This window comes from Chionomys nivalis, chromosome 11 (assembly GCF_950005125.1).
Source record: "Chionomys nivalis chromosome 11, mChiNiv1.1, whole genome shotgun sequence".
NCBI classification, from domain to species: Eukaryota; Metazoa; Chordata; class Mammalia; order Rodentia; family Cricetidae; genus Chionomys; species Chionomys nivalis.
The window spans coordinates 39309369-39370316 of record NC_080096.1 but is presented as its reverse complement, the minus strand read 5'-3'; the positions used below and the strand labels follow the sequence as shown (position 1 = coordinate 39370316).

At 46.3% G+C, this 60948-nt stretch overlaps 2 protein-coding genes across 2 annotated transcripts; both read right to left on the bottom strand.

Annotated features, from left to right (window-relative positions):
- Positions 1–386: 386 nt before the first annotated feature.
- On the bottom strand, positions 387–13688 carry Shisal2a (shisa like 2A). Its single transcript, XM_057785491.1, has 3 exons — positions 13503–13688; positions 8055–8194; positions 387–634 (listed from the first exon to the last, which is right to left on the bottom strand). Exons 1-3 carry the CDS (start codon positions 13682–13684, stop codon positions 387–389), a joined length of 570 nt encoding a protein of 189 aa, XP_057641474.1. The 5' UTR covers positions 13685–13688.
- Positions 13689–28830: 15142 nt separating this feature from the next.
- Gpx7 (glutathione peroxidase 7) lies at positions 28831–36054 on the bottom strand. Its single transcript, XM_057784632.1, has 3 exons — positions 35783–36054; positions 31214–31475; positions 28831–29452 (listed from the first exon to the last, which is right to left on the bottom strand). The coding sequence occupies exons 1-3, from the start codon at positions 35915–35917 to the stop codon at positions 29289–29291; spliced, it is 561 nt and encodes a 186-aa protein (XP_057640615.1). The 5' UTR covers positions 35918–36054; the 3' UTR covers positions 28831–29288.
- Between the last annotated feature and the right edge of the window lie 24894 nt (positions 36055–60948).

Below are 60948 nucleotides of genomic sequence, written 5' to 3'. Positions count from 1 at the left end.
CCCAATCGATGACTCACATCCAATTTCTGTTGGTCCTAAGTTGGTCAGGCCAAGCAAGACAGCTGGGTCCATAACAAGACCTGGGTGCTTTTGCTGGGAAAAGCTCTCATTTAATCTTCTAGACTTCAGCCGGATGGTGGTGGCGCCCGCCTTTAATCCCAGCACTCAGGAGGCAGAGGCAGGCGGATCTCTGGGAGTTCAACGTCAGCCTGGTCTACAAGAGGTAGTGCTAGGACAGGAACCAAAGCTACAGAGAAACCCTGTCTCGAAAAACCAAAAATAAATAAATAAATCTCCAGACTCCAATGTATCTTTAGTCATCCCCACCCTCACCTTTAAAAAAAAAAAAGACTCAGAAGGGGTGATATAAGACATTTATTGGATGTTTAAGGAACTGATCCACATGGGTCAGGGGTGGGGACAGAGGCCTCTTCAGGGCTGCCTGGAATGTTGCTAGCGGTCACCGGGGCCATGAAGTGGTGCTGGAGGGGACATCTGGGGCCCACAGGCAGCCTTTCATTGCTTTCCAGACGTGAGTTCAAGGAGTAACTCTGCCTGGGAGAGTTTGCCCCTGGCACCTCCATGGTGATTGCTGTGCGCAAACCTTGATGGTCATGTGACATCTCCTTAGCGCCTGAAAAACAGCAATCTTGAGGTGGCATCTTCCCGTAGTGCCTTACCCAGCAGTGTTACACCCCTGGCAACTTCTCTGCTGATGACCCGAGCACCTCACTGTATTCACCGTCTTCAGCGAACCATTCATACAGCAAATATTTAATACTAGACCGCATTGCGCCTATGTTTTTCCTTAGTAAGGGACGCCATTTCTAGGGGAGAAAGAGCAGACCCTAGGAAGGATAAAAGCCATTAAAAATTTGCAAGTCCATTTTCTGGAGGAAGACACAGGCTTGTTATACAGCCAGCATGCAGAGGAGCCCGGCTGTTTGTAAAAACATCTGTTGTTCTCTGCTTGAAGAACAGAGACCGGCTGGGTGGTGGTGGTAGTGGTGCATGCCTTTAATCCCAGCATTCTGGAGGCAGAGGCAGGCTGATCTCTGAGTTCGAGGCCAGCCTGGCCTTCAGAGCAAGTTCCAGCCAGAACTATACAGAGAAATTTTGTGCATATACACCACACACAATGTGCATATCCACCACACACAATGTGCATATACACCACCACACAATGTGCATACACACCACCACACAATGTGCATACACACCACCACACAATGTGCATACACACCACCACACATATGTGCATATACACCACCACAATGTGAATGTCCACCACCACACACGCATACATGTGTGCATGTACACCACCACACAATGTGCATATACACCACTTACGAGCCCGCTACTACAAAGTCAGCTAGAGTATCTGGGATGAGGGTCATTAAAGTCGAGGGAATGTCAGATGGAAGAAAGAGAGACGGAAGACACGGGATAGAATTGGGAGGTCTGTTTGGTCATGTCAAAACAGGCAAACAGCTTAGAGTTTATTTTAGAACTTATAATACACAAAGGCAGAACAAAGCAGGGCACAGACAGTCAGTCAGCATCTAACCACAATTGCATTCCTGTCCTTGAGTGAACAGTTGCAGTTTCCATCTCAATGTCCCTGAGGTTTGGCATCTGAAGTATTCTTTCTGCTAGATAGTGAAATGCTCTTTCCCCTGGGCTTAATCAGAACTTTCCCACAGCCCTCAAGGATGCAGGCAGAGCAGACGAGCTTGAACACAAATGACTTCTTTAAGTCAGAATTGACTCCAGATGGAAACCGAGTCACACACAGGCTGCCACACACCACTACACATGAGCATATACACCACCACACGTGCATATATGCCACCACACATGTAAAAAGAAAACAACAGTTAATTAACATGAGAACTACTTAGAACTGGGGTATAGCTCAGTGGTAGAACACAAGTTTAACACATATAGGGCTGTAGGTCCAATCCTCAGCACAAATGAAAGAGGCGCACGCTTAATTGATAATGCCACGGATTTCAGACTGACTAGGTACTGTGTAAACATTATCTCTAATTTTTTCCAAAGGTTTCTTTACAGATTCGATTTGTTTAACATTCGAGTCTGGGCTGGAGCCACCACCTGCCAGTAACCTGCCAAAATGAGAAACACAAAGGGAGAGGGAAGAGACACTTGATACGTGTCCTCTGCACGTTTTAGAAAGCCTGGGGCTGGCCTTTGGCTCTATGTTTGTGAATCTGCAAGAAAGGGACATTGTTGACATCGAGGAAATGGGTCCCATTCAAAAAAGGCGTGCCCCACAGACTTTACCGGGCCAACAGGAAGAGTCTGCGGTGTCACCAGGATGCCGCTGTTGAGCTCATGAAGCAGTGCCAGGACCAAGAAAGCATTCTGAATGGTGAAGGGAAACGGCCAGAAAAAGAAGGAGATGCAAGAGAAAGGTGTCTGGGCTCAACTGAAGAACTAGCTCATTCTGCATCTCTGTGAGTCGGCGGCAGTGAAACCGAAGCTTCTGGAGCCTGTTCCCTATGAATTCATGGCTTAATAGGTACTAAGAATAATAATAAAAAGATCTCTAAATGATCCAAAAAACCAAAAACAAGGAGCCGGAGAAATGGTTCAGCAGTTAGGAGAACTTGCTTCTGTTCCCTGGGAGTTCTGGACGAGAATCGCTGATTGATGAACTCTTTCCAGAGGAAAGTGAAAGCAAAAGTTGATTTTTTTTTCTTCTTCTTCTGATTTTTCCAGGTTCCTTAAATGGGCTTGGGGTGGGACATCATCTCCATCCTCACTGTCCTTGTCTGGTCTCCAGACAGAATGGGTAGCAGCTAAGAAGAGAAGTGGAGCTGTGATGTGTTTGAAGCCCCCAGGACTGGGCGGAACACAAGAGCAGGACCTCAGTCACCATTCTGATCTAGCTGTTCCTCCCAAAGAATCCACTAAGGAAGTTGTGTGCGCTTAGCGTGTGTGAATTCTTGCATTAGAGCCCCAGCCCAGGGAGGAGTGAGAAGAGGAAGGGAGGGAGGAAAGAGGAAAGTTTCTGTCTCTATTGCAGGTCAGGTTTGGGAGATAGGATGGGATAGGGTGGTGGCAGAATCCTAGGCATGGGAAAGAAACTGTCAGAAGTGGCTTTTTCATAGCCACTTGCCAAGGCACCTGCCACACCACTTTTGCCCCATCATTCAGAGAGATAAACACACACACATACACACACACACACACACACAGGTATACACATACACATACATATTCACACTCACAGACACACACAAACACAGACACACACAAACACAGACATACACACAGACAGACATACAGACACACATAAACATATACAGACATACACACATAGACATACACACACATAGACACACACAAACATACACACACATACATACATACACACAGATATACACACACGCACAGACAGACAGACACACATGCACACACACAGTACAGCAATTGCACTTGAAAGCCTGGGAGATCTGCCTGGCATCCCAAACACACACGCTCACTCTCTGTGGGGATTTGGTCACTTTCCCTGCTAAGTCTTGCTTTTTTTTCTCCTGTAAAATGGGAACCATGATCTCTCCTGTCTACCAAAGAGCAAGACAGCAAAGCAAATGGAAGCAGGAGTCTATAAAGGGGAGAATATCTGGTAAAAAACAACAACAACAACAACAAAAACCAATGTGTGTGTGTGTGCATGTGTGAGTGTGTGTGTGTGTGTACATACACACATATATTCGTTGGCTTAGTGCTGTGAGTATAGAGAAAAGGGGGGGGGGGGCAACACAGTGGAGACCTAGGGACTAGAGCTGCGTTTGTTCAGATGGCAGAGGCGAAAGCAATCATTTAGTAAAAGGTCAACGGATGCATTTTTCATCTTTGAAAAATGAGAAAGAAACAAAAAGAAAGAGTATGTGCTGTCCCAAACCTTGATGACTAAATAACCCGGCTGGTTGCTGAATGCGGAGAAGCAGGAAAGTGGTCTCCATCTCAACTGTCAAGGACGGGCTGTATGATCTCTAAGCCAGAAAGGCTGGGGTGGGAGCAGGGCGTGGGGGATAGAAAGACCCTGACAGCCACATCCTGGGCTTGACACAAGGAGGACAGGGCTTGAGAGGCAGAGATGTGTGTTGGAATCCCAGGACCACAGCTTGCAAGCTGGGAGCCCTTGGGCATCTCATCCAGCATCTCTGAGACCTGGCTATCCCAGCTGTATGTGAGTGACGCTCATCTCACCGGGGCAGTGGGGAAGACTAGGTGAGAGGGCACATGCGCAGTTTCAGAGTGGTATCTGGTGCACAATAGGGGCTTCCCTTTCTCAGAACATGGGTAAAGGGAGGGAAAGATGGAGCTGGCCAGTCACTCAATCACTAGGAGATTTTGAACCTGTTTCCTCACCAGTGAGCATGCAGAAGACACTGGAGAGTCTATTCAGGGAGGGTTCATCCCTGTAACTCCTGTATAAATCTCACTACCCCAGCACATCAGTTCACTTAGCTCCTTGCACTGATAAACTTTTAGCTGGCTTCCTCTGTGACAGGCTGTCCTGATATCTATTGTACCGTCTTCATCTAAAGGAGTCATCTCACAAGGATGGACCATCAGACATAGAACTGCGGGGTTACAGGGCACACATGTTTTTAGCATAAGAAGATCATTCCACGAAGTAGTTGAATCAATTTATATTCCTGCCAGCATCGTGCTATGTTTCCCATTTCCCCTCCAACTTTCTCACTATGACTGTGACCCATCTCTGAACTTCTGTCCGTGTTTTATTTCTTTTTATTTTACGTGCGTGTTAGTTTGCTTGAACATGTATAGGTGCACCACGTGTGTGCGTTACCCTCAGAAGGTATCAGATCCCCTGGCATTAAAGGAGCCTGTGAGCTGTGTGTAGCGTGACTAATAAAAACCCAGAGACAGAGAAACCCTCAGACTGAAAGATGTTAATCGTGCTGCAACTGGGAGTGTTCTCTTTTCTTTTTAGTTTATCATTGTTTTCTTTAAAGCCGTGTGTGTGTTTGTGTGTGTGTGGTGTTTGGTGTTTGTGTGTGATGTGTGTGTGTGTGTGGTAACACCTCTGTGGAGTTAGATCTCTCCTTCCTTACACAGGTTCCAGGGATTGACATCAGCTGTCAGGCTTGCCCAGCCAGTGGCTTTACGTGCTGAACCATCTCAGCAGTCCAAAAGGTCTATCACTCTTGAATTGCATTCTCTTGACTACTAATCTCTTCACATGCATTGTGAATTTTGTTGTGTTATGGCTGTTTGTTTGTTTGAGATAGTCTCATAATTCCAGGCTGGCCTCAAACTTGATATATAACCGAGGGCAACAGTGAACTAACTTCTGGTCCTCCTGTTCTTTTTTCTTTCAAAACAGGGTTTCTCTGTGTAGCTCTGGCTGTCCTGGAACTTGTTCTATAGACCAGGCTGGCCTCGAACTCAGAGATCCTCCTGCTTCTGCTTGGAGTGCTGGGATTAAAGGTATCTACCACCACCCAGCAATCATCCTATTTCTACCTCCCAAAAGGCTGGTATTACAGGCATGTTCCACCACACCAGGCTTTTATTGGGCTTTTATTATGATTATACTTTTCTCATTTGTTTAAAGATGTGTTTCTGTATTCTGGAAATCATCCCTGTCTTATTTTATATGCAGTGAGTCCCACTTATCCACAGTAGTTACATAGTTATGTATTATAAAGTTCCCACAAAAGCTGAGTTAGCAAATACTAAAGCACCACTGAAACAGGCTTGGTGGCAACTTGGTGTTGGAGGAAGGAGGATCAGGAGTTCAAGGTTATCCTTGGCCTACGTGGTGAGTTATGGGCTAGCCTGGGCTGTATGAGACTGTCCTAGGAAGAACATAAGATGAGGTTTCTGTGTGCCTTTGGTCATGACATTTTTATCAATCAATACTTTTAGGTGCTGTTGATTAAAGACACCTGATTTAATATATATGTTTCTTTTAAAAATATTTATTTTATTCTTATGTGTATGGTTGTTTTGCCTGAATATATGTCTATGTACCATGGGCACACCTGGTGTTCTGGGAGACCAGAAGAGGGTATTGAATCCCCTGGAACTGAAGTTATAAACAGTTGTGAGCTGCCACCTGGGCGCTGGGAAATCTAACCCAGGTCCTCTGGAAGAGCAGCCAGTAGTACTCTTAACTGCTGAGTCATCTCTCCATTCCCATGATTTATTATATATTTTTGATTTATTAACATTGAACTCAAGTCCTTAGGTCAGACATTTAGCATTCTGTGTTCTTCAGGAAGCACACAGTGTTCTTATGTTGAGGGGCACTAGACAGTGCTTCAGAACTGTATCCGGAGGCATTTCAACAGAGTCACAAACATGGAACAAAGTGTCTCTAGACAGACACAAAGAGGACACAAACTTACAGAGTGAAGCCTTGAATGACATTATCTGGGACATGTGCACTTCAAATTTTTGCCACTCTGTACATAACCTCATAAGTGTCTAAAGTACTGATTTTGAGGTTACAAATACATTTTAGCAAGTAAGCAAGTTAAAAAATATACAACCTGAGAATCAGATTACTATGAAGATAGATGTTTCACAGACACACACACACACATACATACACACACACACAATCTTTGTAGTCCATTATTTTTTTTTTGACTTTACATATGATGTCTTATATCATTTGTATCTGATTTAGGCAAATTAATCAATTTATTCTTCAGCTCAGGTTTTTTCCCTATCCCTGACTCCACAAGGAGACAGATGAACCCTTCCACTTTCAACCATCTTCAGAATCCTAGAAGGGTTTAGGGCTGTCACTTGTTGCTTTCTTAAAGAAATTTTTAGAAAATTAATCTCTTACAAATGACAACATTCAGAGTTCTCCATCTTTCTCTGAGACGGAGGAATTACCCACCCGCCCTTCTACTTCCCTGATGCTCACCACCTTTGCCTCTGCTGCTCAAGTTCCTCCCCTACCTTGCTGGCCTTAATCCTTGTGGCACCCCCACCAGTGACCCTGCTGCTGCACAGGTCTCAGTCAGCCCTGCCCACACCTTTATCCACCGCCTACTCACCCGGCCTTCCCTCCTCTGTCCCACCTCTCGTCATCTTCACTGACTCAAGGCTGGTTAAAGCTGATACAGTTGGTATCAGGCAGGGTTGTTCTTACACGCCTGCGTTGCCCATGTGTAGCCGGCAGAAGAGCGTGTCTCTGAGAGCAGAAGCCCGGGCTGGACCTCATTTCATTGTCAGCCGGGACTCCTTGAGTGAGTCTCCAGCTCTCTCTCCACCCTGATTCTCTCACCTGTGATGTGGAGACCACACCCACCTTGGCCGCTCACTCAACGGAGAATTTTTGGCTAACATGGGCTTGGATCTTTCGCCGTTCCTTGGCAGAGCTTATAAAGTTTGCAGTATGGGTTTAGGAAAGGGCAACACATCTTTTTTTTTTTTTGTTCCATTCGAGGTTCCCAATGGCCCCGGGCTCAAGGAGGAATGGGTAGTCAGGACAGCAGACTATGAGAAATAAAGTCCTGTATTCGCTTTCTGATGAAATGTTGATTTTTGAGAAACAGTAAGTTTGTCTTACCAGCTCTATTTTGTTTGGGAGAATGCAAAAATCAGTTTGCATCCCCTAAGGCTAGAATGAAAACACTATTTTAGAAAGTACACCATGCATACTCTCTGTGTGAGGATGGAGGGCTGAGGGCATTCGGCACCCTGATGAGGACCGAGCACACGAGGTCTGATAGGGTCAGGTCCCAGACCTCCTGAGAAGTGTGAACTTTTCAGAACATTCAGGAGGTGAATGTTCTCCATCTCATTTCTCCTTTTCCTTTCTTTCACTTTTATTTCCCCCCCTTTGAGACAGGCCTCACTCTGTAGGGCAGGCTGGCTCAGTCTCAGAGATCTGCCTGCTTCCACCTCCTAAGTGCTGGGATTAAAAGGATACTCACCATACCTGGCCTCCTAGATCTCATTTCTAATTCTCCCTCCTCCGCAAAGAAAGGTTTGAGTCTGCCCATTACAAGGACACCAGATAGCTTCCCTCTTACCTGTTGTCGCTAAGCTTAAGCCCGGGTCCAGCTTTGTGTGGGGCTTTGAGCTGATGAACAGGTAGCAGAGCACGCACGCAGTGACAATGAAGGCCAGAAGGACCACGGCTGCTGTGGAGAGGCCCACGAGAGCGCCCACACTGGGAAGAGAAGACAACAGGGGGAGAGAGTGCTAGGGAAGGCAGAAGCCTGGGTGCTAGGAATCAGCTTCAACTTTCCGGCTATATCTGAGTAATATCAGTGGGGGTCTTCTGCCTGGCTGTGCTCTCCAGCCCATTATATGTGCACACACTAACCCCCCCACACATATAAATACGATTGCAAGATGTAAAGGGGAAATAGCAAGACAATACCAGACACAAAGCTTAGCCCAAACTTAACTAAAATATAGAGATAAACACAAGGTTGGAGGGAAATACAGCAAACTACCATCAAGCTGTCTCTGGGTATAATGCAGGCTGTAGATATCCAGTCATATTCCCTTGGGTCCAATCACGGTAGGATACTCATACAGTTTCTGTTGTCAGCATCTGTAGTTCTTTGCCTGAGGACTTTCTTGGACCCAGAATGAAATTCTGCTCATTGAACAAGTCAGGACTATGGGATGATTAATGCTTTCTGCCCTCTACCTGCCCTTAACCACAGTGGTGCTCTTGTGTCCTCTGGGGGCATAACTCAGGTAATCATTGAACGCTGACTGGCAGACACTAAGCGCTGGTTACTACTGTGTGACTTGTTGGTAACATAATCTGTTCTTGGTGTTTTCTCTCTGACTCATTTTCCCACCCTCTATCAATGTTTTCTGGGATCACTTTCCATAAAAGACTACTTAGCTGAGTGTAACGGCACACGCCTTTAATCTCAGCACTTGGGAGGCAGAGGCAGGTGGATCTCTGCAAGTTCAAGGCCAGCCTGGCCATAGTGAGTTCTACAATAACCAGGGCCACACAGAGATTTTTGTCTAAAAACCAAACCAAGCAAGCAGCAAAACCTCTTTGTCTCTTCACACAAACCAACACACTCCAGCTCCCTTTTTTGTATTCCTTTCTTCTGTCTTCCATATTTCCGGTACTGGTTACATGGTGCTTAGCTCTTGTTGATGCTAAAATGGTTATCTCAGGCGGATGTAGCTCACTTGGTGAAGGGCTTGCTCGACTTGCAAGTATGAGGACTCAAGTGCAGTACCCAGACCCATGTGGTGGTGTGCACTTGTAATCCAAGCACTGCATAGATGGAGACAGGAGGCTCCCTGGGGCCCACTGACCAGCCAGTCTAGCTTAGCTGGTGAGCCCAAGGCTAAGGAGAGAACTTTCCTCAAAGGAGGTGGACGGTGTACCTGAGAATCACACCTAAGGTTAACTGCTGTCCCCCACACATGCAAGTGTGCATGTACAACCGCACACATACACACACACACAGACACACACAGATAGACACACACAGACTCATACAAACACACATACATACAGACACACACAGAGACACACATACACGCACACATGCATTAAAAGAACATCCAGTAATTTTCTCATTTGAGATACACTTATTGTTCACGGGACTGCCAGTTGGTGGTCCTGTGTGCAGATGCTTACCAGTGACCTCTGTGAGCACCAGGATGGGGAAGTGGCCTTTGGAACTTTCCAGAGAACTTTTGTGGAATGGATAAGAAGACTAGAGGATGTGTCCCTAACTGGAGGTGAGTTAGGGAGCAAATGCACTGTCCTTGGTGTTCTGTCTGGGGACTAAGGGTACAGAGATGGGAACAGGCTCTGAGCGGGAAACCTGGTTTTAGTACCAGATGAACTTAAACCGATCAGCATTGTCTGATGTGGGGAGACACTGTCCCCAGAATGGGGTGAGTTCTTCGATGAAGTCAGCACCCTGCTCTGCACAGAAGCCAAACTAGAGGCCTCTGGACTGAGGAGGTTTCACCGCGCTGACTCTGAAGGACGAAGACCCGCCGTGACTCCTGAGAAAGCCCTAACAGGCTCCAAGATCAAGTTCTTTTCAAGGTTTGAATCCCAATTCTGCCATGCATCAGTGAAAACACGTTTTTGCTTTTCTGATCTTCGTTTGTGAATGTTGCTATCTCACCAGGTGGCCACAAGCGTGCTGTGAGATGGAGTTTGCACTACCTGGCCACCAACTCTGCCCTTCAGCTGCTTGCCTTCTGTCACACTCAGGCAGAAAGAAGCTGGAAGGAGGTTTTGGTAACTGGGCCAGTTGGCGCAGTTATACCAGCCGCTTCTCTACGGGATGTCTTCTTTCTGAGATGATTAGCTTTTAAAGATGGCTTTTTTTCTCCCCTCAAACTCTCTCAAAGGATACAGTGTTTACCTGGAGTTTTTTTTATGCCTGCAAGAATGAAATTTCATGAAAATGGCAAAATGAAATTTGGAACAAAACAAGGTCTCCACGCCGCAGTGACTCTGTCACTGCGTGAGCTCTGTCAGAAGCACGTGGTTCAGAGTTCAGAGTGCACTAATCATCCTGAGGACCCTCAGCTCTATACTTAGCAACTGTCTTGATCCCAGGAAGTGGGGTCAGCAGTTAAGAGTACTGGCTGCTCTTCCGGAGGACCAGCATTCCGTCTCCAGCACTCACAGCTGACAACCTTCTATGACTCCAGTCTCTGATGCCCTCTTCCAACCTCCACAGGCACTGTGTGCACAGGCACAGCGAACCCCATCCCCCCAAAGAAAGAATCCAGGAAGTTGCTTCACACACTGGAAACTTTCAGCTGTTTTGGGGGGTCACACTGACACAGGATCTGACCTTAAAGTGCTCCCTATCCAACCCTCCACTGAAACCTGTCTAAGCCACTAAACTTGAGGAACTAAAGCATTCCACTGGGAGAAGGTTTCCAAGACAACAGGAGAGGTCCCCAGAGGTGAGTAGACAGGGAGTGATGGAAGAGGGAAGGATTACCAGTCAGGGGCTTGGGGCTTGGGGGCTTGGGGGCTTGGGGTCTGTGCGTCTCTGTATCCTGAGGGTACAGCACAGCAGTCAGACGACAACAGTTAGTGTATGGTTTGGGGAGAGCTGAGGACATCAGCTGTCTGTTGGAAGCCAGAAAGGGTTCAGACAGTCATGGAACAGGACTAGTCTGGGTTTGGGATCATCTCAGCCCTCTCACTTCTCAATGGGGTACTCTCAGTAGCAATGTAACCCCTCTTAAGTCTCTCCATCTGTAAAATGGAGCAATATCTTAGGGTTATGTATATGTGGGAATGTGTAACCCGCCCTAAGCCCATCTCTGCCGTCATAGTGCTGAAGTCGGGGTTCACTTTGAAACTCTGTGCTTCGCATCCCACACAGATGCGAAAGGGAACCCTTTCCCGCGTGCAACACACACCACTTCCTCCCTCCTTGCACTCTGTCTTCTGTGAGGCAGGCATTCATACTGCTCTGCATTTTTTATTATCTTATTGAGACAGGATCTCCTGGGGGACTTGAGGCTGATCTGGCACTCGCCATGTACCCCTAACTGGTCACAACATCACCCATATTCTCTCTGCCTCAAGTCTTGCTTGCAAGTGTGAACCGCCATGCTTGGACTTTTCCAGTTCACAAACTGGGAGGTTAGTGCCAAGGTTTGTGCCGGGTTCTGAACATATCACAGCCCCACACCGTTCCTGTTCCCCAAAGGCAATCATCTTCCTTCGGTCTTAGCGCAGTGCTAAACACAGTGAGACTTCAGCAGACACTGTGCTGTTTTACACAGGTGTGGCTTCTGCAGCTCTAACCCAGCAGTTTGCAACCTGTGGGTCTTGACCCCTTTGGGGGTCGAATGACCCTTTCACAGGGTCACCTAAGGCCATCAGAAAACACATATTTACAATATCATTCATAACAGTAGCAAAATGTCAGTTATGAAGTAGCAATGAAAATAATTTTATGACTAGGGTCACCACAACATGAGGAACTGTATTAGAGGGTCGCAGCATTAGGAAGGCTGAGAACCACTGGGGGGCTTGGTGATATGCTCAGTGTTAGAGTACTTGTCTATGATATGCCCAAGGCCCTGGGTTTGATTCTCACAACAAGAATGGAAGGTCCTTTTGCAGGGAATAATTGGTTTTCTATCCCCATTGCCTTGCACAAAAACACTATAGCAAGGATTACAGTGAATGGATAAACACACAGGAACAGGCTATTAGTGTGATTCCTTGGGCTTTTAGACAGCAGCCAAATGTGCAGGATACGATAGCCTGGTCGTCTGAAAATGTTTGAGAATTACAGACTGAACACCTTAGAAAAAGCTATCTTTGTAGCTGTAATTGGCATATACCAAGTTGCTTTCATCTCTTTCTTGGTCCTTGCCTCTCTCTGCCTTAATCAGAAATCAGGACAGCAATGGGTCATTTTCCCCACGGGTAGCAAAAGAGACAGAAAGACTCAGATGGTTCAGCAGCTAACGATGCTCTTCCCCCACCCAGAAAGCACAGTCTTCTGCTCACACACTGTTAGGGACAGAAAACTCTCGATTACCTCTTTCCCGGAGTAGATTGAGGACCAGGCTCTACTTTGTGGATGAAACCTTTGGAGACTCAGAGGGATTCAGACCTACTGACCCTCAGCTCCATGCTTAGGTCTCAGGGTTGTCAGAGTTGGCCCAAGCAACCCTGTCCCCGACAGCCAGAGAAACTAAAGTGTGTTCACCCAGACTATGCTCTGTATTAAAACGGCTGGAGCTGGCCTCTGCTACGGCAGCACTGTGACACACTGGACTTGCAGGGAGCTTTTGGACAAGCATAGGGTACGTCTCCAGGACTCACACAAGTGTCCAGTAGAGAGAGTGAGAGGGAGGGAAGAAGCTGATGCTGGGCTGAGATGGGTTGGCATGCGGAATCAGGTAAGGATGACGTTTTGAGGCTGTGGTGTGGATGTGGGTCTAGACTAGAGCTTACCGAAGTCAACATGTGGGTTAACAGCTGAGGAGGGTTTGCAGGCAGGCTTGAGGAGAAAGCTGGGGCAGGTGATAGGACAGGGACTTCATAAAGCTGGGAATGGGGATGGGTCCGGCATCTGGGACAGCCCCAGAAGGGTGAGCATCTGTGGGAGGACTAAGGGTAGAGTTTGGGATGCCTCAGTATGTCTGAGATAGCATTTGCTGTTAGGGCAAGAGTTGGCTTGTGGTTTGGGATTGGGGAGGTGGCAGCAAGAAGCTCAGAGTAGGGACAGAGGGAGAGCTTCGCGGCAGTGCTGGTCAGGTTCAGGCACGGTTCCAAATAATGGTTGGGATCAGGATGAAGGAAGAGTTGAGATGGGGCTTCAAGAGTGCGATGGTTAGTGATAAAGTGAGAGGAGGGTCAGTATTGACAACTAGGAGAAAGGATGGTTTGCGGTATGGGCACTTAGATGAAAGTGGAGGCTTAGCAAGAGGCTAGCCTGCAGGTAGGAGAGTGGGTTAAAGGTTCAAGGTGAGATTAGGGTCAGAGCCTGTACCTGAGCCACCACATGTAGCTGTGCTCGTAGGGGAAGAAGCTGTGCGGGTCGTCGCAGCAGTATTTGTGGTCGCGGAAGCCACAGCAGAAGACGGCAGCCGCCTCGCCCCCCGGCAGCGGGCAGCTGAAGCCGCGCACCACCTCCTGCTCCGCGCTCACGTAGCTCGAGCAAGAGCCGCTCATCTTGCCTTCCTGGACCCCCAGACGGAAAGCAGGCGAGCGAGGGACTATGAGAGACCCAGCGGATCCCGAGAAAGAGACGGGGGGGCGGGGAGCGGGGGACAGGCAGGCAGGAAAGAGCGCAGGCAGAGGCGCGCAGAGAAAGGCACAGCAAAAGGCGCGGATGCGCGGTGAGGACGGGGCGCCCGGGGACCCGGTGGACAGGTGCGCGGGCGCGGGGGCAGGGGAGCGCGCGGGGACCCAGTTCGAGGAGAGACCTGCCTCCGCCCCCCGAAACACCACACCAGGACTGGGGAGGCAAAGTGGACACTTGACCTCGCCTGCGCGAGGTAACACCTTTCCCGGGCGCCAGGACCCTTCTCGGGAGGTTGTGTGCTACACAGAAGACAGGCAGATGGGGTCCTCTGGGGTTGAGGAATACACTACTCTATTTAACTGGGATTTTCATTGTATAGACGGCAACTGAGTGGGGGATCAGAGACAAGTCATTTATTTCCCCAGGCTTCTGAGCCCATGGGATTTCAACCCTGCTGCTGCCTTGCTGGCTCTCAGCAAACCTCTTTTCCAGTGGGCCTTGTATAGTCCACACTGGCCTTGCTGTCTTGACGATCTTCCCTTCCACTTCCAAATACTGTGATTCCAGGTGTGTGCCTCCACACCCCGCTCTAGTAATCTTTTAAAAGTCTTTATTTCTACCTTCTTTACCTGTGTTTTCTTTCCTCTCCTGGTCCCTCCTTCACCCACAACACGGACACAGTCCCCATTAGCACTTCCTGTTATTGGCCAAGAACAACAGAGAAGAAGCTTTTTCCCTGCCTCAATTAGGGGCTGCAGTCTTCACAACTTGTTCCCAGACTACAAGGGCAATATTCTCATTCCTGTCTGAAGTCCTGTCTGAAGAAGCTTCCAGAGCCTGGGTTTCCCCAACGTACCCTGAGAGGGCAGACAGAAGATCACTAAGGACTTACCCAGTTTCTCAGAGCCTTAGCTGTGTGTGTGTGTGTGTGTGTGTGTGTGATGTGTGTGGTGTAATCATGGACCTGAAGGGGTCTGGGTATAAGCTCAGCTGACTCCTTCCCTGCTTCTCCCTGAACTTTTTCCCCTTTGTCTTCTAAGGCAGCTCCACAGATGCTGTTGTGTTTCAAGCCCTGACCTGGGTACCTGAAAGGGTCAGATCTGGGCCTGCCCTTGAGAAATAGTTTGGTGGAGGAATCAGTGTGAATTCATAATGGAGAGGTCAGTGGAGGAATCGGCACAGGACTCGGCAGAGGACGGGGGATACCGGGATTATAGATGTGGAGGGCTCTATGTAAAAAGACAGGGAAGGGTTTGAGAGGGTGATGACTTTGACGGTCACCGTGAAGTAAACAAAAACAATAAACAGAAAAGGAGCCAGATTTGATGGCATGTACCAGTAGTCCCAGGTATTCAGCAGGCTGAGGCAGGAGGATGGCTTGAGCCCAGGAGTTTAAGGCCAGCCTGCCAATACAGAGCTCATTTTAACAGTAAACAAAAACCTCTGGCATAGAGTACTGTCTGCTTAGCATGCACGAGGCCCCAGAGTCTGTCATCAGTACTTCAAAGCCAAGAGGAACTGTCATTATTCCCAGACAAGCCTTTCCTGAGCTGTGATCACTGAAGACTGAAGAAGGTGCACTTTGACCTCCATCTACCAGAAGAAGGTCAGGGTAGGGGTGGGAAATGGGAGGCTGGGGGGCGGGAGAGTCCTTTGGGAAGGAGTGAGGCCTCAGCGAAACGAGGTCAGCTGGCAAAAATGGGAAGACAAGCCCCAAACCCTCTTCCAGTGAAGAATTTCTTTCTTTCTCCTAATAGCCCAGAGGAAGGATTATGCCCCTAAAGAAACAAGCACAATGTCACGCAGTCACCCATCAGTGGCCCAAGTACAAGCGGTGGGTGCCGTGACTGACTCTTTGGACTCTTGATGAAGCCTAGGGGCCTCTACTAGTAATGATGTTTTTAATTGCAAAGGAGACATTTTTAGGATCATAAAGGCTGTCAGATGCATTGAATGGCAATTTAATCCTTCTGTTTAAAGTGTCAACAAGATTGCTGAGTCTACCAAGCACTATAATTTTGAAGTCATTTCTAAAGTGACGGAGCTGTAGACAGCACTTTTGTGCCTTTGTTTTTGTCGTTTATTTGCGTTCTAGAAGGAAGTGCTGAAGTCCAGTTGGGGCTAGTGCTAACAAAGATGTACTTCCCCCTCCACGTTCAGACCGTTCCACTGCGTCCAAGGATTCCGAGCACTTGTGGTCTTGTGCTAAAATCATCTTTCTCTGGTCTAGCTCCTTCCCTAATGCTTGTTCCTTTGTTACACCCATTATGTTCCTTTATAATATTTTTCTGAAGACATTAATTGCTCACTTATTGTATGCCAGGCAGTGTGTGTGTGTGTGTGTAAGCATGCTCCATGAGCCATGGTGCACATGACTTTTCAATCCTCCCATCGTATGGATCCTGGGGCTGAAATGCATGTTGTTAGGTTTGGTGGTAAACACCCTTGCCCTCTGTCTTAATTAGGGTATTTATTGCTGTGAAGACACACCGTGACTATGGCAACTTTATTATTATTATTATTATCATTATCATCATCATCACCATCATTATTTTGTTTTTTCAAGATAAGGTTTCACTGTTTAGCTCTGGCTGTCCTGGAACTCACTTTGTAGACCAGGCTGGCCTCAAACTCATGGAGTTCCACCTGCCTTTGCCTCCTGAGTGCTGGGATTAAAGGTGTGCTCCACCACCACCTGGCCATGGTAATTCTTATAAAGTTAAAAAATTTATTCGGAGCCGGGCGGTGGTGGCGCACGCCTTTAATCCCAGCACTTGGGAGGCAGAGGCAGGAGAATCTCTGTGAGTTCGAGACCAGCCTGATCTACAAGAGCTAGTTCCAGGACAGGCTCCAAAACTACAGAGAAACCCTGTCTCGAAAAACCAAAAAAAAAAAAAAATTTAAAAAAAAAAAATAAAAAATAAAAAATTTATTCGGGGGTAGCTTGCTTACAGTCTCAAAGGTTTGGACCATCATCATCACCGTGGGGAGCAGGCAGATGTGGTCCTGGAGTAGTAGCTGAGAGACCTATATCTTGCAGGCAACAGGGAGTGAACCGAGACACTGGTGGTATTCTAAGAATAGGGAACCTCAAAGGCCAGCCCTGCAGGACACATGTCCTCCAACAAGGTTATACCCACTCCAATAAAGCCACATCTCTTACTAATGCCACTCCCTATGAGATTATAGGGGTTCATTACATTCAGACCACCACACCTTTGAACCATCTTGCCAACTAAAAGCATCTTTCGAGGTATTTTCCCATTTTGCAGGCGAGGTGACTGAGACTTGAGGAGGCTACATGACTTTTCCAAAGCCACGAGTCCATCAGGGTTTTGTACCATTTGCCCTCCCAAGATGAAGTCTGTGGGCCAAAATCTCCCATCGCCGGAAGGGACAAAGAGTGTAGGAGCGTATAGAGAAGAGGGTGGGCAGGGGGATCTCAACCTGCTGAGAACAAACTGGAAACTAATATTTATGCTCATGCTTTCCGTTGTCTCTTTACTCCTCACAACAACCTGCACAATAATATTTTCTTCATCAAAAAAAAAAATTAGCGCCGGGCAGTGGTAGCGCACACCTTTAATCCCAGCACTTGGGAGGCAGAGGCAGGCGGATCTCTGAGAGTTCGAGGCCAGCCTGGTCTACAAGAGCTAGTTCTGGGACGGGCACCAAAGCTACAGAGAAACCACCCTGTCTCGAAAAACAAAAACAAACAAACAAAAACAAAAAAATTTGCTAGTGTAGAGGTGGGGCACCTGTAAGGCCAGCACTTGGAAGGCAGAGCTAGGAGGGTTGCAGCAAATTCCAAGCCAGCTAGAGTTGCATAGTAAGACTTAATCTTATTAAAACAAAACAAACAAACAAACAAACAAAAAAAACAAACAGGAGCAGGGGATAAGGTAGTAGGGATGGTGCAAGCTTTTAATCCCAGCACTTGAGAGGCAGAGGTAGGAAGATGTCTGAGTTCAAGCCCTGCCTGGTATACATAGCAAGTTCCAGGACAGCCAGGGCTACACAGAAAATCTGTCTTAGAAGACAAAAGCATCCCCCAACAAAAAACAAACAAACAGCATTAGCAAAATGCATAAGTATCTGTTATAAAATAATACGTTTAAAATGTCAATAATTAAAAGAAAAACTGGCCCATAGTCTCCTCTCCCTCTCCCTCTCCCTCTCCCTCTCCCTCTCCCTCTCTCTCTCTCTCTCTCTCTCATACCCACATACATCTTGAGACATGCACCCCCTTCCTCTGTCCCCCCACCAATCACACACTAACTTAACTTTATGGATAGGAAAACCAAATCCTAGACAGGACAAGTAAGTTGCTGAAGGAAACACAAGTAACAAGTTCCAGTCACTGCTGGGTTACATAGCTGGGCCATTTTTTTGGAGCAGTGGCCAATTTTGCTCCAGGCAAGCACCTACCAGTTCTACTGTTAAAACTGTCAGGTCTGGTGTGTGTGTGTGTGTGTGTGTGTGTTTGGCATACACAGAAACCAACCCTGTCCACTCCAGGTCGGGGAAACAGCTTGCTGTTCACACAACTGGAAGGATGGGACTGGGAGCCAATCCTTAGGGAGGCAGCTTCCCCTTCCCTTCCAAAATGAGAGAAGGGACAGAGCCATGGTGGGACCTCAGCGTCCAGATCCAGTAACTAGCCAGTTTTTCTCTACCCTTTCCTCAGGTTTTCTTGGGTTTGCTGTTTGTTTTACTCCAAATGACAAAAAGACAGAGATGGACTCTGAGTAAAGTTCCCCTCCCTCCACCTCCCACACATAGCCAGAGGGAACCACTCTGCAGAGCCTATAATTCCTGAACGCTTACTGATGCTGTTTGGAATCCTTGGATAATATGTCACACAATTCCTCAGGCGCTGGTTTTCCACTTAGCCTTTTGTCTGTGGACTTTGTTCATGCTGAAGACTTTGCTGTATCTAGTTGATCCATTTTTGCTGTGGTTTAGTTTTCTGTTCTCTGCTCACGTGATTTGTTTAGTTCTTGGACATTTAGGTTCCTTCTAAATTTTTTCTTCTTTTCTATTTCTTCCTTTCTTTTCTTTGTTTTCTTTCTTTCTTTCTTTCTTTTTTAACTGATGCTTTTGGTTTTTTGTTTGTTTGTTTTTCAAGACAAGGTTTCTCAGTAGCTTTAGAACCTGTCCTGGAACTAGCTCATAGACCAGGCTGGTCTTGAACTCACAGAGATCCGCCTGCCTCTGCCTCCCGAGTGCTGGGATAACTGATGCTTTTTTAAAAGCCCAGTGTGGGATGTGGTGGCACTGGTCTTTAACCCCAGCACGCCAGAGGCAGAGGCAGAGGCAGGGTAGATCTTTGGGAGTTCAAGGCCTGCCTGGTTTACATAGTGAGACCCAATCTCAAAATATTTTTTCTTTTAATTGCTAAACTTATTTCCAGAATTTTTGTACAGTTTTCTGTTTTCACCAATAGTTCTTAAAGGCCATAGTCCTGCAGTATTTTTATTTTAGCCATTATTTTTTCATTAATTCTATTTTTAAAAGATTTACTTAACTTTTTCTTACATGTGTGAGTATATGTGCATATGCTTGCATGCAGTTGATCCAGAGCCAGAAGAGGGTATTGGGTTCGTTGGAACTGGATCTGTGAAGGCTATAGATGCTTGTGAGACACCATGTGGGTGTTGGGAAATTAACTTGGGTTCCCTGGAAGAGCAGCCAATGCTTTTAATCACTGGGCCATCTCTCTAGTCCCTAATATTTGTCTTTCTGTGTCTGAATTATTGCATTTAATTCAGATCTCTGTATTTACATTTTTGTTTGTGTTAACAAGTAAAACTTGCTTGAAGATCAGAGTGCAGAGCTAAGCCACTGGAGGCCAGGGAGTGGTGGCACACACCTTTAATCCCAGGACTCGGGAGACAGAGGCAGAGGAATCTGTGAGTTAAGGTCACCCTGGGCTACATAAGATTGAATCTGTCTAAAAGAGAAACAGCTCACACAAAGGTGATTCCAGCACTTGGGATCCCACACCTTTAATCCATCCCAGCACTAGGGAGGTAGAGACAAGAGTGATATGGCTGGGTAAAGAGAGGACTATAAGGCAGGAAGAGACAGGAGCTCAGTGCAGTCTGAGGTTTGGTGGAGACAGATAGAGTCTGCGGAAGCAGTCTGAACTTGCATTCTGAGGATTCATAGAGACAGGGTCGCCCCTTCAGTCTGAGGACTTGGTAGAGGTAAAAGGTCCCCCTAGTGCCTGACTACACTGCTTCTCTGATCTCTCAGCTTTCGGTCCCCAATAGCTTTTTTTTTTTTTCCCGAGACAGGGTTTCTCTGTGGTTTTGGAGCCTGTCCTGGAACTAGCTCTTGTAGACCAGGCTGGTCTTGAACTCACAGAGATCCGCCTGCCTCTGCCTCCCGAGTGCTGGGATTAAAGGCGTGCGCTACCACTGCCCGGCCCCAATAGCTTTTTGATATCAAGAGCAATTGAATTTGTGCTACAGATCCCCAGTTGCATCCATTTCCCTGAAAATGACATAATTTCATTATTGTTTGTTTTTTATTTTTTTGAGACAGGGTTTCTCTGTGTACCAGGCCTAGCTGTCCTGAACTTGCTCTTGTAGATCAGGCTGGCCTCAGATTCACAGAGCTCCACCTGCCTCTGCCTCCTGAGTGCTGGGATTAAGGGCTTGCCCCACCACACCTGGCTATCACTTTTTTTTGAGACTGGGTGTCACTCTGTAGCTGTCTTGGTATCAGCTATATCGAGTTTATGCCTCTGTAGATTTCACACTGTGTTCCTTCTCTCATCAAGCCCCGAAGTGCCTCTCAGTGTCATCCTAATCAGCCAGCCGTCTTTATAACAAAATTTGTTGATGAGCCCTAAGTTTTCTTTCTTTTAAATGTTTTAAATTAAATTAAAACACATGGTTGTTTTGCAAGCACGTATGTCTGTGTACCGCTTGCATAGCTGGTGCCAGCAGAGGCCAGAGAGGGAACTGGATTCCCCTAGAGCTGGAGTTCCAGATGGTTGTGAGACACTAAGTGGGTGCACTCAAACCGGGGTCCCCCGGAAGAACAGAGGAGTTGAGAGCATGCTCTTAACTGCCAGGCCATCTCCTACCTCTAATCCTGGATTTTCTGCAAATGCTCCTTTTCTCCTACGGGACCCGTCTCAGTCAGCTAGTCTGACCTTGGAAAGTAGCCATCAGAGGCCAGAAGAGGTTGTTGGAGCCATGGGAGCTGGAATTGTAAGCAGTTGTGAGCAGCCTGGTGTGGGTACTGGACACGAACTTGGGTCTTCCATAGAGCAGTGGGCACCCTTCAGTGCCAAGTCGTTTTCCCCAGCCCAGTAGGCATTTATATAGAAAGATAGTAAGGCTTAGGGAGGGACCTTCCTGGAGGACCCAGGAAGGAGTCCCAGGAACTGGACTGCGTCCTGAATGTCCTGTATGTTTCTCTCTCCTTCTCTGGTCCAGCCTTGAGTGGTGCGTTTTCCATGTTATGAAGCCGTTTTGTTTGATCCCTTCTCAGCCTGGGTGCAGTCACTTCTGTAACTTCCTCCTAGGTGGGCCCCGGGGTGATCAGCTGACCCTCTCTTCAGACCAGTGTCTCCAGGCCTCTGCCCCCCTGACTCTGCTGGAGCGCCACCAGGAGCGCCACCAGGAGCGCCACCAGTACCTAGGAAGCTGAGGACAGGAGGGGAAGCAAGGGCTTTGAGATCACACCAGCGCAGATTCTAATTGCTCCTTGGCACTTGACTTCCTGTGGTTTTGAACTCCTCATTTATACTGCCTCATAAGGATGAGACACAGGCGTGTGAACACTGGGAAAATTGCTTTCGGGGCTGGAGAGAGGGCTCAGTGTAAGTTAGTTTGCTCCTCTGCAAATACGCTAGAGTTCACTATGTAGAGCAGGCTGGCTCAGACTCAGAAATTCTCCTGCCTCTGCCTCCTGAGTACTAGTATTAACCTATGAATACTTTTTTTTTTTTTTCTGAGACAAGGTTTCTCTGTGTTACCACCCTGGCTGTTCTGGAACTCACTCTATAGATCAGGCAGGCCTGGAACTCGCAGAGATCTGTCTACCTCTGCCTCCCAAGTGCTGGGATCACCACCCAGCTCCTATGAATGCATTTTAATGTCACACACCAAGTAATGTCATACTAATACTAGGTCTTTTGTGTTTCTGAGACTTCCTCTGGAGAAAGGTGAGCCATCTGAAGTGCTCATGGGCAAGAGGGGACTACTCAGGTTCTTTTTTGCTTGTTTCCTTGTGATGTCGAGGATCGAACCCAGGGCTTGCCCATGCTGGGCAGTTGCTCTTAGATCCAGAGAATACTTAGGGTCTAAGGTTCTAAGAGGAAAGGCCTTTGACAACACTTTTCCCTGTGCCGGAGAGCCCTCAACCCTTCTCTGGGACGAGCCAAGTCTCAGGGAAACCTGGTTAGTACAAGTGCATTTAGAAACAATCATGGGTAATAGCAAGGGCAGTTGGTCAAACAAATGCTCTTTGATTTTGGTTTTGAGACACTTTGTTGCCTAGGCTGGCCTAGGACTTACATAACCCAAGCAGCCTTAAATTCAAAGAAAGTATCTGCCTCAGCCTTCTGAATGCTAGGACTACAGGCATGAGCCACCATACCCCATGGGAGTGGGAGGGTGAGTGCATTTATAAACTTTTAAATTTGATATATTTATAATGCGTGTGTGAGGAGGATTCATGCATGCCATGGTACATGGTTAGAGTTGGCTCTGTGCTTCCACTGTGGGTCCCAGATAGACTTCAAGTCACCATCTTTGGTGGTAAGCACTTTTATCTGCTGATCGGTCTTGTCCCCCAACCCCAGTGTATTTTGAACACCTGCTGTGAGTCAGGTGTTTGCTGTGCTCGGCGTCCCTAGGCGTCCCTGAGAGATAAGACAAGGCTATGTTGAGGCAAGAAGGAGAAGAATTTCCTCTTGGGCAATGGAAAGAAGTTGGGAAAGAGCCCAGCAGGCCATCTGGGTCACAGTGCAGTGGAGCAGATGGGTGCTCTGCTTGTGCTTTCTAGAATGCCATTCGCCTTGCAGTAGGAAAGATGGATTGGAGGAGTCATTGAGTCCAAGGAGATGAGTTCCAGGGATGGCGAATTCCCACGTCTCCCTTAATCCTTCCATCTTAATTTTCTTCTGCGGCTTCTGCCTCTGGTTGGGATACAGATTTAGCTGCTGCTCCAACAGTGCACAGTCTCAAATAAAAGTAGGAAGCAGCAGGCAGAAAAGGGGAGGAGATTTGAAGTATGTTAAGGTTTGGGGTACAGATGACTTCTGTCCCTGACCCCTCAACGTCTGTTCTCCCCTTCTGCGTTAATGAAACCCTTGCTTTTTTCTTTTACTTGTTCTTCTTCTCTCTCCTTCCTTCCTTCTTCCTGTTCCTCTGTTCTAATGTGTCCCAGGCTGAGGGGACCCCTGAGCCTCCTACTTGCACCTTCCAAGTGCTGGGAACTACAGGCCTGTGCCATCTGCCTTGTTTAAATCCCCAGTTTTCACCGGGTGATCACACAGGATAAACATCTTGTGTTCTAGAGAACTGGGCGTGGCCAGGTGACTGAATTTTGAGTGATAAAGCACAGCCTAGGAGGAATACGGTTGAGATGGACAGCCATCTTGGGCCATGCAGTTCATAGCAGTATCCCAGCGATGTCATCAGGCTGGACCCCCAATGAAGTTACAGCAGAGCAAAGGATGAGTAGACGACCTCTCCCCCTCTAGGTCCCTCTTAGAGCAGACAAATGTGTGCTGTCATAAAGTCATAGAAACTGCACATGAAGCCCAAACACAGGTGCTGTGGGGAAGAGCGGAAATTGACCTATTGTTTTTACTTGTTTTGTTATACCCTGGACAGTTGGCCTTAAAATGTGGCCTTTGGACCGTGTCCAGTATAATGACCACTTCAGCAGGACCCAGGGAAGGTGTGATGTGCAGGATTCAGTCTTTTGCAGTCCCCTCTTGCAATGCCTAGGTTGGCCCCGCTGGATGGTCCTTCTTCCGGTGTTCCCAGGATTACCTGTGCTCCACGACGTCCCCAGAGCAGCCTTCTACCCGCGATCTCTTCCTCTGCCCCACAGTTTACTTTCAGGGTTTGGAACTGGACTCTTGTGGAAGACAGGCTCTGCTGGGCTGACTCACTATCATCTCACTTAGATCACAGTCCTTCCTGGCCTGGCTGTGTACCTTGCCAGGCTCTTATCACTCGGCTGCAGGCAGTACTACTGGCTCCATCAAAGCTAGCATCTTTCCTCCTAAGGGCATTCGCCCAAGCTGCTCCATCCACTTAGGACTTCCATACCTTAACCTCTAGATCTTTGGAAAATTAGAGTTCTCAGCTGTAAAGTCATTTTTCAGGGAGGTGTTCTCTGTACTCCAGAATGGGCCAAGTGACAACTCTTGTATACACACACACACACACACACACACATGACTCCCTGCTCTTGGTGCTTATCCTAATTGTAATTATGAAATAATCGGTGTAATTGTTTGTCTTTCCCACTGTTCTGTGAATCCTGCACAGCTGGAAAGGTGCCTGCTTTGTCCACTGATGCGCCCTAAGAACACAGCAAGAGTCTAACGCTTAAGCAGAGAGCAAAAAAACCTTCGTTGATGTGTGACTATCACCTCTAACTATCAATCTCCAGGGAGTGCCCTGACTGTCCACTCTCCCTCCCTTCATTGTCCATCTGTCCAACCTGAGGACAAAATCACAGGTGGTGATGAGCCTGGACCGCAGATGTATTGATGCGGCAAGGAAACCACCTGGAGTTGCAAGGGAGGTTCAACAAAAGACAAAGGCTACAGCCATCAATGGCCCCTCACCCTAAAACCTACTAACCAGAATCCGTGGCTGGTAATCTACAGTAGCGCCCTTATCTGCAGCTGCCTGTTCCAAAACTTCAGTTATTGATGGTCTGAAAATATGAATGAAAAATTCCAGAATTAACCAATTCAAAACTTTTTTTCTTCTGGGACAGTCTCACTATGGAACCCTGGCGGTCCTGGAACTTGTTCTGGTCGTCAAGGCTGGCCCCAAGCTCACATAGATCCCACCTGCAACTACCTTCTTTTGAGTGCTGGGATTAAAGTCGTATGGCACCATGATAAGCGCGGAGTCATAATTTTTAAATTGCTGTTGTGATTACACAAGGAAGTCCTGGTTCCTTCTCTCCCAGGTATGAGGCAAATGTGACTAGTGTATCCATACTATATGTTCTATTTACCTAGTGGTGGGGGGAGAGAGAATGAGACAATGCTTCTATTATAGCATGTTACGATGGTTTATCAGTAGCTACTGCTGTTACTCTCTTACTGCGCTTAATCACACCTTATCTCAGGTGTGTATAGGAAAAACAGAGTCTTCAGGGGTTGGTACGATCTGCAGTTTCAGGAATCCACCGTGGTCATTAGTGACAGGGGTGGCAGGAACCTAGAGATAATAACTCCACGCTGTTACTAAAAGCAACCTGAGAAATTCCCAAAACCTTTTGGGGACCTTGATTCAGGTAAAATCAGATCCTTGGCTTTAACCCGGAAAAGAACTCCAGGAATGAAGCCAGATTTATTAAAGATATTTAAGTACAGATTTTAAGTATAAAGGCTAAGATAAAGAGGTGCTTAGGAGAAGACTAAGACCTACCCACATGGGCACGGGTTCTCAAGGGAGAGCTGCAATCAGGTGTCCTGGCCTTAGTGACATATACCATCTTCAGGGCTCTCAAGTCCCCCCCCCCACGCGCCAAGACAGGGTTTCTCTGGTGTCCGTATATATATCCAATATGGCCACATTGGGAAAAGGAACAAAGCCCAGTGACCCTTTCCCAAGTTAGCATTCAGGGTCTGATGCAAGATTTAGGTTTGAATAGAAAGCAAGATGTATATAGAATTGAAGAGTTCCGGGAAAGGGGTGGTCCCACCCATCACTGCTCCATCATTGCCTGGGCACCAGTCTCCTCTGCAAGGTGGTCTGACAAGTGTCATACAGTGGACATCTCTTTCTGGGGAACCAGCTCCCCTCTGGCTGAGGGTCCCCATCTTATCTCTCTACTAGCATGAGACTGGGAGAGAATTCCAATTTCTTAGAGTTCATTGTTCCAGTAGTCTGAGAGGCAAAGGGAAGGACATGGTGTCTTTCTTTAGAACATCTTCAGTCCTACTAGAATGGTTAGATTTGAGCACTAGCCCCAGGGCCTTTTAATCAAATCCATGAGTACAAACCTTCCATAAGGCAAACTGTCTCTTCTTTGAAAAGGCAAAAATGCATAAGCAACAAAACTCAAACAAACAGAATAAACTTTAACCCCTTGCTGTGGGATAATGCTCTTGTACACTATAAAGATTTGTCACTCATATTGGTTTAATAAAAAGCTGATTGGCCAGTAGCCAGGCAGGAAGTATAGGGAGCAACCAGACTAGAAGAGGAAAGGCAGAGAGTCAGTCATCATCCAGAAGCAGAGGAAGCAAGATGAGAATGCCTTACTGAGAAAAGGTACCAAGACACATGGCTAAACATAGATAAGAATTGTGGGTTAATTTCAGTTGTAAGAGATAGTAATAAGCCTGAACAATAGGTCAAACAGTTTATAATTAATATAAGTCTCTGTGTATTTATTTGGGACTGAATGACTATGGGACCAGGTAGGACAGAAACTTTCATCAACGCCTCATACTTCACTTGTGCCCAACCATGAGGCTCTTGATACAAGGTGTGTTCCATTCCTTACACCAGTTCATTGCTACAGCTTGGTAGCCTTTAACACATCATACCCCTAACACAGGCCTTCAACACATCACACCCTAACACAGGCCTTTGACATATCACACCCCTAACACAGGCCTTCGACATATCACACCCCTAATACAGGTCTTCAACACCATACCCTAACACAGGCCTTCAACACATCACACCCTAACACAGGCCTTCAACATACCACACCCTAACACAGGCCTTCAACATATCACACCCTAACACAGGCCTTCAACATATCACACCCCTAATACAGGTCTTCAACACCATACCCTAATACAGGCCTTCAACATATCACACCCTAACACAGGCCTTCGACATATCACACCCTAACACAGGCCTTCAACATATCACACCCTAACACAGGCCTTCGACATATCACACCCTAACACAGGCCTTCTACATATCACACCCTAACACAGGCCTTCAGCATATCACACCCTAACACAGGTCTTCAGCACATCACACCCTAACACAGGTCTTCAGCACATCACACCCTAACACAGGTCTTCAGCACATCACACCCTAACACAGGTCTTCAGCACATCACACCCTAACACAGGTCTTCAGCACATCACACCCTAACACAGGTCTTCAGCACATCACACCCTAACACAGGTCTTCAGCACATCACACCCTAACACAGGTCTTCAGCACATCACACCCCTAATTCTCCTCCTCAAAAGACAAGAGGATCTGTGTTATTACTCTTGCACTCTAAATTTTGCAAAAGCAAAATAATAAGTAATAATTTAAAAACTTGGTTTATCAAAGCTGCAGGCATTTTTATATGGTATTCAGGGAGTTAGCACTGGGGACTATGAGGTGGGGGTTATAAGTCCAAGGCCAACTGGGGCTACATAAATGGTTCAAAATGGGGCTAGGGAAATGGCTCAGTTGATATAGTACATGAAGACTTGAGTTTGGTCCTCAGCATAGGAAATCAGGCATGAACCATGGGAGGCAAAGTCAGGAGGATCCCCAGAGCCACTGGCCCGCCAGATTCCCACAAGAGATTTTGTGTTCTATAGGTTTTGCAATGTCCACAAACTTGTAGATTAAACAGTTAAATTTCTCCTGCATTAGGGATAAGAGAAGAAAAGCAAACCTTAAATGATGGCTCCACCTTGCTTATTAAAAGTTCCTAGAGGCAAGTGTGGTGGCACACACCTTTAATCCCAGCACTTGGAAGGAAGGCAGGTAGATCTCTGTGAGTTTGAGGCCAGCTTGGTCTACACAGAAAATTTCAGGATAGTCAGGGCTGCATAGAGAGACACTGCCTAAAAATAAATAAATTCTGAAAACCCTAGGTGCAGCTTGACAGGGAAATAAGGCCTTATCCTAGTCTGGCCCCAGCTGTGGTCCCTGAGAATATACCACCCAAAGGAGCTGCCACATCTAGAGTCCTTACTGGCCACTGGAGTCTGCAATTTCTGTTTGCATTCTTTTCTCCTGGCCATGATCTGGCCAATGCAATTCAAGGGAGAAAACATTTCTCCTGGCTCACAGTTTTGGGGAATATCAGTCCATCATAACCTAGAAGGCACAGTGGTAGGATTGATTCCTGGCCACAGTGTGTGTGACAGCTGGGGTCCTGCTACCAGAGCAGTCTGGAAGAAGAGCCTGAGGTCCAGCCAGAACCCTGGTTGAAGTCCTGCCCCTATGGCCATACATCTGCCCCAGATATAATAGGTTTCATAACCCGCCCACCCGCAACCAAAACTGTGCCACTATCTGGGACCCAAAGGCTCAGGTACAGAGCCTACAGGCTCACATTTAAACTTACAATATCTTTCACTTATTATTTTTATTGTAATGTATGTTTGATTGGAACATTTTTAGGAGCATTAATGCTTAGCTTGATTGAAAAAAATTAAAAGGGCTGGAAGCCTTTAATGTTTACTTTTATTTTATATTAATCAGTATTGTTTTTTAAAATGAATTATTTACTTTCAATTTGTGTGCATTGGTGTTTTGCCTGCATGCATGTCCGTGTGATAGAGTCTTGTCTCCTCCAACTGCAATTACAGACAGTTGTGAGCTGACATGTGGGTGCTGATAATTAAACGGGGGTTCTCTGGAAGAGCAGCCAGTGCTCTTAACTGCTGAGCCTTGTTTGGCTTAACTCCGTTCCTTGTTTGGGTTTTTATTAGCTGCTCTCTCTCTTTCCGGGCCTTTCTTTTTGAGAACAGAGCCCAGAGTCTTGCAAGTGTTTGAACTCTGAGCCCTTCTCCCACTCCACTCCAAGAACTGGCGTCTTTTGTAATTAAATAAAATAATACACACAAGAACAGAAGACAAAGACAACAAACACGTTTGGCCTAGATTTCCTTTGGCTAGAAATCCGTGTTGAGTCCAAGTTTTATTATCACAAGTACTGTTTTGTTTATAGGCAGAAGCATGTGTTGAATGCTTCATCTTTGGCTAACACTGCCCCAGGCACGTTCACAGGTATTAGATGCTAATCCTCACAGCCTTCCTGTGAGGGAAGACTTGGCTCCCTTTACAGAAGTCTGGCTAGGGGATGATTGCTTCATACCCTTCTACATGGTTTCTCATAGCCTGCCATGTTTCTTTTGGCTATCGGCCTAGGGGCCGCTGATTGGCTGTTAAGAACTCTCGTTGGCCAGGCGTTCCTATTCTTTGCTCTTGGATTCAAATCATCCAACTCTTAGACTTCTTCCTTTATGTGACCGAAGGGATGAGAAGCCCAGGCTTTCTGCCTGTGAAGCACCACTTGAGATTGCTGAGGGACAGGAATGGTGGGGAAGAGAGAACCAGGTCACAACTCTGCTCGTCTCTGAAGAATGAGCTTTGCCACCAGCTCTGTGATCCGTGGCTTGATCTCCTGCACGGGCACGGTTGGATCCCAAGCCCCCACCACCTTTCCGTCTGGGGCCACTAGGTACTTCCAGAAGTTCCAGGTGGGCTCCTTCCCAGAAGTCTCTAAAGAAAAAGGAAGCAGAAGAGCAGTGTGCCTCCCCGTGCCCAATTCCTGGATCCCACTATCGGTCTATCTCGCACCAGGCCCCACCCAGACCACTTAAATTAGCGGCACTGAGAACAAGCCCCAGCTCCCAGCACTTTTCAAAAGCTCTCCAGTAGATTCCAGTTGGGGGATCCGGATTGAGAGAGGATCCTGGGAAGTACACGATACAGTACAACCCACCAGTCATCCTCTCCTAATTACCCCAAACAGTCGTACCCTGTTCTCGAATGCTGTTCTGCTTCGAGACAGGATTCCATGTAACTCAGGCTATCTTCGTCTTGCTACACGGCTGAGGATCTGGAAAGCCGTATCCTCCTAGCTTCTAACTCCTACGTGTAGGCCTGCACCACAATTCCCTGCTTCCAATTAAGTCTTAATGGCTTCTAAAGGTTAGTCCTTGTACTGGCTGATTCCAAATCACTGTCAGGAAGTGGGGCCTTCGGAAAAATTCTTGGGCTCTGATAGAGTAGGTTCAGGCTTGTATAATTATGAGAGCTTTCCAGGTGCTTCTAATGCAAGGCCAGACTGATCTACAATCGCGGGAACTGGGAGGACACTAACAAAACACACAGGAGGGGGAGAAAAGGATGATTTTAACAAATACACAAAGCTCTCCAGATTCCAAAGTTCACAGGGGCTGCAGCCGAGACAAACATTTGGGATTATCTTTCTTCCTTTTCTTTTCTCCTTCTTCTATTTTTAACGTGTATAGGTGTTTTGCTTGTATGTCTGTCTGTACATGATATGTGTACAATGCCCGAGGAGGCCAGAAGAGGGTATTGGATTCTCTGGGGCTGGAGTTGCAGAGGGTTTTGAGCTGCCATGTGGGCACTAGGAATCAAACCTGGGTTTGATTCTGAATGAGCAGCCAGTGTTCTTAACCTTGGAGTCACCTCTCACATCCCAGAATCCCACTTTTTATTTATTTTATTTTATTTATTTATTTCCCTGAGATAGGGTTTTTCTGTGTGACAGTGCTAACTGTCCTGGAACTCGCTTTGTAGACCAGGCTGGCAGAACTCACAGAGATCCACCTGCCTCTGCCTCCCAAGTGCTGAGATTAAAGGTGTGCACCAGCGCTGGGAGCATCCCACTTTTGAATGAGCAGGCTTAGAACATTCAATGTTTGACCCTTGGTGAGCCAAACCTGCCTCTCACATAGATAGTCAGTCCCAAGAAGAGATAACCTATGTGGTAAAACTTATTCCTCAACGAAATAACGTGACACCTGCCTACCCTTCCAGGGAGACAGCCCTGAGCAGATGTCCCACCGGGTAAGACCTAAACAGCACAGTGACACTGAAGCACTGTCTGACTGTCCACAGAGCCTCCCTCCCCATGCACAGAAAAGCACCCCCTCCCCTTAGACCATTTCTGCACAGCTTCTGTACTGTCTGGTCTGCTGCAGTTAGACCACAGGGTACCTAACAAACTCTGCTGCCTTTCCATGCATGGTGATTTCATTCACAGCCCATGCCTCATGCCCGTTACTGGTATTCCAGGCATGGCAATCAAGCTGATTCTTTTGGAGAGGTTTCCCTCTTTGTGTATAGACTTTAACTCAGAACAAGAGACTTTCAGTCATCTTGGTCACCCTTCTCCAGGTGTGTGGCATCTCATGGCTGTGCCTTAGTTTCTATATTCTCAGTCTTCTGTTGCCCAGGGAGTCATGGTGACAGCCAGGGAAGGAAGTGACGGGGAGAAGAGACAGGACTCACGGGTCAGGAATTTGAAGGCAGGGTGGGCACCAGTGCCGGTGACTGCGATCTTGCTAAACATGGGGAAAGAGACACTGTAGGTACGGCGGGCAAAGTTCTCAATCTCCCTGTCGGTGTCTGGTTCCTGTTGGCCAAACTGGTTGCAAGGGAAGGCGAGCACGTTAAAATGGTAGGGACCCAGGTCCCGCTGCAGCTGCTGCAGGGCTCGGTAGTTCTGGTCTGTGAAGCCACATTCGCTGGCTACGTTCACCACCAGGGAAACCTGCGTGGTAGAAACAAGACAGAAGAAGGCTCAGAACCATACACAATCCAGCGAGGAGGCACACACCTGTGTCTACTCTGATGCGCCTACATCACACACGCAAGAATGCTATGAACATATGTAAATATGTGCATAATGTTCCCACAAAATACACCCACATATGAAATCAAGCATGTGGGGGCCTATACACATGTACACACATACATGAGTATCTGTGACTGTAAACACACAATTCACCGAAATTAACAGGCACATGCTCTATGATGCAAACCTACATTAGCTAGAAGTACACAAATCCACAAATACATATAGTACATTCACAGACAGGCACGCACACAGAGATCACGTATCAGTAGGCGATGCTGGGGAGGAGAAAGGCACATGTGGGTTCGATTTGGTTCTGTCAGCTGGGTACTTCCAGGAATTCAGGCGGGCTCTTTCCCAGAAGTCTCTAAAGGAAAAGGAAGCAAAAGAGCCTCCCTGTACCCTCCCCGGGTTGGGACTGCCAGTACATGGGTACACAGACAGAATGACCCCCAGGACAGTCCTTTTTATCTTCTCCCTTCCAGCAAACAAATACTTTGATCACTGAGCCCTAATTTTATTAAAGACTTTAGGCAATACATACAGCGCTAGCTAGCTGATGGAACTGAGTTATAATGTAATTAGAATTTTGGCACCAATGCCACATTTCCAGCTTCTAGTTATGTATTCCTGAAAGATTACACTCCTTTGCCTGGGCACCCTAGCTCTGTGGCTGTTTTTGAGACAAGCTGGGATAATGTCACCTGGCTACTGACCACTTCCCAGGGTCAGTCTGGAACAGACTAGATAGACTCAAATTCAGCAGTACTGAAATTACAGGTTTTCGTTGTGGGGAGTGTCCTGTTTATCATAGAATATTTGGTATCATCCTAGCCCGTACCCACTCGATGTCTAGACTTGACCACCAAAAATGTTTCCCAGTGGGGTCTGTGGCACATACCTGTAATCCCAGCTCTAATGACGCTAAGGTGGTAGAATTGTAAATTGGAGACAAGCCTAAACCACACAGTAAGACCCTTCAATGAAAAAAAAAATGCCACATGCCTTTAATCCCTGCACTTAGGTGGCAGAGACTGGAGCAAGTGAACTTTCATGAGTTCAAGGCCAGCCTGGTCTACTTAGCAAGTTCCAGGCCAGCTACTGCACAGTGAGACACCGTATCTCAAAACAAAACAAAACAAAAAACTAGAGAGATAACCATTTGCTGCCACACTTGACATTCTGAGTTCAATCCCAGGGCCCCACAAAGTAGAAGGAAAGAAATGATTTCCCTAAGTTGTTCTCTGGCCCCCACCTGGACACCATGAAAGGCAAGCACACATAACACACATAAACACACACACACACAATGTAATAACAGCAAGCACACAAAAGCACACACATACAATGTAATAACAAAAAAACCCTTTTGTTTTTTAAATTTTTGAGACAGGGTTTCTTTGTGTAGCTCTGGCTATCCTAGAATTAGCTCTGTAGACTAAGTAGGCCTCAAACTCACAAAGATCTGCCTGCCTCTAACTCCTTAGTTCTGAGATTAAAGGTGTACGCCATCACCCAGCTAACATTTAAAAAAAATCTTTGTGAGAAAGTTTCCCCCTGCTGAGAATCAGTGAGCTGATCTGACCCACAGCACATTCTGTCTGGGGTGGTAAGAAGTCGGGACTCTAAATTCTCTTCTCCAGGTAAGGCTCTCCTACCTTCTTTCTTGTTGGGCCTTTATTGAGTGCACTTTAAGATGCTTCTTTTTATCCTGTATCATGTGTGTCTCCCAAGGCTTTGTGAAGGGGAGCATCTTGCTTCTCATCCCATCCAAGAAACCAAAGAGCTTATCCACACACGTGCACACACATGCATAGAAACAGACTCAGATGTGTACAGAGAAGCAAGCCAGTAAAACACATTACCCACCCCCTTCTCTCACTCACACATTCCACCCAGGAAGTAAGCACACGCCCAAGTGACGACCTCAACATTCATGCCCAGCCATGCACTCAGTGACGTCACCCATGACATCTATGCCTGTCACTCAATGTCAGGCATGTAGTAGGAGACGGCAAATGTTTGTTAACAAACAAATGAAGGTATACCCTAGGCAACGGCCCAGCTCAGATCAACCAGCTGCCCTGGACTGACTGCTCCCGGGTTCTTTTTCTGAGCTTAGCAATTGAGGGCAGAGACTCTTGAGTTGTACCGCTGGGGTTCAAATTCTAACTCTACCCCTCTTCAAACAACCAAAACAAACCAAGGGCAGGGTGATCCTGCACACCGTGGTGTGCGTGTTTGGAGTTCAGAGAGTAACTTCCAGGAAGTGGCTCTCTCCTTTGACCGTTGAAGTCCTGAGAATTGAACTCAGGTCCTCGACACACCCACTGGGCAATCCTACTGGCCCTCCAAAGCTACCTTTTTTAATTTTAATTTTTTTTTTTTTTTTTTTTTTTTTTTTGAGACAGGATCTCATTGCCTAACGCAGCCTTGGCTGGCCTAGAACTGGCTATATTGACCAGACCGACTTTGAACTCACAGCTATGTGCCTGCTTCTGCCACCCAGGTGCTGGGATTAAAAGTATGAATCACTGTTCCAGGCTAACTCTACACACTATTCCTATCAGGAACTGAAAAATATCATCTATTTTTTTTTTAATCTCTTATCGCTGTTGGGATTGCCTGACTCAGTTTTCAGTGTCTCGTTTATTGTCTTTCCTCCCTATCAGTTTGATTAAAACATCAATTTGTTTTTGTTTTGCCCATCACTATTTATCTTCAGGGCTTGGGTTTCTAGCTAGTATACAGTAGGTGCCAAATAATAAACAATGTATTAATGACTGGGGGAGCTGCTCAGGTGGTGTATCTGGGGACTATGTCCAGCCGTGTTAGAGGGGAGGGGAGGCCTGACAGGAATGGACCCTGCTCTTTGCAACTCTTTTGGCGTCCTGGATGAGGTCACTGACGAGACCTACAATACACAGGGCACCCTAAAGTTCACCAAGTGCTTCCACAGGATCCCCTCCCCTCATTTTGAAATTCACACCGGTCAGAGCAAGGACTCCCAGCACAATCGAGAATGTCAAGGTGATTGAAAATAGTTTTGTCCCTAAAGACTGCCCTGCTCTCAAGATTTCTTTCTTCTGTGATTCGTCCAAGCCTGCATGATGGGCTCCCAGGCCCGCTAAGGTCCAACACCACACACCTTCACATCAAGGTCTCCCACTCCATCTCAAGAGGCAAAAGATTCTTTGACAGATTTTTTAAAAATTAATTATTATTATTTTTCTGAGATAGTAGCCCTGGCTGGAACTCCCTAAGAGGACACCAAGTTGTCCTCGAACCCACAGGGGCCAGCTTGTCTTTTCCTCGGTAGTGTAGGGCTGGGGATTAAAGGCCTGCAACACCTTGAGAGGATTCTTTGTCACAAACATCATAGCACCGGGTCTCTGAACTTGTAGTTCAAAGTCCCTCTGGGTTCTCCCAGGCCGCATCAGTCCGGTCTACTACCATTAGCCTGGGGGTTTGTATTCTTCAGGTACCACTGTTGAAAGCCCTGCTCCTGCTCCTCCCCCCACTCCCCCCTCCCCCGTGCAGTTTTGCTTGTGTCTGGAGTTGGCCAGCTCTCCTTGTCTTGCTCATTGCTCAAATCTTTTTTTTTTTAAGACCCAATCCTGATACACTCCCTTACTGTGATTCAGTCGAGCAAGGAGGGGCCTGTCCTGCTGGATGGCTAACAGCTCCATCACAACTGCCCTCTAAGGGGTGGGGCTTGAGAGGACCAAAGGGATGGGAGTTGGTTGCTTTCTACTGTTGTGTGGTTCTGTGCCCAAGCCTTCGTTCTCAGTGTGCATTCTAAGATCCAAGCAAAGGTCCATCTTAGATGATCACTCCCTACCCTGCACTTTTATTTGTTAACCCTCTCACTGTTCCAGGCGCAAAAGTCAGACTAGAGGGGCAAAAGCTAGAGTTACTTTTACTCTTAGAAGAGGCAAAGCAGAGGCGGAGGGCATTCTCTTTCCGGGCGAGATCTTGCGCCCCGAAGAGCGTAGACAGCGCGTTGTGGTTTCTGGGCTGTGCCACGTAGCCGCGGGCCTCAGTGGGCAAGGGCCTGGGGGCGCCGGATGGATCGCGGGGCTGGGATCCCCGGGGTGGTGCCCAACGGGAGCATCCCCGAGCTGTGATGTACCCGAGGGGAGCATCCCCCGAAGAGCCCCGGCTGGCTGCACCCATGGAGCCCTGCCCCCGCCGAGTCAGGCCCGCAGGACGCCGTCACTCACCGAGCCGCGGTATTTCTCCAGCGACACCAGCTTGCCCCGGATGTTGACTGCCTTGAAGTCGTAGAAGTCCTGCTCGGATTGCACGCAGGCCGCGGCCCATAGGAGCAGCCACGCCGCCGCCACGGTCGCAACCATGACTCGCTTCCGAGGTGGCGGCTTGGCGAGGGAAAAGACAGGGAGGGGAGACCCCGGCGTGGCGGGCCCGGAAGGAGGCGGCCCACGGACCAGGACGCGCCCCCTTTGCTGTCGCCTCTGCAGGCGTGGAGTCTTGGCTCTGGACCTCAGTTTCCCCAGATGCTCGGGGCCGGTCGGCTCGAGATTCAAGGATCCCGTTTTCTTGAGTCTGAGATCAAAATTCGCTTGTATGAATTTGGTTGCTCATGCTCAGGATACAGCGACTTAATAGGAAGAGAAAGGGGAAAAATCTGTGTGAGATTAGCTCCTAGATAGTACTTGGTTAGCCTGAGGCAGATGCTCACTACTCTGAGCCTGCTTCTTCACGGGAATAATACACATAGTATAGAATCGAGAGTACTGAACTACAATAGAAAAATGATGGGGCTGGGCGGTGGTGGCGCACGCCTTTAATCCCAGCACTTGGGAGGCAGAGGCAGGCGGATCTCTGTGAGTTCGAGACCAGCCTGGTCTACAAGAGCTAGTTCCAGGACAGGCTCCAAAACCATAGAGAAACCCTGTCTCAAAAAAAAAAAAAAAAAAAAAAAAAAAAAAAAAAAGATGGGAAACTCCTGGATAGCTGAACGATGTGTACAAACTTTAGGTTAAGATGGAGAGGTCAGAGAAGGCAAAGGAGCCTGAGTCCGCAGCGGTTTGGACTCCTGTAGTGCAGGAGGTTTAGGAGAGACTGTTTTCAGGTTCACCCTGTAGAGACTCCAAGATAGCAGACCCTTACACTGCGGTCTTGCCAATCACCGATTAGTGTCTCTTGGCAAGAGGCGCGACAGGAGCCAAGAAGGCTCCATATCTGGAGCAGCTGACAGCTAAAGGCTTCTTGTGGACACTAACATGGCTAGCAGCTGGAATGTCGTCTTTGGTGACAGGCGATCTGGACAGCGCACTACACTGTTTCGCAGGCACAGAAAACCTCTTTGATACCCACAAGGGGCTGAGCATCTGTTGGTGACTAAGTGTGTGTTACTCATTTGGGGTACCTGTTCTATGCCAAATTCAGCTCGAGGCGCCTCATGTGCAATGATGAATATGTGGTCCCTATTCAGAGGGAGATAGGGCACTAAGTGGTTCATAGTTAACTCTGAAACCACTGTTATGGCAAGTTAGTACCTGACAAAGCTGAGGGCGGGTTGGGGGAACGACAGGAGGTTTGAAATGAACTCTGACAAATGAGTAGACATTATTCAAGCCAAAGCAGGAAGCATGCGCGAAGGTCGCCAGGTAGAGGGAAACAAGATACACTGGGCAAGAAAGGGTATTTTGGCTGGAGTGGAGAGAACAATGCAGGGGTGGGGGTGGGGCAGGGTGGACGGTATCACAAAGCTTGGTGGGCCACAGTAAAGTTTATGGGCTTGTGGTGCATGGTAGCCAATGCCTCTAATCCCAGCATCGGAGGAACAGAGGCAGGCAGATCCCTGAGTTAGAGGTCAGCCTGGTCTATATAGATCCAGGCCAGCTGTGGAAAATAATTACAGGCTTTAAATCAAGAAATGAAGTTCTATTTTTGTTTCTGCTAGGACAAGCATCATGATAAAGTCCTACATATTGAAGACAGATCCCGCTGGCTTCCCTGTGGTGAGTAGAGACAGGAAAAGGCAAGGACAGATGCTAGGGGAGATGAAACTGGAGCTTTAGGGCCCGGAGATGGTGACAGCAGAGCCAGAGAGAGCAATGGAACTGTCAAAGTTGGGAAGGCTAAGCAAAGGTGTCAGAGTAGGGAAGCTGTGTCTGTGAAGGCACAGAGCATAAGGGGAGGGTTTGGCTGTTTGGGGTAAGAAAGGGTTGGAGCAGATGAGTCTTCAGGGGCCAGCTGGGGAAAGGCTGTGTGTGCTATGTGTCACTCTGTAGGTTGTAACTAGCAGACTCGAAGCTACATACAAGGTTACACAATAAGAATTAAAACCCAGGTCCTCAGATTTCTTCATGAGCAGACCACTTTGTCCGCAGAGGTGGGATACAGGACAAAGGTGCTCCAGGCAAGGCCAAGGCCTAAGCAAGTGCCCTGCCCTTCTGCCTCTTTACCCCTGTCTTGTGGGAGCCTTGAGACCTGTGATGGGTAATAGCATAAACAGTTGAGCTGACAGCAATGTTGTATAGCTGTCTGTTTCCATGACTACCTTGCCCATTAGGCTAGGAGCACCTCCAAGGAAGGCCTGTGTGTAGATCATCTTTTTATCCTCTTTTTATGTGCTAGATACTCAGTAAATGTTCATTCTTTGTAACCCTTCTGGTGACCGATTTTGTCCAACAGAGTGTAATCTGTCACCTTAGTCTCAGTCCACTGCTTATTTCTGGCGTTTTTAAAAGAGCACAGTTATTTCCAAGTGGCACGTTTCACAGCTAGGAGACCCGAAGACACAGACAAATGACACCAAACCCCAGCTGAGCATGTGACAGGGTTGGGCACTCTAGGATCCGTAGTCCTCCTCTTTCCTACAATAAGCTCAACAACACTATTCATGAATATTTAAGAATCTCACAATATTTGTTCATCAGATTGAGTCCCTAATAGGAAGCTATCTGAAGAATTTTTAATATAGTGAACAAACAAAATAAAATTATTGAATTTATGTTCCCGTGGGAGGGAAAAGGACTGAAAACTAAGCCATGTAATAGGAAACCTATAGTACTTTAGATGATGAGATAGGGTAGAGGGGATGTGGGAGGAAGAAGGATCGCGATGCTGTGTGCTGCGTGGTGCCCTGTCCCTCATAGTTTGGGTCCTAGAATCTTGGCTCAGGCTGGCAAGGGAATGAAGAAAAGACAGACGTACAAACACACATACAATGAAGTTGGATGATGGGGGTTTTGCTTGTTTGTTTTTGTTGTTGTTTTTGTTTTTTGAGACAGGGTTTTTCTGTGTAGCCCTGACTGTCCTGGAACTCGCTCTGTAGACCAGACTGGTCTCAAACCCAGAGATCCACTTTCCTCTGACTCAGGAGTGCTGGGATTAAATGTGAGCACACCACCACCCAATGATTTTTTTTTAAACACTACTGCTATCACTGCAGCCCGAAACCTTAGCGTGTTTATTAGGTACAGCACAGGGAGAAGGGTTGGATTAGTCTTCCTGGAAGGTCTCTGCAGGCGAGTAGTCTCAGGCTGTCAGCATCCTAAAGGAGGAAGTTGCAGTTGCTAGTCTTCACACACACTGGTTACTCCTTCATAAACATTCTTACCCTGAAGAAAACTCAAATTCCTTTTGAGCCTCATCCATAGATAATGGCTTTCCCAGTTTCCCATGGGCCAATTGGTATCAGAGTCCTCAACGGGACTTGCTCATGCCAAAATACACCGTTACTCAGAACTTCACTCTCTGAGGGCTTCTTCCATTCCCTTCAGTATGTGTTCTTTTTCAGTTATCAGTGGATATATGTATTAGTCAGGATGAATGAATGAATTCATTCACACACACACACACACACACGATTTATTATAATGGCTTACAGCCTGTGATCCAGCTAGCCTGACAATGGCTGTCTTCCAATGGACGGTCCAAGAATCCAGTCAGTCATCGTGTGTTGGAATCCTGAAGTAGGCTCTAATGGACTTGCCAATGAAAATGAGAACAAGCAGGCAGAGGGGGCAAACTTCCTTCTTCCATGTCTTTTATAGAGCTATCAGCAAAAGATGTGGCCCAGATTAAAGGTAGATCTTCCCACCTCAAATGAGCTGGATTGAAATGGGTCTTCCCACTTAATTTAAATAAGAAATAACCCCTCACAGGTGTACCCAGTTGCTTGGGTTTTAGTTAATTCCAGATGTGGCCAAGTTGACAACCAATAATAGCCATCACAAGTCTACACCTTGTCAACCTGACAATCAGATCTCTTTATGTCATGCTTAATTTCCAAATAAAACAATAAGCAGGTCATAATTATACCTAATATAAAATAACTATCTCTTGTACAACTGAAAATACATTAAAATTTTAGAATAGATGACAATATTCCTTGAAGGACATTCTTTTGGTATCTCAAAACTTAACTATGATAACCAGATATTCTCTTAGTTGATGTTGCATTACATGATAAATTTTGTTTTGTTTTGTTTTTCAAGACAGGATTTCTCTGGGTAACAATCCTGGCTGTCCTGGAACTTGCTTTGTAGATAAGGCTGACCTCAAACTCACAGAGATCCTCCTGTCTCTGCCTCTTCAATGCTGGGATTAAAGGTCTGTAACCACCACTGCCCAAAATCATTACATGATTTATTGAGGAAAGAAAACAAATTTTGGTACAAGCATATTCTTAACAAATACTTCAGAAGGCTCATGTCAATTATAATCTTCATTTCTATAACTTGGTTGCATGGCCTTAGCTAGAATTTATACCTACCTTCCTCTACTACCCATTTTGTATTTCCTTGACCCTCAACAAGCTCCTCATCAGGTCTTGGCTCATCTCGTGGAGGAGTAACCCATACTTTCATCCCTGATGGGTCTGTGCCCTTTGTCATTCTGCCTGGATTAGGCTGCTGAAGTTTCCTATTGACTTTGATCACAGGACATGGTGGCACCAAGAGACACCCTAAAGGATCTCCTGAACTCTAGACATAATCATTCATGCCTCCACTGTGGAGAAGCAATCTAATTTTCCCTTGATAATATGAATCAATCACCCCTCCTAACCCTGTCATTTCTTTTTTCAGACTGTTGACTTAAGGACATCAGAACCCAAAGTGTTCAGGGGAAATTCTGAGCTTCCAGTTCAATACACTGTTGTGTCTCCTGATAAGAGCACTTCCCACTCTGGAGCCAAAACTTTTAGGTCAGGAGAACTTAAGGTTACTGGAAGAAAAAGCAAAAATTTCCTAATGGGTCACTGGAGGTGATAGTGAGTGGAACCATTCCCTTTTCCACCTTTTGATTCCTGGACCCATGGATCCTGGCTGTGGGAAAAACAGTGCCATAATATTGGATGCTGATTCAAAGCATATACTGCCTAGTGGAGGACCCTGCCCCAGCCTTCCAGGGTGCTACCACTGATGCTGTAAGTTTGTCTTCTAAAGGCTATTTCATCTTTCTAGCATGCAAGCTGCTTAAGGATGATGGCAAACATGGGTAAGACCAGTGGATTCCATGATTGTGGGTTCACTGGATTCCATGATTGTGGGTTCACTGTCACATTTCTTTGACTGTAAAATGAGTCCCTCGGTCAGAAATAATACTCTATGGAATATCATGATGATGGATAATGCCTTCCGTAAGTCCATGGACGGTGGTTTTGGCAGAAGCATTATGTGCAGGAAAGGCAAACCCATAACCAGAATAAGGATCTATTCCAATAGGGACAAAGCCCTGTCCTTTCCAGGGAGGAGGTGGTCCAGGGTAGTCAATCTGCCACCATGAACCAGTGAACAATTACATAGTTCTCCTTCCAAGCAAAATGTATGACATGTGTACTGCCTGAAGTTCTGCCCCCTGTGAAGATTTCCCTTCTCTGGTGGCTTTTAGGATTCTCACAGAAGGGGTCATGATGCTGCAGCTGTCCACTTCTGGGTGGTGCCTATGTAACGTCAGAACCATCAGTAAACCAGGCCCTAGTCTTCTCTTCCTCAGTCAGCCGATCATAGGGCACACCCCATTAGGCTACAGGTGCATGCTTGGCGGCAGATGGCACTGTAACAGGACTGGAAAACATAGACAACTTCATGCACCTCGTTGTGTCTTCAAGACCTGCTCAGAGCCGGGCGGTAGTGGCGCACGCCTTTAATCCCAGCACTCGGGAGGCAGAGGCAGGCGGATCTCTGTGAGTTCGAGACCAGCCTGGTCTACAAGAGCTAGTTCCAGGACAGGCTCCAAAACCACAGAGAAACCCTGTCTCGAAAAACCGAAAAAAAAAAAAAAAAAAAAAAAGACCTGCTCAGGCCCGGTCACATATACACCACTTCTATTTGTTAAGAGGTTGCTGCTGTGCACATCCCACTTTATGGCTTGGTGGGTCAGATAACACCCGGCTCCTGATGGGCAGCTTGGGTCACATGGTAACGTGGTGGCTCTTTGTTAAATGTTCAGTTTCCACTAAGGCCCAATAACAGGCCAAGAGCTGTCTCTCGAAGGGAAAGTGGCCAGCAAATGATGGCAGGGCCTTGCTCCAAAATCCCTATGGTCTCTTTGTGATTCACCTATGGCGGCCTGCCAAAGACCCCAAACAGCATCTCTATCAGCCACTGACACCTCAAGTCCCATCAGGTCTGCTGGGTCATGTGGTCCAAGTGGTAGAGCAGCCTGCACAGCAGCCTGGACCTGTTGAAGAGCCTGCTCCTGATCCAGGCCCCATACAAAGCTAGCAGCTTTCTCAGGCACAAGCTCAATGGGCTGGGATAACTCACCCAGGTGAGGAATGTGATGCCTGCCTCCAGAATCCAAACAGGCCCACTAGCTTCTTTCTCGGTGGTGGGAGGGGCCAGGTGCAACAACTTATCCTTCACCTTAGAAGGAGTATCTCTGCATGCCCCACACCCTAAGAATTTCACTGAGGTAGAGGGCCCTAGAAGGCCCTACAAATTTGGTTGGGTGTATTTCCCATCTGCTGATGTGCATATATATTACCAACAAATCTAAAGTGGTGGCTACCTCCTACTCATTTGGTCTAATCAACATAACATTATTGATACAGTGGCCCAATGTGATAGTTTGTGTAAGAGACAGATGATCAAGATCCCTTGGAACTAAGTTAGAACACAGAGCAGGAGAGTTAATATATCCTTGAGGAACAACTGGAAAGGTGCCCTGCTTCCTTTGCCAACTGAAAGCACATTGCTTGTGGGGGTCTTCATGGGAAGGTGCTGAGAAGAAGGCGTTTGCTAGATCAATAGCTGCAGCCCGTGTACCAGGAGATGTGTTAATCTGCTCCAGTCGGGACCCACAGCTGGCACAGCAGCTGCCATTGGAGTCACTACTTGATTGAGTATGGTCAGCCACCATTCTCCTGTATCCATTTTGTCTTCTGTACTGGTCAGATACAAGAGCTAAAGGGAGATGTGGTGGGGACCACCAACCACCCCTGCATCTTTCAAGTCCTTGATGGTGACACTAATTTCTGCAATTCCTTCAGGATGCAATACTGGTTTTGAGTCATTATTTTTCTTGGCAGAGGCAGCTCTAAAGGCTTCTGTTTAGCCTTTCCAACCATAATAGCCCTCACTGCACAGATTAGGGAACCAGTGCGAGAGTGCTGCCAACTTCTAAGTGTATCTATTCCAATTACACATTCTGGAACCGAGGAAATAACCCCAGGATGAGCTCAGGGACCCACCCACCGGACCTACTGCGAATCAGACTTCAGCCAAAATTCCGTCAATCACCTGGCCTCCATACGCCTCAACTTTAACTGGCTGGCTACAGTATTTCTTCGGGTGTCCTAGGATCAGTGTCAGTTCAGAACCAGAATCCAGCAGACCCAGAATAGCTGAGTGTTCCCTTTCCCTAGTGTGCAATTACCCTTGTGAACTGCCAAAGGTTCCTCTGGGGAAGGATTGAGAAAGGCTAACAGTAAAACTCTTAGGTATTTTGTCAAGGTCCTTCCTCCAGGGGAACCTGGCCATCTCTTCATTACAGGGGTTCTGAGCCTGCAAACTACCTTAAGTCAGAAATTGGTTCACGACCTGAGATGCCCTTTAGCCTCGCTCCCATATAGCCTTTCTTTCATTTGTTTGAGAATTTTTCCGCTTACATAAATCAAACAAATCTTCTGAGTGAGATTCATGAAAATCAGAAAGCAGGTCACATATTTCCAACATATAATGGTACAAGATAAACATTTTATCATTCCAGACCATAGGGAAGGGGGCATAGTGAGGAAAGATTGGACCAAAGTAAGACTGGAAATCAGCTGGGCAAACTCTAAACTCTTCCTCAGTCTGGTCAAACACTCTTCAGCTCTCCAACTCCTTCCAGCTTTGTTGACTGAAACACACTTCTTTCTCTTGAACTGGTTCCACTCCCTGTTAGCAGCAGGGATATCTTTCCTCAGCAGGTATCCCACTGCTCTGGCATCTCTAACATCTTGGGATCTCCATTGCAACCCAGGTTTCAACTTCACAGCTTCATGAAATGACCTCTCTAGGCCTCCATTCAGGGATATCCCTGACACATGCCTGGTCTCAGTGGCTTTCCTTAGTTATGGAGGCAAATTCCGTAATCTCTTTCTTCTTCTTCTTTTTTTTTAAAAAAACAAAACTTTCTTTTTTTTTAATTATTTTTTTAAATTTATTTTACATGCCAACCACAGTTTCCCCTCCATCCTTTCCTCCAGTTCCCTCCCTCCTCAGCCCTTCTACGCCCCCTCATCTACTCTTCCTCCATCTCCATTCAGAAAGGGTAAGGCCTTCCATGGAAGTCAACAAAGCCTGGCATATCAAGTTGAGGCAGGACCAAGCTCCTCTCCCTTACATCCTACTATAGAGAATAAGTTCCAAAAAGCCAGCTCATGCATGGGGAACAGGACATGGTCCCACTGCTAGGTGCCCCAAAACAGACCAAGCTACATAACTCTAACCCATATGTAGAGGGTCTAGAATCTGTGAGCGCCCAACAAGTTCAGGTCAACTGTCTCTATGGGTTTCCCCATCATGATCTTGCTCGTATAGCTTTGTTCTTTTGTTTTTTTGGTTTCTCTGTAGCTTTTGGTTCCTGTCCTGGAACTAGCTCTTGTAGACCAGGCTGGCCTCGAACTCACAGAGATCCGCCTACCTCTGCGTCCCAAATGCTGGGATTAAAGGCGTGCGCCACCACTGCCCAGCTAGCTTTGTTTTTGAGACAGGGTTTTTCTGTAGTTTTGGAGCCTGTCCTGGAGCTCACTCTGTAGACCAGGCTGGCTTCATACTCATAGAGGTCCACTTGTCTCTGCCTCCCAAGTCCTGGGATTAAAGGCGTGCGCCACCACTGCCCAGCATTTTTTTGTTTTGTTTTGTTTTTGAGACAGGGTTTCTTTGTGTAACTGCCCTGCCTGTCCTGGAACTCAGTTTGTAGATTGTGGTGATATTTTATATGTGTTGTAACAAATAACGTTTGTCTGAAGATCAAAGTGCGGAGCTAGCCACACTAATTAGCCAATACTAGTTAGCCATAGAGGCCAGACGGTGGTGGCACATGCCTTTAATCCCAGAACTCAGGAGACAGAGGCAGATGGATCTCTGTGAGTTCAAGGCCACCCTGAGCTACAAGAGATAGAATCAGACTAAAAGAAACAGAATCAAGCAGTGATAGCTCACACCTTTAATCCCATCACTAGGGAGATGAAGACAGGAACTGGTACGTTGGGTGAAGAGAGGAATATAAGGCAGGAGGAGGCAGGAGCTCAGGATTCAGTCTGAGGTTTTGCAGAGACAGGATCTTGCCTATTCCATGTGAGCATTTGGAGAAGTAAGAACCCTAGTGGCTGGATGCTCTGCTTCTCTGATCATTCAGCTTTCACCCCCTAATATCTGACTCTTTTTATTATTATTATTATTATTATTATTATTAAAACCAATTAGAATTCGTGCTATAGTAGGCCAGGCTGGCCTCAAACTCACAGAGATCCACCTGCCTCTGCCTCCCAAGTACTGGGATAAAAGGCGTGTGCCACCATGCCCAGCCCATTAAATGGTTTTTAAAGAGGGAATTGACATTTCTTTTTTTTGTGTACGCTAGGTGCTAGGGATTGTACCCACAGCCTTGGTGTGGTAGACAGCACTCTATCACTGAGCTACATTCCTAGTCCAGGAAGTGAAATTTCGAATGTTTCAGCAGAATCACTGTGGTTGAAGAAGCTAGTTAAGAGACTCTGCCACCCTCCATATGCAGGTCTTCTGGAGTGGTAGGATGCAATCAGAGAATTGAGGGAAAGAATTTTCTCTTCTTTTTTGATTTTCCAGACAGGGTTTCTTGGTGCAGCCCTTGCTGCCCTATAAATCACTCTGTAGACCAGGCTATCCTCACACTCAGAGATTCACCTGCCCCTCTCCCTCCTGGGTCCTGGGGTTGCAAGCGTGTAGCACCCACCCAGTATAAGATGAGGGCCTGTTTGTTGGGGTTTCCATCCTGCCCAGTTCCCACAGCTGTTTTGCCCCAAAGAATCACACAGAAGTCTACATTATATATAAACTGTTTGGCCCATTTGCTCAGGTTTCGTATTAGCTCTCATAACTTATATTAACCCATTATTTTTATCTATGTTAGCCACATGGCTCAGTATCTTTTTTAGCAGGGCAGGTCACATCCTGCTTCTTTGGTGATCTGGGCAGGACTCGGGAAAGAGTTTCCTTCTTCCCAGAATACTCCTGTCCTCATCGCCCCACCTCTACTTCCTGTATGGTTGACCCACCTATACTTCCTGCCTGGCCAATCAGCGTTTATTTAAAACATGATTGACAAAATACAGACAATTCTCCTGCACCACTTCCCCCTCTTTTTTTTTTTTTTTAAACAAAGGAAAATATTCATAGTCCATTTTTTGGGAATGTGGGCATAGTATTCTAGGCTCCTTCCAGCTGGTTGGGGGCACTGATAATCTTATGGGGACCTAAAGAAAATTTAGGGTTGCCAGGCGGTGGTGGCGCACGCCTTTAATACCAGCACTCGGGAGGCAGAGGCAGGCGGATCTCTGAGTTCGAGGCCAGCCTGGTCTACAAGAGCTAGTTCTGGGACAGGCACCAAAGCTACAGAGAAATCCTGCCTCGAAAAACAAAAACAAAACAAAACAAAACAAAACAAAAACAAAACAAAAAAAAAAAAAGAAAGAAAATTTAGGGTTATGATCAAGTCCTGTGAGGCTTAATCATCTCAGGCAGCAACCCAGTTTGGGAAAGCATTTCTTGTAGGCTGGATTTAGAGTCTGAGAAAGAAGAGTCAGAGATGACAAGAGTTCTTGGGTGGAGCAGCTGGGAAGGATAAAGTCCCTGTAATTGAGATAAAGAATGTCTACAGAGGCAGCTGATTGGGAGTGGACGGTCAAGAGGTCAGTTTTGAACAAACTAACTTCAAGTTACCTATTAGCGATGGAATGTTAGCAAATGTTTAACAGCTAGCTGCTGAGGAAGAAGAGTGGCATGTATGTGTGTGTATGTGGGTGTGGGTGTATATATATATGGTGTGTGTACATAACTTTACTGATAGTGAGATACGTTACACAAATAGTAAAATGTACAGTATTCCTTATTGAAAATTTGTGTATTACTGAGTTGTATCCCCAACTCAGGCTTTGAATGTTGCCTTTGTTCCATTTATATAATTTAATTTTTAGTAATGGCTATGGTTAACCAACAAAAGGCTTACAAAAGTCCTCAAAAAAATAACACCTGATGTTAGAAGCTGGCTCAGGACACCATTCTTTAGTGTTGTGAGGTTGGATGTAGGAGTTTAGAAGTGGAAGAGATCTGACTCAGAGCTATAAATCTGGACGTGGACAGCATGCAGAATATTTACAGTCAGGATATTGGAAGAAGATGGAGAGTTGGTAGATACAGACAAAAGAAGTAAGGAACAGCCTTTGGGACCTCAGCATTGAGTATCAGGAAGATGAAGACATTAGGGAAATGAGAAGGAAAAGGCTGAGAAATTTAGCCAGAGAGAGAACAAAACAGCTCAGAGTACGTTGTCATGGAGGCCAAGGAACTAACGAATTTATTCCAGGGTGGAAAGCAATGAACTAGTCAAATGCCACTGATAAATCCAGGAAGATTAAGATTGAGAACTGAAAAAAAGCCAGTGGCGGTGGTGGCAGCTGTGGCCTTTAACCCCAGCGCTTGGGAGGCAGAGGCAGGTGGGTCTCTGTAATGTCAAGGCCAGCCTGGTCTACAGAGTGAGTTCTCGGACTTCAAGGGCTCCACAGAGAAACCCTGTCCTCAAAAACAAAACAAAACAGAAAAGGTGCGTGCCACTTACTACACCACCGCCCCTTACGCCCCTTACGCCCCTTACGCCCCTTACGCCCCCTTACGTCCCGCTCCTTCCTTGCTTACAGGCTTATTAGTCAGAGCCTACAGAGGAAGCTCATCTGATAGAGATGTATTAACAAAGGGACTAATTTCAAACCAGGTAGAGGGCTGGGCTAATTCAGGAAACCTGAGCTGTTAACACCACTTGACCTAAAGTTGCAGGGAGCAGAGGGATTATGTCATCAGTCAGTAAACTAGATAGTGTCAAGTCCCAAAGAAACTCAGGATAAACGGCTGAGGTGCCTATTGGCACACCACAGTGACTGCTTGGCCTCGCTCAGTACCCATGGCTGCTCTCTACACTTCTCAACCCACCCCCAGGGTTCACTTCCCCTCCCCCAGCTAGACGCCTATAGAAACCTGCCCTTTTGGCTACACATTCTCTCTCCTTGACTCTCTTGGTCCTCGTGGCCTTCTCTCCTCTCTCTCTTGTTCTTCCTATCTCTCCTCTCATGGCTCTGTTTAATCTGAATCCTCCCAGATGGCTCTGACTGTACTCTTCCTCATATTTAAAATAAAAACCTCTTCAGCCAGGTGGTGGTGCACCCCTTTAATCACAGCACTTAGGAGCCGGAGGCAAGTGGATCCTGGTGAGTTCCAGGACAGCCTGGTCTACAAAATGAGTTCCAGGACAGCCAGGAATGTTCCACAGAGAAACCTGTTTGGAAAACAAAACAAACAAACAAAAAACCCTAGCTTCTCCTCAACCATACTTGGAACAGTTATGTTCCCGTTTTCGCTCAGACAGGTAGTGAGGTAGGCAAATCGAGGGTATCCAGCATAGGAACCCCACTCGAAACCACCTCTGGCCAGAGTGTAGATCAGTGCTAAAACTCTTGCCTGGTGCACATGAAGCTTTGGTTCCAACCCCAGCACTACAAATAATGCGAGGCCCAGTGTGGTGTCATCTGCCTGTAATCCTAGCATCTAGGAGGCGGATGTGGGAGTTCAAGGCCCATCTTGGCTACCTCAGACACCTATCCCCAGCTAAAAAAGTCACATAATGAAATTATGTCATTTTATGCTGTCTTAGTTTGGGTTTCTCTTGATGTGAAGAGACGCCATGGCCATGACAACTCTTATAAAGGAAACGTGTCTGCATGCAGGCAGACTCGGTGCTGGAGAGGTAGCTCAGAGTTCTACGTCTTGATCCACAGGCAGCAGAAGAAGACTGTGTGCCCCACCAGGTGTAACTTGAACCTATGAGACCTCAAAACCTGACTTCACAGTGACACACTTCCTCCAACAAGGCCACACCTTCTAAATAGTGCCACTCTCTATGGGCCAAGCATTCAAACACAAGAGTCTATGGGAGCCATTCCTATTCAAACCACTACATATGCTCTACAGTGAGTTTGAAGCCAATTTGGGGAACTACACAATATATAACAACAACAGCAAGCCAAAAGTTAAACACCAGACTCTCTCTGAGCCTCCTTGAGTAATCCTCGACTCCATGCTTTTCTAGAATGAAGCACAGAACATGCAATTCTAAGTCTTGCCTGCATCTCAGGCTCACACAGAAGTTTGAAAAACTGTTCACATCTAGGCTTTTCCCTCAACCAGCTGAATCAGGAAGTCTGGGCACAGGGTCTCGGTGTGATGTTTTTAAAGTCTTCCAGGCAATTCTAAGGTTCAGCCGTGATTGAGACTCATCACTGCCTGAGTGCCTGCACACTACAGCACAGGACCCCATTCAGGGGACACAGGAGGCCACAGTTCACACTAACAATAGTGTTATGACTTAGGGGTAGGGAGGCCGTGGTGGAGAGCTTGTCTAACATGCATACTGGGTGCAGTTCTCAGCACTACACATACAACAGATTAGGAATTTCAGCACAGTTTTGGGGTGTGTTTGGTGCATATAACATCTAGGGGATTATTTTTCCAATGGTAAGTAGCCACCCATGTAGGTCATGGGATTAATTTAGTAGTTCACACTATCATGGGGAAAAATAACTTAGTAGAAAACTTGGGGCTGGCAAGATGGCTCAGTGAGGGAAAGTGCCTGCTGCCAAGCCTGACCACATGAGCTTGAGTCCAGGGATCTACGAGGTGGAAAGGAAGAACTACTCCCACAAGATGTCCTCTGACATCCATACATGCTTGCATATTCACACACACACACACACACACACACACACTCTTACACACACATACTCACACGCTGAAAATTTCAGAGTGCTTCATATAGTTGAGCTTAGTACACTGCTATAAAATACCATGCAACTAGTTTTTGTTGTTGTTGTTTGGTTTGGTTCCCTCCCCTCCCGTGATTTCATTTAAAATGTTTGAAATCCATTGACCTAAGACAAGAACTGTAACTGTGCTTCTGTCTGTTTACTTTTAAAATGTGTGTGCCAATAGTAGCTCCTGCCTCCCGGGATTTTAGTGAAGATTAAGCGAGTTTTTGTATATGAAACGCTTAGTGGTTAGCAGAGAGTAAATAATCAACAGTAGCTGTTAATATTGTATAATAGCAAATATTTTCACAGAGGAGAATATAAAGTTTTATTTATGGTGTGGTAACCATTGCATGATATCATGCATGAACAGATAAGGGTGGTTACTCTATCAGATCCTCCAGATGCAGTAAATACTAGAGCAACAGACAACCTTCTGCAAATAGAAAGGAGTGGGCCCCATCTGGCTTTTCTTATCTTGAGGCCAAGCATTGAGGTGGAGGTATTGTCTTACCCTCTAACTGAAATCACTCCTATTAACATCTTTACTGCATCTGACAAGTACCCCGCAGGCTCTCCGTGCACCTTCTCTGGGGAAATTAACAGAGCTCTGTCTAGAGGCCCTTAGGGAAGGACTCAGCAGGCTCAGTTATTTAAATACCTAAAGTACTTAGCACCCTGCCTGGCACTCCCTAAATGTGGGCCAACTTGAACTCCAATGCTGATAACTCTTGTGTGACCTTGATCAAGTCACTCCCACGGAACCAAAGTTTCCTGGGTGGAAATCAGGGAAGCTGCACGGAAGGTTCAAGGCAGAAGCACTTCTGATTCTCAAAATGGGGAAGCTGAGACCCAAACAGAGGAAGAGATTTGCCCAAGTCCAAATCACAAATTGATAGACAAACTGAGGTTGTGGCAGAAGTCTCCGCTGCACGGTAGAACACTTTCTGCAAACATTGTGTTGCCATCCAATTTTATAACTCCCGGGAGCAGCAGGAACAACAAAGGAATGCTCTACCCAGCAGCAGGGGCCTCAGAAGATGGGGAGTGGAGTTGAGAGTAAAGGCAACCAGCAGCCCAGTATCATCTATACTCTGTGTACACATCATAGTTTAAATCTGAATCGTTCCCAACGGGCCCATGCTTTGAAATCTTGGTCCCAAACCTGTGATGCGTTGGAGGGCCATGGAGCCTGTAGAAGGTAGATCAGGAAAGGCGGGCCTCTGTACCGGATTCTGGCTCTGGTTCTTGCTTTATCTGTTTCCTTTGTTAGCTACCACACCTTCCCTGCCATCTTGGACTGACATTCTACTAAAACGGTGAGCCAAAAAGCCTTTCTCCCTTGAAGCTGTTTCTTCTGTCAGGTGTTGTTTGCAGTGACAAGAAAAGCAACTAACACAGCACACACACACACACACAAAAAAAAAAAATGAATAAAAAAAGAACACAGAACTGAACGCCTTAGAAGTTGGATGTGGAATGTCCTTCTGTATGCTGTGAATATGTGTTGCTTTTATTGATTGATGAATAAAGCTGTTTCAGTCAATGGTCAGGAAAAGTATATCAAGGTGGGAAATCTAAACAAAGATGCAGCGAGAAAGAAGGTGGAGTCAGGGAAACGCCATGTAGTCGCAAAGGAGTAACACGCCAGGGCATCACTGCATGGCAATACGTAGATTAATAGAAATAGATTAATTTAATTGTGAGATCTATTAAGTCTCAGAGTGTTACTTCAAAAGCAGCTGCGAAGACTCATGAGCAGGAAAGAGACTGGTCCAGGGGGATGAGCGGGACAGAAAAAGAGATTCAACTATAAGATGTTACCTCCAGGGATGAGGAGAATGAAGGGGATGAAAAGGAAGAGTAGGTAAATAAAATAAGAGATCTTTAAGAGCAAAGTTCACGAACTGTTATGTAGATGTTTACACGCACGCACACACACACACACACACACACACACGTTTGGGGACTGGAATTATCTAATATAGGATCTGCAGTATGAAGTCAGCTTGGGTTACATAGTGAGTTCCAGGCCAGCCTGGGCTAAAATAAGACCCCATCCAAAAAAGAAAAAAAAAAAAAAAGGAAAACAAACCCAATAAAACATCTGGTCATGCTACTCCTTTGTTCAAAAGCCCATCAGAGATTTCGTCTCTGACTAAATAGGCTGGGTAGTATGGGGCAGTGGTTAAGCAGACGGGGTTGGTGACTTGTGCATATAGCACAGTTCTGCCAATTTCTGTGGGATTTTAAGCCAGGTAATTGGTCCCACTGTGCCTCTATTTATTAACCTGTAAAATGAAGATAATAATAGCATTGTGAAGCTGGTGGATTAACTAAATGGATACTTAATAAATTCAATATTTTGTATTGCTGGTCAGAACCAAGTCATTATTCATGTATCCAAGGCTATTCAAAGTTTAGAGTCTATGGAAGCTTCCAGCCTCATTTCCCTTCCTCCATGTTTCTGATGCCTAATAAGCCCTGCTTCCTATTTCCTAGACGACACCCACTTGATAAATCCCATCTTCTGGGAAACCTTACGTGGGCCCCTTGTCACAAACAGGACACACTTCTCTGCTCCCAAGTCTCCTGTGTGCCTATCCTGCTACCTTGTACATTGCTCTCTGGATGTTTGTTCAACACACAATGCTTGGCAGCTGGCAGGTGCTCATAAATATTTTACTTAAAACTATGTATTGACGTACAGCAGAGTCAAGGTATCCCAAGCTCACATCCTAGATAAACTTTTGAAAACTGAGCATACTACCTAACCTGTAGCGGGTCTCTCTTTGTACTGCCAACTCTCAAATAACCACACAGAGACTTATTATTAATTATGAGGACTTGGCCTTTGCTTAGGCTTTTCCCCAACTAGCTCTTATAACTTGAATTAGCCTGTCTCTATTAGTCTGCATTCTGCCACACGGCTTGGTTACATCTGCTCTGAACAGTACATCCAACCTCTTCAGTGTCTCCCTGCCTCTCTTCTTCCCAGAGTTCTCTCTCTCCCCAGAAATCCTGCCTATTCTCTCCTGCCTAGCTATTGGACATTCATCTCTTTATTAAACCCATTAGAAGGTGCCTTAGACAGAGACACATTTTTACAGTGTACACAAATATTCTGCAACATTTCCTGCTTTTTTTTAATAAAAAGTGTAGACCGCCTCGGCGGGTCACTCTGTCTAGGGTCTGTAACCTGCCTGGCTGGTCAGTTATTCCAGGGTCACGGAGAGGTACCACCTGAAAGACATGGGCAAGAGAGAGGAAGAAGGCCAAGCATAGTTCTTGTCAAAGCCTCCGTTTATTAGAGTCATGGTTGCAGCTTATATAGCCCCTGGATGAGGATCTTGGGGGGCTGGGGCACGGGATCTTGCCACATGGTCCACGTCGGTCACGTAGGCCAAGAGGTTACGATCGGTCAAGTGACGGTTCCTTGGTCAGGAAGTCACGAGTTGACACACCTAGTTCTCTAGATAGTTTGGAATGTGAGGTGGGTTCCGCTAACAGATAGTTCTCTGTTAACAGTTAATTTGGGTGTGGGATAGGCTTTGTCAATAAAACAATTCTCAATACAATTGGGAAGTGGAGCCCTCTGCAAACTTCTCAGGGCGATGATCCCTATAATAATTTTGGGGGGGACATGGCTCCTGACAAAAAAGGAAAGGGTTTAACTCTAACATAGTAAAGCTATATATAATAAGGAAATTATCAGGTAAAAATAACATTCACAACATTCAGTCCCTTTGTATCTGGCCATGTCTGAGAAACTGCTGTATTATCTCTCCAATCTTAATGAGTCCGAACTTTTATACCTAAGCCATTTTCCATCATAACTTGTACTGCCATTCTAAAAATATCTTTTAGACCCTCAAATATTTTCTTAGTTAAACAACTTAAGCTTTTATGTCTCTGAGCCTTTATAAACTTTATATCTCCTTTGTAATTTCTTTTTTGAATTTGATAACAAAGAAAATGGTAGAATTATTTGACTTCAATCCCCATCATATACCCAAGAAAGATAAAATATTACCTGAGTAAACAGAAACTGCAGAACAAACAACTTCCAAAGCTATAGAAATGACAAAGACAGCTGGCTGCCTGAACAGTTGCGCAAGTTTCCTCCGCAATGTTGGGGCATCTGTCTTTGGTATACAGGTTTAGAATATGTGGTTGACTTGTGTTCACCATACATTCCGTATTTGTGTTAATGTAATACGTCTGTTACCTTTAAAGGTTTGTGTGTTTTCAGAACCAGACACCAATAAAAAAGATAAGTAGCCTAGCTGATCCAGTCTCTCAGAATGTCTCTGTCTATAAAGCAGGAATTTTGAATGACTGTTATACCTTGTCTTGGCAAAGTTTTTTTATTGGTGTCTGGTTAAAGGTAACATACATATTACATTAACACAAATATAGACTGTGTGGTGAACACAAGTCAATCACATTTGTGATAGGAAGGCAGTTTGTTCCCGGCTTCTCAGCCCTGAAATAATCACACAGAAACCATATTATTTGCAATACTATTTGGTCAATAACTTAAGCATATTTCTGGCTAACTCATATCTTACACAGATTAATGAAGGTAGGTTAATTTATTCCCACGAGGCTGTGGCTTACCAGATAAAGTTCCAATGTCTGTCTCTGGTGGGGCTGCATGGCTTCTCACTTATTCCACCTTCTCCCTCCCAGCATTCAGTTTAGTTTTCCCTGCCTAGCTAAGTTCTGCCTTGCTATAGGCCAAAGCAGTTTCTTTATTCATTAACCAATGAATAAAGGGACAGAAGGACCTCCCACACCAACATTTGCTTCCCTAGCTCTGGGAAGTTGCCAGGACCACTTTCTGGAATTCCCACCAATACCAGTTGACTCCTTGCCCAAGAGACCCAGTTGGCAACTGTGGCATGCTGGTTGGCTTGACTTCTCTATCCATGTGGTCGTGTACCACATTGGGCACCAAACGTAGTGAGTCTTTCTTTGTGCCACCAACTCCCAAATAATGACATGGAGACTTACTATTATGAAAGTTTGACCTTAGCTTAGACTTTTCCCTGACTTGCTCTTATAACTTAAGCTGTCTCATCTACATCTCTGTACCACATGACCGACCGCTTCAGTGTCTCCCTCACATCTCTCTGCCTCTCTTCTTCCCAGAGTATTCTCTCCTGCCTAGCTATTGGCCATTCAGCTCTTTATTAAACCAATCAGAAGGTGCCTTAGGCAGAGACCCGTCTTTGCAGTGTATACAAATATTCCACAACAGTAACCTACTCTCAGGTCCATCTACAGAATATTTCCAGAACTCTGCAGCCATCCCTCCTTCTACCGTCCAGATACTGCCACTCTGATTCTGAGAATGTCAATTAGATTTGCCTGCCTTCGTTTGCCCTTCATCTGGAATCATATAGATACACTCTTCTTTATTTTTTCCTCCAGCTTCCATCGCTCACGCAATATTTCATTCACAGTAGTTCATATTTTTGTTTGTAGTCATTGTTTAAGTGGAAGCCCTACCAGCATCCATACATACCCCAAAAGGTTGGAATGTGGGAATCTCTAGCTAGGGGCCCATTCCATGCTCTGGTCTCATTCCTCCCATTTCAAACCCCCACCCCTGAGAAAGTCCTGCCAAAAGTCAGCCCCTCCCTGGGACTGCTCAAGACCATGCCTACAGGCTATGTAAGACCTGGTAGCCATATTTGCCACGTGATTCTTCTCCTGCCCTCCGGGATTTGCTTTGTTCTGTTTATTAAACCTGAATTTAATAATTTGGTTTGGTTGGCTTATTACATTGGTGGCGGATTTCCAATAACTGGGGATTCAAAACTTATCAATTGTAGGTTACTCATTTTCATGGTGAGTTCATACTATTAAATTGCGTGAATATCCTACAATTTGTCCACTCTACTGTTTATACTACACTCAAATACTTGTGTGTGTGTTTGTGTGTGTGTATGTGTGTGTGTGTGTGTGTGTGTGTGCAGGCCAGAAGTCAACCTTGGGTGTTGTTCCTTGGAAGCTGTTTGCCTTGTATTTTGAGGCAGGGTCTTTTATTGGCCTGATGCTTGCAATGTGAGTTAGGCTGGCTAGCTGGCCAGTGAGTTCCAGGGATATGCTTGTCTCTGTCTCCTCAGCAGTAGGAATATAAATGTACACCACCATGCCTGGCTTTTTTACATGGGTTATGGGAATGAAACTCAGATTCCCAGGCTTGGAAGGCAAGCACTCTACTGAATGAAGTATCTCTTCAGCCCCCAGCCAAATATTTTCTTTCTTCTCTTCTCTGCCCCACCCCCACCATGCTAGGGATTGAACCTAGGGTCTGATGCTAAGCAAGCGCTGTACCCCTGAGCTATATCCCCAGCCTTCAAATGTTTCTTAAAACAATGGAAAAAAAAATCTGTCAATTCCACTACACTGGGAATTTCTTGAGGAAAGAGGAAAGGTTTTATTCATCTCTAAATCACCAGTACCTACAGTTGGGCCTGGTTCTTGGTGGGAGCCCAGGATTTGAGGAATGAACTGATGTAGGATCCTCCTGAGCCTTTGTAATTACACTGGTCATTTCCCCATCCTTGGAGGGGCCCCAGCTTCAGATCCGTGGGTGATGCAGGTGAGTTGCTAGGCAACAGCATGAGGTTGGCTCTGGGGTCACGGTGGAGAGTGTGCTGTGAGGCCTGCTTGCTGGTAATTGGAAACACTTCTATTCAGCTGCCTCTTAAACTGTCTCTGCTTTCTCCCTTCCAGCCCATCCCCCATTCAGCTGCAGGAGAGAGTGTTCTAAAGCAAGCACGGGATCCCAGTCCTCCCCCATCCCCATATCGCCTGTCTCCGAGGGGGGGAATCAAGGTTGAAGAGCTAGAGCAGCCTGTTCCAAGTCCATGTAACAAGCGCAAGGTTAAACCTAGGTTTTGTAGTTGCAACACTCGAGTTCTGGACAGTATTTTTGGCTTTGGACAAGTTGAATTTGAGGTGCCCACTGAAGGAGAAATGCAAGCTGGATTCAGCAGTGGTCACATTGCTGCTCTCCTCATCAAAACTCCAGCAGGAAACAGGAGCTTAGGGGTTAGGACACCCTGGGATAAGAAAGGACCCGAGGAGCTGGAGAGACAGTGCATCAGTTAAGAGCACTGGCTGCTCTTCCAAAGGAACAGGGTTCAATTCCCAGCACCCACATGGCAGCTCATAACTGTCTGTAATTCCAGTTCCAGGGGATCTGACACCCTCACACAGACATATATGCATGCGCATAAAAAGAGGTCCTTCAAAGAGTCTTGGGGTCTGGGGTTCTAGCTGGTGGACTTTGATCTGAACAAAGCAGCAGCACCAGGCCCCCAGAGCCCTTCTGCCTGGCCTCAGCGACCCCAGAAAGGCACAACAGAGTGGGAAGTAGTGGCCCTGGCTCTGTGAGAGCAGAGGCGATTCACAACAGGAGGACGCGTTGAATAGGGAGTGGGAGATAGCCAGGCGGAGAAATGAGGAAACACGATCAAGTTCAAATGGACGCCGCTGTGGATGTGGGAGAGAGTTATTCTTAAAGATGGAGCTTTAGATCTTTCTGCCTTTATTTAGCTGATAATTATTTTGAGAGCTTTTGTGTAAGTGCAGGAACTGATCCCAGAGTCTTGTGCTTGTGTCCATTCTGTCACTGAGATGTATTCCCAGGCCTTGGGTGGTTTTGTTTCATGACGACGGGGGATGGGAGGGCAACAGGATCTTATTAACGTTGTAATCTTCGTGAAGCTCACCCATGTGCTGGGATTACAGGAATGTGCACCCACACCCACCTAGGAGACCTGATTGAACCCTGATTACTATTTATTCTATATTTGTGTGTGTGTGTGTATTAATGTACTCTATGCTTCAATCACACTGTATCTCTTCTCTTTTATTAAACAAAATCCCTATTTCCCTGTAACGCAAGAGGTATCAGTATGCCCTGTTAATTTGTGTACGAGTCACAGCAGTTAAGATACACAATCAATCTAGATGCCCATCAGTGGATAAGTAAAATATGGTTACAGGCAGTGGGATACTACCCGATTGTAAGAGGATGATATACTAGCGTTTGCAGCAAGATGGGTGCAACCGGAGGATGTTACAGTAGTGAAATAAATCAGAAACAGAAGGACAAATACCACGTGTTCTCTCTTGTATATGGATGTTTAAAAAACAACTATGTGGCTTCAGGAAAAGAGGGAGATTGGATGAGAATGGGCATTCTCCTCTGTCCCTACGTAGGAAGAGTATTCCCTTATCAAAAGACTAAAGAGCTTCTTCTCCCATTAGGGACCCCAACGTGGAGACCACTGACTGGGTGCTGTATGCTCAGTCCCTGTAGGATTTTCCCCATCTCTTTTATGTCCTTTAGACCATCAGTGAGTGCTGGTTTATTTCCTCTTTAGCCTACCCTAGGAGAGCAAGGATCAGGATGGATTCATAGCCCTGGAGGCTCAGTGTCTGGGACACGAGGAGCAGTTCTCCCCAGCTACAAGTCAAGGAGGAACAGAAAGAATAATTAACCTGTGTACTGTATTCAGGGTGGATATAGGCTAATTCCTACCCATTCAATTTTAACACAAAAAAGTCTTCTTTCCCGGTAGCAATTTTCTATTTGTAGCCGGGGACTTGATTTATTGAAAGAACTTAAAGTTCCATTGAGCTGAGCAAAGAAATTTGGGAAGGACCTTCTTTTTCAGGGACTCAAGCCTTTCTTTCTATTACGTCAGTTGCTTTAAACAAAAAAGGATTTAAACAATCTTTTTCAATTGATTCTCTTGTAAACACTCAAAGAAAGAATGTCTATCCCACTCTGAGAATAAAGTGGGGGTCCCCTAATTGTAAAGACATGAAATGCCTTGAACTCCCCACCTACATAGTTTGAGTAATTGGCAATAATTTCCCCCTTCCCCTCCCCCCCATTGAGAGACAGCTCACATCTTATGAGAAGAAAACCAGATCACTAACCTGGGAACCTGAGTCTTGGAAGGAGTTTATTTTACCAGCGCAAGCTTCCAGAGGGAGTTGACGGCAGGAAGTGCTGTGTTTTCTCTCTCTCCGGTCCACCTGGTACCTGGACTGATCGCCACACTCGTGATTGGCCTCTGCTTCCCCCACTCCCTCATGGGACATTTTGCAGCCTTCAAAATATTCAGGCAGATGTTTCCTGTGGAAAATATTCCATAGGACAGCTCTCTGTTATATGGGTTTCTGGTAGAATTATCAAAGGTTTGAGGCTGGACCCAGATGGAAGTCCTAGGAGGCATATTGTGCTTTTAAGGATCAGCAGTTAGATTATAAATTTCTTTCTTTTCTTTATTTTTTTCTAAAGCATTTTTTTTTGCATTATCAACAGGTAAACCCTCTATTTCAGTAAACAGACTTTGGTTCTGCCCTTTATTAATATTATGGCTATTTTTGTTTTTTGGCTTTATGTATGTATGTATGTATGTATGTGTGTATGCTTACGTATATGCATACTCATATGTGTGTTGCATATTCATGTGTGAGGACATCTGTGTGGACGTATGTGGAGGCTGGAGGTTGATGTCAGATGTCTTTCGTCATTATAGTGGTATATTATTTGTGTTATAATAAATAAAGCTTGTCTGCAGATCAGAGACCAAAAAAGCCATACTAGTCAGCCACACAGGCCAGGGAGTGGTGGCAAACACCCACCTTTAATCCCAGAAGTCAGGAGACAGAGGCAGAGGGATCTCCGAGAGTTCAAGGCTACCCTGGGCTGCACAAGGTTGAGTCTGTCTAAAAGAGAAACAGAACCCACACAAAGGTGATTCCAGCACTTAGGATCCCACGCCTTTAATTCCAGCACTAGGGAGGTGGAGACAGGAGCGACGTGGCTGGGTGGAGAGAGGAGTATAAAGGGGAAGAGGCAGGAACTCAGCGGAGTGTGGAATCTTCAGGATTCCTAGAGACAGGATCTCATCCATTTCTGGTCTAAGATAGAACAGGTAAGAGCCAGTGATTGGCTGCTTTGCTTTCTGATCTTCAGGCAAGCTTTATCACAAATAATATACCACTATACTTCATTGCTCTCCACCATGTTTGTTGAGGCAGGGTCTCTTGCTACCCCCAGAGCTGGTCATTTGACTAGTCTGGCTAATCAGCTTGCTACGTGGACTTCCTGTTTCTGGTCTGCTCACTAGGATAACTGGGAAGCTGCCTCACCCACTGGATTTTATGTGGGTTTTGGGGATCTGAACTCTGGTCCTCATGCTTACAGGGCAAGGGCTTTACAGCTGAGCCCTCTCCCCAGTGCACACTAAGGTTTTGAAAGAGTAGTTTAACTTCTCTGGACATTCGTTTTCTGTTGTTTTGAGAGCAGGTTTCATGTACTTCAGGCTGGCCTAGAGCTCACTATATAACTGAGATTGATCTTAAAATCATCTATCTGTCTGTCTGTCTGTCTGTCTGTCTGTCTGTCTATCTATCTGTCTGTCTGTCTAGTACATTGGTGTTCTGCCTGCCTGCATGCCTGTGTGAGGGTGTCAGATCCCCTGGAACTGGAGTTATAGACAGGTGTAAGCTGCCTTGTGGGTGCTGGAGATTGAACCCTTTGGAAGAGCAGCCACTGCTCTCAACCAGTAAGTCATCTCTCCAGCCCCAGTCTTGCCCCTGCCTCCACCTCCTGAGTTATGGGATTACAAACTTGAATACCACAACATGCTGTCAATTTCCTTCTTAGTTTGTTTGTTTTTGGAGACAGAGTTTTTCTGTGTAACAGCCCTGGTTGTTCTGGAACTCACTCTGTAGATCAGGCTGGCCTCGAACTCACAAAGATCTATTTGCCTCTTCTTCCTAAGTGCTAGGATTAAAGGAGTGCACCACCACATCTGGCTTCAATTTCCATTT

Excerpts from the sequence above, each read along its gene's own strand:
- Gpx7 (XM_057784632.1), bottom strand. The coding sequence starts at position 35,917 with ATGGTTGCGACCGTGGCGGCGGCGTGGCTGCTCCTATGGGCCGCGGCC. Across the intron at positions 31,476-35,782 it reads TGGAGAAATACCGCGGCTCG|GTTTCCCTGGTGGTGAACGT; the intron begins GTGAGTGACGGC and ends TCTACCACGCAG. Across the intron at positions 29,453-31,213 it reads TGCCTTCAAATTCCTGACCC|AGACTTCTGGGAAGGAGCCC; the intron begins GTGAGTCCTGTC and ends CTTTTTCTTTAG.
- Shisal2a (XM_057785491.1), bottom strand. The coding sequence starts at position 13,684 with ATGAGCGGCTCTTGCTCGAGCTACGTGAGCGCGGAGCAGGAGGTGGTG. Across the intron at positions 8,195-13,502 it reads AGCTACATGTGGTGGCTCAG|TGTGGGCGCTCTCGTGGGCC; the intron begins GTACAGGCTCTG and ends TTCTCTTCCCAG. Across the intron at positions 635-8,054 it reads CTTAAGCTTAGCGACAACAG|GCGCTAAGGAGATGTCACAT; the intron begins GTAAGAGGGAAG and ends GCTGTTTTTCAG.